General features: G+C 38.4%; 3 protein-coding genes across 3 annotated transcripts; 2 read left to right on the top strand and 1 right to left on the bottom strand.

The window, feature by feature from the left end:
• The first annotated feature begins 851 nt into the window (after positions 1-851).
• Positions 852-7,166, top strand: LOC115804298 (melatonin receptor type 1B-like). Its single transcript, XM_030764666.1, has 2 exons — positions 852-1,050; positions 6,301-7,166. Exons 1-2 carry the CDS (start codon positions 852-854, stop codon positions 7,164-7,166), a joined length of 1,065 nt encoding a protein of 354 aa, XP_030620526.1.
• A 4,866-nt stretch (positions 7,167-12,032) lies between these two features.
• On the top strand, positions 12,033-13,574 carry LOC115804299 (vacuolar ATPase assembly integral membrane protein vma21-like). Its single transcript, XM_030764667.1, has 3 exons — positions 12,033-12,148; positions 12,623-12,732; positions 13,037-13,574. The coding sequence occupies exons 1-3, from the start codon at positions 12,087-12,089 to the stop codon at positions 13,177-13,179; spliced, it is 315 nt and encodes a 104-aa protein (XP_030620527.1). The 5' UTR covers positions 12,033-12,086; the 3' UTR covers positions 13,180-13,574.
• Positions 13,575-17,008: 3,434 nt separating this feature from the next.
• On the bottom strand, positions 17,009-28,869 carry LOC115804866 (ceramide kinase-like). The gene is made up of 13 exons (XM_030765356.1): positions 28,719-28,869; positions 23,112-23,246; positions 22,537-22,659; positions 21,988-22,113; positions 21,443-21,509; positions 21,151-21,296; positions 20,758-20,832; positions 20,304-20,456; positions 18,840-18,945; positions 18,387-18,469; positions 17,853-18,049; positions 17,470-17,681; positions 17,009-17,093 (listed from the first exon to the last, which is right to left on the bottom strand). The coding sequence occupies exons 1-13, from the start codon at positions 28,867-28,869 to the stop codon at positions 17,009-17,011; spliced, it is 1,659 nt and encodes a 552-aa protein (XP_030621216.1).
• Between the last annotated feature and the right edge of the window lie 32,079 nt (positions 28,870-60,948).

Here is a 60,948-nt window from a genome sequence, read left to right as displayed (position 1 = left end):
TCTTAATTTAATAACAGTTTAATGTTTTCGTTTATAATCTAATGTTTAGCCTGCTTTGCACATTGCGTGCTGTTTATTGCATAAAATAGCCCGAGTATGGTACAGGCCGTACGGGGGCACTGTTTCGCACGTTTCAACGTGAAAATGAATACATAACCACTTCTAGGTTCATCTCAAGTTATTAACAGCGGGATATTAGGAGCACAAATATTCGTGACATTTATCTTCGCGTTTTTAAAATAAAAATGTTTCTCTAAACCTGACCCTCGCTATACACTGAATCAGGCTGAGAACTGGGTAGACTATAAATCAGTTGCAACGTAGCGGGTACTGTTTTTCTGTGAACGGCAATTATCCCTTCTTACTTTGTTGTGCGAGTTGTTCCAAATGTTGCATTGGGGCTTACGTATGAGACAGAGCACTTGATCTCTTGTAAAAGTTTGCTCGTTAAGTTCAAATGATAAAATGAACTGGTCTGGCATCTGAAATTTAAAAAAGCTGTCTGAAGGGAAGAAAAGCACGCACTGATGGTCGGCGACTAAAGTTCCTCGTCTGAAATCGCATCTCACACTGCTGTCACCACATTTAGCGAGAGGTTTACAAGACTGCACGACCACTTGAACGTAGTCGTTGGATAGCCTACAGCACGGATTCCTCGGGATACCACTCTAGGCAAAATGATGCTTGCTGTGACCACGCGAGGCAAATGACTTCTATAAAATTAACAAAAGTAAAATGAGTTCATTAGAGGAAAGTAAGCAATGCTGACCTCTAGCACAGACAAAGTTTGCACCTTATAATATTCGTTAGAACTATGTTACTCGATTGTGTTAGGTCTCATTGTCGTGGATATGGGTTCTGAGAGTAACATTACCTATGTAAATTGTTTGTCCCACGGTGCGAACAATAGCGATCATGTAGCGCAGCGGTCATCGGTTGCTGTTACGGCTGCGCTGGCCAGCGTGCTGATTTTCACCATCATCGTCGACATTCTCGGGAACGTTCTTGTCATTCTGTCTGTGTTCAGGAATAAAAAGCTGAGGAATGCAGGTAAGATATGATTTTGATTTTATTTTTGTTATATTGTTCCACTGTGACGAAATGTAACGCCACTGCAAGAATTTTACCAGAATCGCCCTTTTTAAATTTTACAACTCTGTGGGGTTATCTGAGAGAAAGAGAAGTGCAGAGAAAATGTCAGACTTGTCAAACTTTGAAACGAATAATGCCGGAGGGGGAACTGATAGGACATAACACCCCGACCCAGCATTCTATATGTATTATGTCTGCATCCCAGTCTACATAGGTATTATATTAATACTTTAAATGTAGAACATTTTCATGTTTTCTTTGCTTATAAAAACATACAGATTTGTGTTCACATGTTTACTAAAACAGACAACCCAATTATTATTATTATTATTATTATTAGTATTTTTTTTTTTTTTATTATTATTATTATTATTATTCAGGACCAAGGTGTACAAAAATTCAGATCTTTAGTTTTGCTCCCATTTTAAAATAATCTGAATATGTTTCCAGGTTTTACCACATCAACTAACGTTTTTCATGCAAGAGCTTCTTGAATGTTTGCAAATGAATGAAATGATATTTAGCATTGCTTGTCAGTCTGTAAACATGTTTGTCCAAAGTTACTTCTGACATCATATCTGCATTGCATCTCCATTGGCTGATGGGGAATGGTGCATCTCAGCATTTTGCAGGTTCTCCTCTGGTTTGTAAAGAGCTGACGAATGAAAGGCACAGCCTTATGGCTTTTTCTCATCAGAGGCATCTGGTTTCAGGTGTCGAGCATGTGTCTTTATTTGTTGCCTCCAAAATCCCAATTTTTCACAATCACATCCAAAAGCAAGAGATACAGAATATTGTTGCAATTTTTGAATGTTAGAAAGAAGCGCTTGGGGAGCTGGTCTGACTTGACTCTCTTCTTCATTAAATTCACAAAACCCCATAGGAGCTCTCATACATTTGGGATGCAGTCAAGCAGAAAATCATCCTAAAATTTATCCCTACTATTCACTGCTCACTCACATGGAGAAAAGCCACACACAGTGGTAACATATTGTGGGATCGGGGGTTTTGCCTAGTGGCCCTGCTGTCTCGAATCTTGTATTTTGTCAGTATCACAGGTCTACAGGGGGGAGTGGGATCTTGGTTTCGAGATGCAGTGAGGGGCTACCATAAATATAAATGGGCTCCAGATGCTCAGGACATTTGGCCCTGTCCTTTCCATCCTGGTGTCACTCTCCTCTGGGCATTGTTCACGACACTCATGCTGTGCTCAACACATTTTTCTTTTTCTAACAGATCATTTTCTCAGCGGAGACTCATATAAATTGTTCATCTTAGCAGGGCTGGCCGGGGCAAACATTTTTTGGACGTATTTCAGTTTTGGCAGTCACCATTTGGAATATGCTGTACCAAAGCTATACATCTGAAACTGTATCAGACAACTTGGTGACTACGCTCTAACTGAAACAAAAGTCAGCACTGCTTGGACTATACAAAATGGTTCAAAGTAAATATAAAAAGCATTCCTTCACCCGATATCTTCACTTGAACAATATATAATCTAGTGACCAGTGTGTATTGAATCCAGATGGAAAATACCATGAGCTCCCGCTTTTCACTCAATCTTGATTGGTTTTATTGCTTATTCTCTTGTAGAAGTTGCTTTTTCCTTTGTCTGGTTGGACTCACCCATGTATTACTTGACTCCTTGTCCAGGAGTTGTACTGCCTATAAACCCATACACATGCTTTGGTCCTCAAAATTCATTGGATGGCTGCCTGGACTGCACTCAGTGTGCCTGTGTGACAATGCAGACACTTTTCCTATCAGGAAATAATCTTGATAATTTAGGAAAATCTGTCTTTTAACTGACTTGTTACTCTGACTTTACTGTGCATGATTAAGAGCCTCCACTAACATTAGAGAACAAGAATTATGGAATGATATTAGTTTTATGTATTTGTATGTCACATGTAGAAATCTAGATGCATACTACGAAAGTACCAAATTACCAGATATACCCCTTTGTGTGGTCTCACACTGAGATTACCATTTTTTTCACCCATTTGCGCTGTCACCAGTGCATCTACTCTATCAGATAGTGCACTGTGTTCAGTGTTCAGTACCCCTGTGTTCAGTACCCCTGTCCCCTCATGCTCAACAGTTAAATTCACGTTCACATCACATTCTTAGGATTCATTCATTGGGACAGTCAGATCTAGACATGAAGGGAGAGCAGATGCTACAGTTTCAATTTTAATGATATCACAAAAAGAAAAGAGGAGAAATTGAAGGATCAAAGAAGAAATGAATCTGAAGAAGACGTGAAGTCATATCTGCCTAGGCATGCACAAAACGCAAAGAGAGCATTAAATCCTTTAATCCATGTTGCAAAAAAGGCATCTCACGTCACTAAAGCCATAAATTTAGTTTCAATTCAATTTTATTTGTCTTGTGCTTCTTACAGTAGAAAAACACTCACAAATGAATGGTTTATCCATCCAAACAATGTCTGCCTTTCAGAGACTGTGCAAGGCATCCAGAGGAAGATTAAGCTCTGTATCATCCAGAGATGTCATCATGTCCCCAAAAGCAAAAGTAATATCATACTTGGTCTAACATTCCTTGTGAAAGGAACAACACAGATGCCTCTCTCCAAAATATTGTGAATAGTCACATTCACTGATGAAAGTGCCAGGGGTCACATTTAGCAGTTAAATTCCCAAGATTCTACTAATGCCATTGCTTTGGACAATGTCTATATTACTTTGTTACCAAAGTTCCTTATAGGAGAACATTGCCCCAGTAAGAGTAAGGTTCAGAGGTAAATGTCAGATAATTGGACTCACAAGGACACAGGTACATCGCCTTTACATTTCGCTCAAGATCTGTGAATGTTATGGTAACTGCTAGTCCTAGCAGTCAGTTCTCCTGACTGAACGGATTTTGAGGAGAGAGATTGACTGCAGTCGAAAGACGGGAACTGATGCCTGAAGGAAATGCCACTAATGTGGGCAGATAAGCATGTGATTCTGAGGAATGCAGATTTTAGCCTACTTACTGAGTCATGTTGTATGCAAGCATCCCTTTTTTCTGTGAGCATCCTTTCACTCGCAGGGCTAAATATACGGTTTCAAGTTAATCAGTGTCATACAGCTTGCTCAATGGACATTGTCCCTTAAGGAGATATGTCCCTACTGTTCCGATTGGGGATGCATCCAAACAGACCATAGCAGTGTGTTGCATCCTTATACTTTAGAGGAAAAAAAAGCATGTACCACTCAGTATAACAATCTTGTTTGTTGTCATACTTCTTAAAAAAAGTACGTAAGTTTAATTGTTTTTGATTCTACATTTCTCTTTTGGAATAAATTTTAAGTCAATCATTTGTTGCAATAGTTTTCTTGTATTTTGGCTGTTGATTAAAGCAAGCCCCAAAATCAGCTGTTTCATCTTTGGGTACAGTTTGCCCAGTTAACCAGACAAACCACAATCAGAGATGTTAAATTCATTAGCACTGACATATTAAGCCACCTCTATATGACACACTCTCAGTTGTGTTTCTTCTTACTCACCCACTTAAAAATACCTCCTATTAATTTTTTTTGCCTATAGCCTGTTGTTCCATATGATGACGAGACACAGACGAATGTCTTGGAAGTGCTGAACTGCCAGTTCCAATTATTAAAGCAGGAATACTCAATGTATTATATAACTTGTGGGGTCTTTGACCGACCAGTACAAACTCACATTGTGAATAATCAGTATTGTTTTTAATGGAAAGCTGCTTGGAAGAGACAGACAAAGCTGGAATATAAAAGCGTACACTTAACGGAAGTTAAACTCTCTCTGAGAGGGCTGCAGCACTCTCTGTATAACGGTAATGTTGAATGAAATGTACATTTTGCCTGAGACCATAATGAACTCTGGCACAATGACAGATGTACACAGACATTTGACGCTGTGAGTCAGACAAAAGCACTAAATGGTCCTCAGTAGATGATGATTCACTGAAGACATTTTTTTTTAAAAAGTAACCAGCTTATTTAGATTTGTTGTAAATGTTTGGGTACCAGTTGGTATTTTAGTTGGTGATAGCCTTGAACAGACATGTGGATCAAGTTTGCCCGCGTTAAATTAACACTGATGCTGAGTATATTATCCAAGTGATTCACACGTACACTTTAATATTACTGTCTGACATGTATGATTTTCACCGTTACAATATCAAAGGATGTGCTAACCATTTCTGTGAAAGCTATAGTGCCTATTTAAAACTCTGACCATAAAGACAATTTATGAAAGACATTTGTACAATTGTGTAATGTGTCCTTATAATGTTCTTTGAAGGCACAAATAAATATTTATTGTGATCAATATTTTGTATCATAAAATTTATTATGATCTTTAGGGATAAGTCATTCACAAAAAGTATTAATGAGGAAGGGTCATTCATTTTTTGTACTAAAATGCCAAAACAATTTGGTAATAGAATAGCAAAAGACAAACTATTTTATGCCATATCTAATATATACAAACTTGTATCTAATATATGCATACATGTTCACATATATATACATACATACATATATTCATGTGTACATACTACTTCCACTGCTCCTACTATACAACATATTTTGAAAATGACAGTAAACAGTGGTTATTGTTTGGACTGATTAAACTGGCCGAGTTACTTTATTATAAAATACCGTACCAGCTTTGTGCTTCTTCTGGATTTCAGTGTAGCACCTGAACTCATTAAAAATCAGAGAAAGTTTCTCTGTGAATTCATAATGTGTTCAGAGTTTCTTCTGAAGACATGTTAGTTGTCAGACTACTATTGCTGTTTTCTCTGTTTATTCTCCCTGTGGCGTACTGTTGTGTAGAGGCCAAATGCAAAACCATGACACACCTGTCAAAATAAATCAGAGGTGAGCAGCTGCTGATCTGTCTGTAATTGAGTTTAGATCATTTAATCCTCCTCTTCAGAGGCTGCACACCACCTTCTTTACTTTCTTCTGTCTTTGTATCGAAGTTGTGCTTTAAATTTGGTGAAACTATTAAAGCTGTCAAGTTTGGATTTCCATAAAGACTGAGTGACTGAAATAATACATAGTGGGACCATAAGCATCTTGCAGCTCTCTGGACTTAAATCAAGATGTGTAAGGCTCATTATGAGAGAATCCTCCATGTTATAAGTTAAGAATCATAAACATATGAGTCTTAAAAGATTCTTTAGACTTTTAATTCACTCTTTCTTCATTATAGGTAACATCTTCGTGGTTAGTCTCTCCGTGGCGGACCTGGTGGTTGCTGTGTACCCTTACCCCTTGGTTCTTACTGCGATTTTCCGTAACGAATGGACCATGGGTGATTTCCACTGTCAGGTCAGTGGCTTCATCATGGGTCTGAGTGTCATTGGCTCCATCTTCAACATCACAGCCATCGCCATCAACCGTTACTGCTACATCTGTCACAGTCTACACTATGACCGCTTCTACAGCTTGAAGAACACTTGCTGTTACCTTGGTCTCACCTGGCTGCTCACTGCCATAGCAACAGTACCAAATTTTTTTGTGGGCTCCCTCCAGTACGACCCCCGGATTTTCTCCTGCACTTTTGCTCAGACTGTCAGCTCTTATTATACCATTTCAGTGGTGGTGATCCATTTTCTCATCCCACTCCTTGTGGTCTCTTTCTGTTACATGAGAATTTGGGTTCTGGTAATCCAGGTGAAGCATCGAGTGAAACCAGAATTCAAGGTCAAAGTGAAGCCCAGTGACCTGCGGAATTTTCTGACTATGTTTATGGTGTTTGTCCTGTTTGCTGTGTGCTGGGCACCACTGAACTTCATTGGTCTGGCTGTAGCTATCAATCCTGTGAAAGTTGCTCCAAAAATCCCTGAGTGGCTTTTTGTCACAAGCTATTTCATGGCATATTTCAACAGCTGCCTCAATGCCATAATCTATGGACTCCTCAACCAAAATTTTCGTAAGGAATACAAAACAATCCTCTTATCCCTGTGCACCCCCCGAAACTTTCTCATGGATACCTCCAAATATGGAACAGATGGTCCGAAAAGTAAGCCATCGCCTGCCATAACAAATAACAACCTGGCAGAGATTCACCTGTAAATGGAGGATCAATCTTATTTTTCACCAAAACAAAAAAAATGCACATTTAACAAGCCCTAATGTTCCTATGAACAGTGCATCACATTGTCTGAAATTCCAATGAGAAGAAAATATTTTAAATAGTGTTGTATTCGTTTCTTTAATCGTAGTTGCTCACAATATCCCATTGTTTATGCTGTACTTGGACAACAATGTCACAGTTTAGATTTCATCATACATAATGTATGCTATTTAAGCACCACAAAAGACTCAAGTTTCCTTCAGAACTGATTAAGATATTTCTTTAGCTGTTCATAGTATGGAATGATCACTGATTCTACTTAAAATTAATTTATGTTATCATTTTTACAAGACATATCAAACATTTCTCACTGTGTGCCTTAACATAGTTTTGTTTTCATATTTTTATTAAGGACAAAAAGTTTGATGTGAGGAGGTTAAATTTAAACAGTTAAGATCCCTTAAATCAATGTACATTTCAGAGTTTCAATCAAAAAGGTCAAAATACACACAAAAAAGTGTTTTCAGAAAAGTCAGAAAAGAAAAACTTATTATTTTGTAAGTAATAAGAAACTGGTTCGTGATGGCGATCTTTTTTCCTCTTGCATATTCATTAGTGTTTTGTGAAGAGGACCTGTGGTACTATTTGTAAAATTATTTTCTTGTTTGAGTCAAGCAGGAAATATTTAATTGGCTTTTCTTTCTTTCTTTCTTTCTTTCTTTCTTTCTTTCTTTCTTTCTTTCTTTCTTTCTTTCTTTCAAATCTCTTCTAATATCATGTATGAGTTTAAACACTGTGTAAAATCCTCAGAATAATCAGTGAACAATTAATATGTGAGAAGTAAAAGAAAAAAAAAAAGATTTACCTGGGGTATGTCTATGTTTTTCTTTTGGTGTTATTTAATGACTGGAATTCCAAGTCCTTGGTATTGCATGCTAAATAAAAACAGGATTTCATTATCTTGTGAATTTCTAAACGAAACCTTGATAAGAGAAATGAGTTGTTGTTGTTTGACAAATTTGCAGTGCAAGGCGGCCACCAGTTCAGACAGAAGTGTCGAATGCGCGTGTGACGTCCCACCACCCTGTCTCATTCTATTTGTCAAAGAAGGTGCATCTGAGAAGTTGTCCAACTCATTACAAACACAGCAATGCCCTTGCCTGAGCAATCCTAAACTACCAAAGGAGTTAGCATCGCATCTTTAGGAGCGACTGCACTAATCTTAGAATGCCCTTTGTGTGTCACTTCATGTGTAAACACCACTCCGTTTAACGTACTCTGATCCATGGTTATGGAGCCCTCCAGCCAATGTCCCTGGAGAACTCTCTTAAGCACAGTGTTCTGAATATGATGGCCCTTAAACAAAAGCAAGCGCCGTCTCTTTTGGTTTGGCTCCATTATGTGGCAACAGGAAGTTGTCTGTCCATTGAGGCAAACTAGATGAAAATCCCATCTGTGAAACAATAAAGGACACATCTCATTATTATTATATACCATACATTTCCATTAGATATAACATTATAAAATGGTAATACAACTCTACACCTACATTAAATAGAACTCTACAAAATGGTAAAATAACTTTACACTTACATTAAATACAGCATTACAAAATGATTCTAAAATGGTAGGCTAATGGTAACCTGTGCCCGAAACACAACCATATTAATTTAAAGCTATACCTTTTAAAAAATCAGAATAGAAGTACAGTACATCGCCTATTTAAAACTGAATGCACTGTGAAACTTAAATTATTTAGCAATATTTGCTCTAATATGATATGGGGATAGAGATGATGAGCACAGTCAGCTGGTTTTTTGCTTTAATTGCCAGGGGACCTGAGCTACATCACTACACTGAGATGTAATCTCATGACAGCTAAACAGTGCCGGAGAACATATCACCCTAGCCTGCACCAGAACCGACAGCCAGGATGCACACAATCTTCGGCACTGCAACCTCATCAATTTGCATTTTTGCTAGTCCCAAAAGAGATTATAAAAGAATGAAATATAAATGCTGCTCTTTTTTAGGACAACTGCAGCAAGCCTGAATTGAAAATTTGTGCAATAAATACAGCTTACAATGGAAAAAAGTGTAAACAGATTTTATTATGAGATTTACAGATTTTATTATGATCCCCATTTTTTTAATTTAGTTGATTATGAGGGGGTATCTTATTTTTTGTTATTTATATATATATATATAAATTGTATATATATATATATATAAATTGTTTTTTTTAGTTATAGATTTTTATAAAATCTCTAAACATCCTTCATTTCTCAGGAAAGATTTGTTAGGTCTGAGTTAAAGAGGTCAGTTTATGTTGGAAAAAAATGCACAATGAGACCATAAACAATGCCCGGGAGAATTATTCCTTTTACCCAGCCTTGTGGACAGACACTAAGAGAACAAAATGGCTTCTGATGTTTTAATGTGTACAATAACCACAGAGGAAAAATGTGTATACGTATTTTTTTTCTGTACAGTCGTCACAACTGCGGAAGGGGACAGTGAGGTTTTCTTAGACATACAATAACAAATATGGAGCTATAACAACGATTTAACTTAAGGGCTTAATAAGATGGTTAATCATCTGCATGATGATTAGATTTTCTCAGACCATGTGCTGATGTGGTTTCATAGGTCTCTGCTAAGCTGGGTCTCTTCAGGCCAGTGCCTTTAGGTAAGAGCTGGGGACATTGACAGGAAATAGGGAGAGTGATTATTGACATCAGGAGACCTTTGATTTCTGACCAATCATATGCTCTGGGAGGGATTATTGTAGATTTCTTATTTGTTTGTATGTATGTCCTTCTGGAGTCCTTCCCATGCCCCTTGAGTTTTAACAATAACCCCCAGTTAGAGCCAATACACCATTTCTCGAAGGCATGATGATCCACAAGTATGAGTTACTGGATAGCATGTCAGCCCAACCTTGAAAGAACACTTTAGATTGACAGCAAGTTCCTAATTCAAAGTCTCTATTTGTTTTTCAGTTTTGGTTTGTAGCTAAATAAATAGCCTATTTTGACTAGCTATCTTTCTCTCTGGTGTCCCTCTGATTGCCTCTACGCACCTAACCCATGGTTGGTGACACACGTTATTCTTCCAGGCGACGTGCTGTGGATGTGCATGAGAACACTCCTCACATGTAAAGCTGTTACACTAAATATGTTGAGACAGGATAACTCCCTGAGGTGCTGGGAATACTGCTTGTTATTGTCATGGGAAATTCCTATGGAAAAACCATGTCCCAAAACTGACCCTGTAATAATAGATGCAGTGAGAAAAACTCATAAGTGTCCACTCAGTGATTTTCATGTCTAAAGGAACAGAGTTGGGAAAAAGGAGAGTCCAGGGTAACTTGAATTACTTCACTGTGTAGTGTATACTTATAGTGGAATGTTTCTACTGCTCAGTACTGATGGCTTTGAAATTCTGCATTGATTTACATAACAGAACTTAACTGCTAAAGAGTTTAAATGAGCTGTGTTTTGTGAGAGGTCTGTTCTGTGTTGCTTATTATGGAACAAGCTTAAACTCATCTCTACTTCATTAGTGATCTACTCTTGAACATCAAAGGCGTACTTAGACAGGAGCAGATATCAAATGTTTAATAAATATCATTATCATCAAAACAGGTAAAATTTGTTTCATTTGATGTATTATTGGGTGCTAACATTTTCATTTTTGTGGTTTCATAATGAATAATGGAGTCATTTTAACGATGAATCATTTGAAAGGGCAATGATTCAACGCAAATTCTCAGTAAGAATTTTGCTGCTTCCGCCTTGAGTGCAACATCTTGTGAAATGATTCTGAGAACCTGCTGAGTTGAAAGCGAGTGAGTGCAAGAGCAACTGGAGCAGAAAGCTCTTTTTAGTCGAGGGAGATCCACCAAGTAGAAACGCACAAGGCACACCAACCACAACTTTTTTTTTTTTTAACTCATTCCACTGACTGAATACCTCTGTACACTGACTATCCAGCAATTAGACCGAAAACTGGAATAGATGGCCCGTGATGTTCCTGATGCATAATTCACAAATTCAAGTGTGTGGGGTGTGTCAAGGGCATCCTCAAGACACAGAACACGAAATGCTTTATTAAAAAGTAAAACAGTTGTCTTGTTAATGTTAAGATCAAAGACATGTTTAATTAGACACGTACACTCATAATCTTCTGCATAGGATTTTGGGGAATTCGGCAGTTATACATTTGTTTTTACTCAGTGACATTAGGTGAACAATTCCTTTTATTATCAGAAAATAATGTAAAACATTTGTTTGCTAGTGCTATAAACTGCAATATGTTTTTTGGCTGACAGTTTTGCAATTCATTTTCATCACTGGATTATTAATTTCAAACACACAACTTTCTTAATCTGATTTATTATTACAATTTCACTCATTCTCCTTTTTGTATCCCCCTTTTTAAAGATGTTTTTGATGATGATCTAAGCAACAACAAAAACACCCAAACCACCACCACCACTGACAACAGCAAAGGAAACATATCACATTTCTTCAACTGTTTAATTCCATTATTCACCCAGTTTTGTAATCTGGAATTGTAATGCTTCTGACCTGTACCACACAATTTTACAAATATTCTGCTTTTTTTTGTTGTTGTTGTTGCTTTGGCTTATTTTGAATTATACCTTGTTCTGAAAACAGTCTCTCTCACAGGTACAGAGCAGTATCAAGCTCTAACAAAGCCATTGAGCTACTGTTATTACAGTTTTGTCCAACAGATGGCCGTATAATCCATAAAGAAACAAAGCTTTGAAACAGTAAAGGAAGGAGCCTGAGTCACATGACTGTTCACGGAAGAAGAGACTGTAAAGTGCGGTCCAAACGAATGTGACAGATTTAACATTTCTTTGGTGAAATAGTTAGGGTGTCATTGCACAAATGGAGGAATTTGTCAAGACGTCGCTGGACCCAACGTCTGGAACAGCGTCAGATTTCAGAGGGTAAGCGACTGGTATTAATCTACACCCGTTTGCTGTTGTCTGAGTTTAGCCAAATAGCCGACCAGGGAGCGTATGCTCTGAATAAGGCTAGGATTTAGTAATTGTCATGCTGCGATACCTCTGATTTGTTTATGACTGGTTTCATATCACGTAATCAGAATTGGCTTCTAGTTGAATATCCTAGTTAGAAACATGGGTGCCACTTTTTTTTTTTCGTGTTTATTCATTGTTTATTTAGGCTTTAGCGTGTAGCCCAGATGTAATTTGCGTTGCGTAGTGAGGCATATAGCCTACTGATTACGTTTCTCTATACTGAGAAAACAAAGCGTCAGCCCTGTGTCATTTCAGGTCTTAGATCTCTGAGGCTTAGGTTCTACTGTAGCTGTACGAACAGACTTGCAGACAGAATCACGTATGATACATTTAGTGCTGTGTGACAAACGCGTTACGCATCATTTTTTTTTCTTACTTCAGGAATGAGGGGTCATTGGTATCTGCCCTCAAGACCCTGCTGTTTTTTACAATTCTCATGGTGACTGTACCAATAGGATTATATTTCGTATCAAAGGCGTACATCTTTGAAGGTAATGTCTTTTTGTTTTTTTCAACACATCTTTGCTCTTGCTCTATGAAACTGATTCAGTCACACGCACATGTAACCCCTAACGGCTTCATAACCCTCACTACAGCCATACAAAAAGTACGACGTTTTTTTTGGAATTGTCACTTGTTCTCTAGAAGCACCAAGTTGTTTAATATTTACACCCTTCTGGACACATTTGGTCCACACAATGCAAGAAAAATCTAAACCAAACACATATTTAGTATATACCTCTGAAATACATTGAGTTCATATCACCAGTTTTGTCTTCCATTTTCTTCTCACAGCTTCACTCCAGATGTCCAACACAGACAGCTACTTCTATGCTGCCATTGTAGCAGTCCTTGCAGTACATGTGGTGTTGGCCCTCTTTGTGTATGTGGCGTGGAATGAAGGCTCTCCACGGAAGAGCAAAGGCAAGCATGACTAGAAAGGAATGGTATGCCTGCCAGGGCAGAGTGCACAAAAAGCAACACTGACATCCAAAAAGACCTCTCCTGCAGACTAGCAGCGAGCCGCCTGTTGATGTCTCGCTGAGGGCTTAGAGAACAGTGGATGTCTTAAAGACATTTGGCTGTTTTGAAGCAAAGGGAGGAATGGAAGATTTTGATAAGCTGTTTTGATCCAAGTAAATATTGACAAGCCCCCCAAGCAGCCTCAGCAGGAATGTTCCAGAAAAAAAAATCCAACAGAGGCCTCAGACTTGGGCAAATCAGCCTGCACTCAGTGTTAGATCTATAACACAATTAAAATGGTACACTTGTCCAATGTCAGCTTTTACTGTGCTCCTGAGATTGTCCCACTTATTTTGTTAAATTATTTATGATTGTTTTGCTGGTTTTTAACTGTTCCCAAAGTGTTCTAGTCATTGGAATAGTCCATGTTTTGTAGTTTTTGTGTGGATGTAGAAATGTTGTATTAAATATGATTAAAAAAAATCCCTAAACCACTGGAAAATATGACTCCGTGTTTCAGTCCATACATTTGAAAAAGTAGATTTTTTTTAGTCATGGACTAGTTCACATATTTTTATATAATCACTCCTGGTCCTGCTTTGTTTAATTGTTTTTTTTATATATATATACTTTGGATGCCAGAATATGTATTTCTGCTGGACATTTTAAGCAAAGTATCCCCTTGTATTTTTTTTTTTACACAAACCTTTTCTCACTATTTGTAATTTTAAATGAAACCTAGTTTTATTTGATTTTCTAAATAGTTAGTGTCAGACTGCAATATGCAGATCATTAATTACTGAAGCATTAGTTGATAAGAAATGTGAATAATTTATTTTGAACATTTGATCAGATGTACAAATAAAGTTTATTTTGTTTGTGCAGACTTGAGTACATGATGGGACTAAGATGATCTCAGTTGAACACAGGCACATCAAATGCTAGTGGATTTGTGGTTAGTGGTAGGATATAACAACCAAACTCCAACATTTTAGCAAACTTCCCAGTAAGGTATTAAAGATGCTCTGATTGGATAATAATACATAGTGTATCACTGCAACAGCTACCAGTTGATTAGTGAGACTGCACATACTACCCAAAATACATTCTATGAGGATCCAAACTGACAGAAGCGGAAGGTTTAACGAAAGTCATGAACTGAATTTCTTCTGTTCCACTGGGATTTATGCCTTCTAACTGGAGCATAACATTACAGATGCATAGATTTAACAAATATTAGTACTGTAAATCTATATACAAATGATTGTCAAAATAAACTACCAACATGAAGTGCGTTAACTGGGCTTCTGTCCTCCACAAGCAGCTTTTGTATGCCTTTATACAGGCTCTGTAGGCATCTGAAAGTGCTACAGGAGGGACACAACACCATTTATTCCATGAGAAATTCCATCATTCGGTATTGAAGCTAACGTAAAAAACAGTTTAAATGCCCACACTAGAGTGTCACATAAGTGTTAAATCAGGACAAATTATTCAGACACCATTTGTGCCCTGCAGATGGAGTCAGTGTCATCAGTGGTCAGTGGTGGATATATCACTTCATCTGGATCTGTATAAACATCATGCTTTTACCACTATTCAAGTGCCACAGTCTTTGTGGGCTGCAGTGTGTGCAGTGGATTATGCTACTGTCTTATAAAAGATTGAAATCATTCGTATTTTTTTAGGATTTTAGTACATTATGCAGTAACACACAACGCGCATGCCACACTCTTCAGTATTTTGGTGCATGAAAAAAAAAAAGAAATCATCTAATCTTTACAAATAGCTACATATTTCTCCGTATCTTTTTTTTTATGAAGGATGGATGGATGGATTACTGTAAGGTATAACCACAAGTCCCTTGTAATTTCCACAGCAGTTTTCTGGATGTTTCTGTGTAGTGTGTTTTGGCAGAATGTTGGTGCACTCTGCTGGAGGTGGTGAGCAGTACACACAAACACAGAGGCTTTGTCCAGGTGCACCCAGTGGAGGCTCAGTCAAGATGGACATGAAGGCCACAGTTGGGTAGCATTTGTGGGGTGGTGTGTGGTGGATGAGTGCTGAAGTACATTAGAGGGCTGACGGGTTGGCTTTAATATTTCTGCTTGGCTGTGTATTGAAAAAAAAAATTGTGTTGGTCTGTAAATATATAAAGAGAAAAGATCTGCTTCACTGGTTACAGGTTGATAAATTTGAAAGAATTGACATATACGGAAACAAACACACAAACACAGAGACCACTGGAATTCTAAAGCCTAAGCTCACCCTTCAAAATCAACAAAGGACCCCATCCAAGGGAAAAAAGACCCCTATGAATACTACTACCACCACAACTACTACTAATAACAATAATAATTATGATACCCCAGTGAACTGGTTTATTCACAGGGATTTTAAATATTAAAGGCAATGAATGAACTGGTTTATTCACAGGGATTTTAAATATTAAAGGCAATGAATGATAGTTAAAAAGTAGGTTAATTACATATTAATATCTGAAGGAACTGTAGTCTAAAGTGGAGAGAACTTGATCAATTATCACTAACAGAAATAAGGCACCACCAATAAAATATAATGAAGTTTAATAACAATGATCAAAGAAAATACTGTGAATACACAAATGTGCACATTGTAAGGCCAAACACAAGTTAACTACGGGAAAGTTAACTATAGGAATGGAATGAATTGAAAGAATCGTCACAAATCCAATGAACTAGCCTACCTGGCACATTAGACATGAAAGTATGAAAAGAGAATTTGGGAAACCTCTGTTGTGATACAAGTCTCTCATACTTGTCCAGTGGTTTTATGCTAACTGTAGTTTGAATGAAGGTACCAGTAGAGCTGATACTATTCCAAATACTGTGGAGAAAAGCTGGTTAACTAAAGTCTGGTTAACTGTGGGATGGGACTCATTCTTCTCTGGCTAGAGGGCCTCAAGGCAAGATGAAGGAACCAGGTCTTCTCTGGCCCCAGGGAAATTAACATGAATTTTGCTTGCTACACCAAGATCAACAGGTGTGGAACTACGGTGTCTTCATGTATTTGCAAACATACAATATTAGTTTGTACAATTATTTTTTCAGTTCCACTTCCAGTGGCAGAAGTAATCATGTGCCTTCACTCCTTAATGTACTAAGATCTGAACAAGGGAGAGACACAATCTTGTCTGTCTCTATTGTCCAGTGACTTTAATGTGACTCTGTTCAGTATCAGCACCATGCTGGAGCTAAAAGTGCTGATCTATTCCTTTGTTAGCATGTGATATTTACCAACACAGTGCTGACATAGTTCAATCCGGGGTTGCAGCAAATTGTATTCCCAAAGCCACCAGCCTTCCCATAGTAAGTTAGAAATCTCATTTGGGTTAATGTTAAGTATTATTTTGTTTAGTTTACTTCACAATTGAATGTCATCTTTGAGACAGTGATTCAGATTTCATTTTAATAAGGGGAAGTTTATAAAGTTTCTGACACTTATTTGACATTTTCAGGAAAATACACTTCACATAAACTCTTGTGCAAAATATTCTAGAATGAAATCAACATTGCAAAAGCAATTTAAATCTAAATGTAGATTCATCTGCAGAGAGACAATAAAGAAAATGTACTATGCATGACAGCAAAATACATTTTTAAGACTACTTATCCTTCACCTAGGAATAATTTTTTTTCATTTAAGGACATAATAAATGTTTATGGTTTGCATAAAATGAAACTTCATCAGTCACAGTGGTATAAAGTGAAGCAGGATTTGATGAGTCCCTTTTGAAGGTGGTAGAGGTTTTCTATTGACTTTGGTCTATACTGCAGACGTATGGAAAGACTCAAATATAGGTTGCTCCTCAATTCCCCTTGCAAACAGTTTAATAAGCTGGCAGTGCACTCTGGAATAAATCATGAGATGGGGCACACGTCAGAGACAGTGAAACTCAAGTTAAATTACTGTCAAGCAAGCAACATAACTGAAAATGTATTACTGTTACGAGGACACTTGTATATGAAACATAGTATTGTCGTGCACACAGTGTAATAAAAGAGTTGAAGAGAGTGTAAGGAGTTAAAAACAGCGGACCTTAAATTAAAACAGAAAATTGGCCTCAACATAGGATTCTAAACATTACAAACACAAAAAATACCAATACTAAAAATGAAGGACACTGCATAAATACATTTTTCCACACAATTTCAAACACATATATTTTTTTTAAACTTTGCTAACTTGCTAAAATTGAAACTATTAGACATCTTTTTGGGTCATACCTAACATCGATGGCGGCATGAGGCAGGATCTCGCCGTCACAGTTCCAGTTGCTGTAGGCTGGGCTGCAGCCACATGCAGGGTGATCTTTGCAGATGTGGCTGAAAAGTCTCTTTCCGCTCTCGGTCAGATTCAGTTCCGAGTCTCCCTCACAGTGGCGCGGCGTGAAGCGGAATTGCTTCACCCGGTGCACCTCCACAAACGTGAGGTCAAACTTGAAGGACGGTAAAGGAGATCAACAAAAAGCAACATATCAAAATTAGAATGAAACTCATAATTATATAGAAAGTTTCTTAATGAAAATATTAAAAATGGATTTTTCAAAAACTTTTTTCCCCTTGCTTTAACAAACACCCTCCCTCATATTTCCGTGCTAAGCATATACCTGGTCGTCTTTGTTGGCGTGTCGCAGGAGGTGTCGGAGAAAGTTAAAACGGGAGCACTTGCGCACAAGTATGAGGTCGGCGGTGCCATCGGCGAGATGGGCGGCAGGGGACAAACCCTTTGGGCTACGGGGACACGCACAACTCATGTTGGCAGCATTGATAGCCAGGAACTTTCCCCGGATCACCTTCCATTCACCTTCACGTGGCAAATATAAACATGAAGTCAAACAGTGAAATAAAACAGTTTAACAGCAGACTTGAATGGAATCAGTATTTTCAGCACATTTTAAGAGAGACAACGCACAGGTTATAAAGAAAATGCGAGCAAATTGAGCATAATGTGACGAAATTAAGTAAATAATTTTCTAGCATGGATAGGATCATTTAGACATGCTTGATGTGAGGTTGCCTTGACCTGTATCTTATAAGGATAACCACAGACACTTTATGGGATGGTTAATTGGAGCGTGTACTTCTACCTAAACTCTGACTGTCATATTTTATGGATTATTGGAAATGAAGAGTTTGCCCACCACTATCTGAGATATCCTCATCTTCCTTGTTCTCCAGCTTTTTCACAGAGTGTATCTGACTGTTATGCTGACAGATGTAGCAGCTAAGAGGAGAGACAGAAAATGGTGATGAAGAAATGCAAAGAGTGCAAAAGTTATTTTAGTCTTTATTGTCATGATTATTGATAAACATGTTATCATAAACTGCTGTGAGAGAACACGTGTTGTTGTATGTGTGTTGGATGCTCTATGTGGGTGTACCAGTATAAGCTTTTTTAAAATCAGGACCTGTCAATATTTGTGCAAGTTAGCTTACTAAAAACTCTGACCATCAATATCTGTAGCATTTAAGTCTCAGAAAGACCTTGTATATAAAAAAATAATCTTTTAAATATTTTTGACATCGATTTACAAGTTGTGGTCCTTGCATCTGACAAAGGCATCGGTGTCTGATGTATATCTACTGGTATTTACCCTGCTGTGCATCTGGTCTTGTCCCTTGGTGTTCCCAAAATGTTAGTAGCTGGCAAGAAAGACACTGTCCCCTCATAGTGGTGATGTGTCAAGAATGTCTTGAAACCTGATAAGAAATAAAGTCAGATACAGGGAAGGTGAAAACTTGAGGTGCAGAGTCAAAGAAACAAATTAGAAAGTGTCATGATAAAGGAACATGCATGTGGCCGCTTGAAGCACGTAGAGTGATATGAAACTGCAAACGGGCACATCAATATTCTCCAAAAGGTATGTTGATATTTACACATTATGGGGAGAACAATGAAAAAAATCAAAATGATGTGAAATATAACACATTTTGCTAGTAGGTGTTCTCCCTAAAATAAAGGTTTCACAGAACATGTGCTGCCAACAGCTATAATGGAGGTCTTCACATGAACTTGTAGAGATTGTTAGTTTATGGCATTGAGTTTGAAATAGTTAAAGGTTAGCATTATATATATATCTACATCTATCTATCTGTCTATCTATCTGTCTACATACACACACACACACATATATATGTATGTATATATATATAATGTTATTGTTTTTGTTTTATCTCTGAAATCCAAGCTGGGGAAAATCCAGTAAGACTCACTGGGAAAATTCTGTAAATAGTTTTGATGACTCTAAACAAAACTTTAGAAACAGACCATCTGTCTACATTACTGAGATTTTTTAACACTCTGCTAATCAGCTCATCCACCTTGTTATACTCTACGAGGTGAAGTCTTAAAACAAATTGGACATGCTCTGTAGAGTCTTCACTCTGAATTCTTTCCTGACTCAAAAATGCAACAAGATGTCACTGAAGGTTAAATCAGCGAAACGGATTTTATTATTTATTTGATTATTTCCTCATTATTCAAGTTAACATTTTATTTATCTACGCTGGCAGAAATCTGAGAGCTTGTAATATCACTGACACATGATTTCAAACATATCAGATCTCATGGTACTCAAAGAAAAAGTAATTCAACCATAGCTATCGATTAAAAAGCTGCGCTACAGATTTAAGTATACTTTTAACTTTGCATGAGGTCCTGTGGCAGCGTATTTTTGAAACAGTTAGAAAGAAAAGGGGGTTTTTATATGATACGTTGCTTGTTATTTCAATTCAGTTCAGTTCAGCTTTCTTTGTATAGTGCTTTTTACAATGTACATTGTCACAAAGCAACTTTACAGGATGCCGGACTTGACACCATGAGTGCGTAAGCCCAAGGTGACAGTGACAAGGAAAAGCTCCTGGAGACTGAGATAGGAAGAAACCTTGGGAAGAACCAGGACTCAACGTTGGGAGTTAACACCAAAAATGCCCTACAGTTGCTTCTGTTTCATGAGTACATAATCGCAAATCTTGATGAGAAAGATATTATCCTGTGCAGACAAGTACTGTCTCAGACCTTGGGGTCAACGCAGGGCATGTGAGTCTTCAGTGCTTACCTGAAATATCATATCTGGCTGGTCCCATCCACCGCTTCCGCTCACTGTCTGTCAGCACGTCACCATAGAAACCATATCCCAGCAGTGACACAGAATACCTCAGGAATGTGTTGTTGTGGTGAACTGTACAAATATCCATTGGCTGAGAGTCCCCTGTGCAAAAATATACAGAAATATCCGTTTCAAACTCTTTATTTAAGCATATTTATCACAGAATTCAGGGAATGGTTTCATTTCATTTCGGAACTTAAGTAAAACTTCTGCCACATTCTGCCAAAGAAAAACTTCCTTTTCATTCATTGTCATTAACATATTTAGAATTTACCCTGGGGATAACGAATAGTTATGTCAGGAAATGCCATGGTCTTTTTTCAGCCAAAGCAAAACTGAATAAACAATTCACATAGACAACCAGGGAACATCAGTCCCCAGCACCACCACCACCACGACTTACCAATAATAATGTGCAAAGAAGAAGTCACAGGATCATTTGTGCCCATAGTAGCATAACAAATACAGTCTGTCGAACCTAAAAAAAGGATGTGAAAGAGTTAGCAAAAAAAAGGGAAGAGAAGAGAAAGAATAGTGTGAGAGGTCACAAACCTTGCTTTGTGTCTCCAAGACACAAGTCTAAGGAGAGGGGGAATAATGGAGGTTATGGAGTATTTGTAATGGCGATTTGATGGTTGTCAGTTGACGGGGTTATGTGCCAATTCAAGTGAAAAAACAGGATTTTCTATTATAATAGACTCAAAAAGGTTTCTGGGAGTGTGCTAGTTTAATAAACTTAGTCGTGTGTACACATATTCAAGCATTTCTTCATTCTCTGTCAGGGCTGTACATTAACCTGCGGGAATGACTCCGATCCGAAGTTGACAGGGCATCAGTTTTGCATTGGGGAAGTTTGGATCCACTCCAAATTCCATCTGGGTCCTTGCCATCAGGCCATGTACGATCTCACTGAACATACCATCACCGCCCACACACACCACACTGCACAAAGACCGGATGGTCAGTGATATGACTTTATAACAAACTTTGGCAAAACCATTTTTACTATGATATCATTAATAAATAATTACTAATACTAATCCTCTGTATATAAAACAAAGTCATAAGAAACTGCATCCTAAACTCACCCATCGTATTTATCAAGGTCAGCAGTGGTTCTCAGGTGGTCCCTTGCATGATTGGCATACTCTGTGACTATTGTAGCAAATGACAAGCATTAAAATATATCAATGCTTATATAACAGCATAAAGTGTAGAATACTACACATTTAAACATAAATCCTGGGTCTTGTGAGTGGTGCACCATGTGAAAGCATACATCTGAGGTACATGGATTGACGACGTTCCCTGGGCGGGTGAGCCGGTCAGATTCAAGCAAATTATATTGCCTGACCACACTATGCAACTCACAGTTTGAAAAAATGACTGAGATGATTGGCTTCACATGTGCTGTCGAAAACTTGGTCTGGAGTTTATCAGATCACACTTAACCTGACATTCCAAACCGAAGTCTCCATTAACAGAAAAAAAGAATAAAACAGAGAATATTTTACTATGCTGGTCATTAAACCCGTGTAGAAGATCGATCTCATGGTTCAGGTTTACTCATAAGGTTGGGTAAGACGTGACCATAATGTGAATAACCCCACATGAGTGATTCACCGGGACTCACCAATCACGTGGGTGGAGATGGAGGCACGGGAGAAGAGCGGGGCAACCCTCTTTTCATAAATCCTCTTGCCTTGCCGTTTACCTCCATAAGGGTTAATGTACACTAACAAGCTCTTTGGCCTGTTGGCTGCAATGCACAGACATGAAAGGGTCAGACTAAGTATATCATTCAGTTTCCAATACCTACCACTACAGGTTCATAAAAACCTGAACATGCTCTTTTCACTTGATAAACTGCTGAGCTGAAACACTATCACATTTGACTGGGCTTGAAGAGAGTCCATCAAAGTACAGATTCTGAAAACTCTATTAATTTAGCTAAGAAAACGTGAGTGAAAATAAAGTCCTTTGAAATCATGAAACTGTAAATACCTTTGGATGATAATGGTAGTAAATGCAGAGTAAAATATCGCATTCTCTCTCTCTCTCTCTCTCACACACTCACACACACACACACACACACACACACACACACACACACACAAAGTCAAAATGAACAGCCAGTCGCATCCACCATCACACCACAAACTGCTGACACATGCAGCCATACTCAGTAGTGCCAGTCGCTCCTGGATGGTTTGGACCCACTGCAGACACAGCGTCCCATTTGGACAGTGGAAGGTGACATCAGCACACCGCCAGCAGTGTCGACTTGCTCTCTCCACATAGGACACTATTCAGGAGGAAAACAGAAAAAAGAAGGAAACCAGAGTGTTTTACATGTTTTTGAACAGTTAATTGTTATGCCATGGGGGCTGCGTGACTTACACTTACGTAAACGGCATTTCCAGCAGCAAGGGGAAGTCCAATATTAGAGCACTGGAGTTTTTCCTAACATCCCTCCTAGAATTTTATACTTCCACCGTGGCGAGGTTGACAAATACTGCCTCAACACTGTAAGGCTAATAATTATACTCTCTTTTGGGGCCATGTGGTAAATCATTATTTAACAGAGTAAATTAGATCAGTATGTTCCTATGGGGGAGGAGGAGGAGGTTGTTATGGATATTGTATGTGGACAGAGGACAACAGTTGAAAATTGAAGTAAAGGCCAAAGATGCAAATGCTGTTCAAACCACATGACTCCACAAATGTACACAAAACATGAAAGCTATAGAAGCATACCTGTGAAGCCGAATGGGTATGACTCATTTGCTTTGAGGGACATTTTCTGCCATTTTCCATCATCTTTAGACCCAGCGTCCACCTCAGTTTCTTGAACAGCTATTATTTCCGACACAGGTATACACTTAAATGAACCTGTTTGAGAGACAATATAGCACAAAAGTTAAAACATTCATAGAGATCACAAGTACCAGTGAACTAAATATGTTCACAATCCGTACCACAGGACAAAAGCAAATCCCCCTTACATTAAAACACGCTCAAAGTTACTCCATAATTTAAGCCCAGATTCACATTATACAAAAATGCATACGAACATATAATAAGTCAAGTTATATGTTCCAGAACAAACCTGGCATATATTTAGTAGCCTACATGACAAACAACAAAATGCCACTTATTTGGGAGTTACATTTTGCCTTTTGCCCATTACATTGTCTGAAACCAGTAGGACAGAATAAGCAGCAGTTTCAGTAGAGCTCCAGATGTCCTCCCAGTCTGACATCAGCATGAGGTTTGTAACAGCTGCCAAGACAATAGGTGATGAGGGCTTCCCGGCTGTGACTGCTGCCTATTTACAGTAATGGGTTTCATCACTACAAAGATCTGAAAGAGTCAAATGATCTTAAGACTGGAACAAGACCATCAGACTGTTCTGTCCAATAAGAGAGGTCCACAGTGGCATATCATAAGGAGTGGGGATGGACCACAGAGACCCGGCTCACCATCAATGTTTGAACAGCCAACACAATGACTAAACAACACAGTCAAAGGCAGAAAGGCAGAGAGCAGCTGTTGAGAGAGCCAGCTGTAGGAAATGTTTAAAAGAACAAAAAGCCCTATTATACAAGCACATATACATACAATATTGAACATATCTATCCAGATATTATCCAAAAACTTGTATATATGTCTAATTAAATTGCTGTGTGTCCAGTACAACCTACAAAGAAACAGATCTGTGTAGAACTGCATATAACCTGACTGTCTGACTAAACTATCCAAATGGATTTTCAATAATTCCAGTACTGACCAAACCCACTGCTAAAATAATATCAAAATTTGCAGAGAACAACGCCTAAATTTTTTGTTTGCATAAAACGAATGTGGCCCGTGATGCGTTAATCTTTTAACAAGAACTTCACACGGCGGTCGACAGCAACACTCTTAAAATATCTCAGACCACAGTAATGTTTCATCACCAAGTCAAATGAATTAGTAACTTACTTACAAAAAAGTAACAAAATTAGTGATGAAAAAAGCACATAAACCACAGAATGGATAGATTAGTGAATGAATGAATGAAACATGAAGTGTATTGATGCTTTTATTTTGAAACACACAGCTCTGAATTGAACTTTTATAACTAGGATGAACAGTCATTGAGATGTGAAATCCAGCTGCGACTGCTGGGAATAGATTTTACAGCTGTTTTCAGTCAGGACACCAGCTGGCAGGCATCACCAGGATGGCAAAGTGAGTCAGCAAAATCTCCTCCACTAAACACCCTCACACACACACCCCCACACACACAGAGACCTCCCATTCACTTACATTGTATGGTATCTAAAACTTACGAACGTAAAATTAACCAAACAACTACTGTGACACTTTGTTTAGATGCGTTCAGACCAGGACCACGAAAATGCATTGTCAGATAATTTCATCCTCATGGGAACATTTGCCTCACATGACAAAACCTAAACTACACACACATACACACACATAAAAACACAAAAACATACACAGAACTGCAGTCCTCATGAACTCACCAGGTTATTAAAAGTGTCAATACAAAGGGACATTTTAATTTTCTTTCTGGAATCAGTTATTTTTATTTTTTTTTTCATGTCAAGACTATATTTCTCACTGTATCTTACTCAAATAAACAAACACACACACACATACACTCTTTAGTTCTCCCCTGGCTGGTTCCTCGAAGGACGACTCAGCCTTTAGCATTCCTAATGCATACATTACAATATATTTATCAGCCTTGTTAAGAGTGATTAATCTCCACAGCAAGCTATCAAACTCTATATATCTAATGTTACAGATCAAAGAGGATTTATTCAAGTCACCTTCATCATAACATCTACAGGATCTTCATTTTGTCAGAGGGTGATCATAAGTCATGAGGCTATAAAACGGGTGGGAAAAGATGTCCATATTTCATAGCAGTTTCTTATAGCACATTTTCTCACAGGTCCTACATATTTTATGTTACTTCTGGATAAAAATGACTTGCACAAATGAGAAAATGGGGGAAAGGGAATGAATACATAACTCTGTAATGGCAAAGTTTGGGTTTAAACTGACATTTTATGCAGACTAACCATTCCCTAAAAGCAATAAAAAAATTTCACTATATTTGAACAATTTTGTCTACATGTAACACATACCACTAAGGCACAATACACACAATGAAAAAAATCAAAACATGCTGTATTTGATGTTGTAGAACAAAATCTGAATACAACCTACCATTTCATGCATGGTCTACATATCATCTCCACAGTGGAAGTATGGAGTGGAACATTTTATGACAAAATCTTAAAAATGAATATTACCCTTTCCCTCACTATATCCTCAACTCAAAGTAAGAATACTGACCTGCATTAATTTGTTTGGCAATGGATGATTCTGTACTGCTAAAAACAAAGGCCATCAAATACAGCTATCAGTGGTACATCCACCACCTGAAGGTGGTCCACCTTGCAGGCCAAATGTCCTCTTTTCCACTACTAAAAGACAGACAGGGCTCTGTGAGAGTGGAAAAGAGGAGCTGACCGCGAGTTACAGGTGTACTCCTACCTGAGGCTCGTCTGGCCCTGTGAAGCACCTGAGCCAGGCAGAAACCTGGAGAAGAATAGCATAGTTAAAGTGACCTCCTGTGTCCCAAAACAGATGACAAATGTGCTCGCACTCCCTTTTATTGAATTAATATATAAAGAAAGGTTATCATTTTCAACTTAACACTGTATAATTCCAGGAGCCTTGCCTGAGATGTTTAGTGATGGGTGTGTCGTACAGTCCAGTTCAATCGAATTTGATCCAACAATAAAAGAAATGCTGAGAAAAATGATGTCAACGAGACTTATGGCTGACGTGTTTCATCATAGCTTCAGAATGGAATCACACTGGATTGACTGGACAAGTAATATATTCCACCAACTGATTGTTATTGCATAGATCAGAATGTGTGCCGTGTCTATTAGCTAAGAAGATTCCATCCTAAGCACATCCTGGCACATTAAAAAAAAAAAAATAGTAAAGAAACTCACTTTCATTTTAAGCCTTTAAAGAAACTGTTTTTCCATTTCACCTCTTTCCATCTCACCTTACCACAATTATGCACTGAGCATTGTGTTGAAACCTAATGCTTTATCTAGGTGAAAAAAGTGACTCTGAAAATCAGTTCACTGGATAAAACAGTAGTTTCATTATCGCACATGGCTACAGGCCTATTTCCTGCTTCTTCAAGACAAAGGTTATTCAGTCATTTTAACTGAGTCATAAATTAGAAACAGTCATACCGCTTCAGAGAAAATGCTTTCGGGAAATTCTGTAAATTTGATCAAAATCTTTACAATGACAGTAAACTGATAAGTGGAGAGTAATACATGGAAGGAACTCATAGTATTGTCAGCGGAAGGCTAATCAGAGAGTCAGGAACCCTCCTGCTTACAGCGAGACAATGGTAGGGTTAGTTACATTTCTAACCATTTCCTGTCTGGTGTTTTATTTTCACTGAACCAGTCCCCTTCTGATTTAATTCTGGGTGTGAGGCCAAATGGATGAGCAAATGAGTCATAGAAAACTTCAGTAACTTACAAATCATGAGTAGCCAACAAAGCATAATGAAATGTAGTAACAAAGAGCTAAGACATAAAGAGATATGTTCAGAAGAACAACTTTTTCAAATGGTACCCCTCTCTGTCAGTACCGTGGCTATATTTCTCATATTGAGATAATTTGCTCAGCTGGAAAACAGTGAGATAAATATCAAAAACATTTCTAATTAAAGTCAACATGTCAATGGAGTGTAATAGTAGTAACATTACTTCTCTGTAGGCTGAATACTTCTGTTAGAGCACTGATGAAATGGAAATGTGCAGAACACGAACGAATCTATCTCCACACCACGCTTTTGGTTCAAAATGATTGTGCTAAAACAGTTTCACATTATTGCAGTCCTTAAACTTGCCTAACAGGTTAAATGGATCGGAATAGTTCTCATTCAGAATGGCTATAAGGGTCTTCTTCCTATTCAGACTTCCTCTTCATTTCTGTCCTACTGTCCACATGGTGTGGCTACATGAACAGTTACCACTGTTTTTAACTGCTTATGAATAAGCCTTAACAAGCAGAACTTTGTGTGTGTGGAAAGGGCAGTTCAAAGCCTGCCTATTCTCTTTCTGTTGCGAGTTATTTATAGATTTTCTTGGGCAGCAGTCTTTATATGAGTGGGACTGAAGGTCAAGCCATTTAGTGAGGACACAGACCATGGGAGAATGTCGAGTGTAACTGTATCTGGGAGTGCAGACTGCCAAACTGAAACAGAGATACTTTGAGGCACAGAGACTGAATTCATAATGAAACGGGACTCTGGTCACTTGAACTTCATATGCCTGTGGCATGAACTCATCCTCTGCCCAACAGCTAAATAAACTTTTGAACAACAAAACATAATATCAATAACCACCACCGCCATGATCTTCATCATGATCATGATGAGCATCATCATCATCACCATCAACTGCTTTCAAGATTTTTTTTTCTTTCATATTTCAGTATGATCACTGCTAATAGCTTTTAGGAGGCATAAATTATTCATTAGTATTGTTTTACTAGTTTACAGTTATTCCTTGCACCGTTTGTAGACGTACCAACTTCCTGCTTGTTTCCTTTCATCGCCTATTAAAATAACGAATCTTTACTCTTAGGAGCTAAGATGAGGACGAAAGTGAGGAGGAAAGTGTAGAAAAGTCTCCGCGGTTCATTCGACGTTTAACGAGTAAAGATAAGCACATTTGGATTTGTGCTCTTAGTCGACTGCTGGGATGATCATCAAAGCCACGCAGACCAGTCTACATTCATGAACAAAATCCTTTAGCCTCCCTTCTAACGTCATTGGCTACATATAGATAAAAGAAAGAAAATACCAGAAAATACTCAACAGTTTATTAGTCCTAACCAAGATTACATGGACACTTTCTTTTGTCAACCTCGCAGTGAATCATAGAAAGTTTAGACCAATATCACTTGTGTCACAGACAGACGTACCTTCTAAAAACGCAACGGAATCGAACTTGAATTTCCTTTACCGCTGCCTTTCGTATAGATAGAGCACAAAAATCATTTAGGGTCCAGGGGATAATCTTGTCACATGCACTTCAGACACTTTTTCACGTTTTCTCAGTCTCACAAATGACCGTTCGATCCACCGTTGCTGAGCGCCTCATATTTACAGTGTCAGTGTGCATCTCAGTGTACAGTGTAGTCTGAATGTACATGGAAATGATGTCCCGTCTAGATCTTTCCGGCATCCTCCACAGATCACTGGTAGCTACACATTTATTACTATGGGACCATTTTCCGACTTACCGTCTTTGAAAGTATGATGTATGCTGTTCGAGGTCTGTTTTTTCTTTGTCGCCAAATCTTTCCATACCAGATGACTACAATTTAAGGTGACCTCAAAGACGCTGTTTTTCAGGAGAAGGTGTGATAACAGTAATCCTGTTTGCTTTTCCATTTTTCTGATCCGTAGAGGCTTAGAAGATAACAAAGGTTACCTAATTTCTTGCATATCTTTTTGTTGCTCTTTATTTTTGGGTTTCCGACGACAGAAGCAGCATTTTATGCTAAATTTATGTTAGGCTATCGCATAGCTGTTTTCCAGTGACGTATGCATGTCAAATGTGTAGCGGTACTCATTCACTGAAGAGGCTGGTCTCCGCTTCAGCCTACGTATTTCGTCAGCACGTATTCTAATCTCGTTCCACAAGAAGGCTGGACTATATCTGACTCGGGGGACAGTAGAGGATTTATACTGATTACATTAATCTACTTCACCGGGCAGTCTTTATTTCTGTGATCAGTTTCTTAAAACGGTAAATCGTGCAATATGGATAGATCACAGTAAACGGACTATTCTTTACCACTAACCAATACCTGTGAGGTGACAAGGTTTAGGATCTGTTTTCAGTTTAAAAATGTTGCCTGATATGAAAATCAACCACAACCGTTCAAAATCATTTATGAATCATCAGCAAAACATTAGCAAGATGCTAGAAAGGAAATGCCTGAAATCAGATCAGGTATGAGATAATTTGATTTGTTACTTAACCTTGACATCAAAAATAAAAAGGTGTGTTTAAAGGTAAAAAAACAAACAAACAAACAAACAAACAAACAAACAAAACCAAACAAAGAAAAAAAAACAAAAAAAAAGGTCTGTGGCCAGTCTGCAGGTCAGTTTGTTTGTGAAGCTGAACTGTATGAACAGTATCTTTGTGATGGTGAACAGTATCACCTAACTGACCGTTCCATGTTTTTATTTACTCTGCACACTAGTACTAGAACACTACACTGCCACTAGGACTTAAAGCGGTATGCAGTGGTACAGACAGTATGTACTGCTGGGTAATTCTTAAATCTTGGATGATTTCCCAATGACCAACATCATGTTTAATGATGTTACATTTTTACATTTTTTTTAATGAACTTTGGAGGCTGTGCTGTGCTAGACCAAAATCCACAGAAGGCCTTTAACTGGGATTTTTTTTTTTTTGTCATGTAGGTGTTGTCATATCTTACCATTAAGATGTAAATTTGTTATTATTTATTAAGAGCCAACTATTTTAAGAGCACACTATTTTAAAAACTGTTTCAGCAAACTTAAAGATGATACTATGTTGAAAGGATTCAGATGATAAAACATATGATAAAATACGAACATATAATCATTTCTGCTATTACAATTACAATGACAATTTGGCATTTAGTAGACAGTTTTATCCAAAGCGACTTACAATAAGTGCATCAATCAGATCACATTGCCCCATAAGCAAAGATCACAATAAGGTTGTAGCTTAATTACCCTCAGTATCATGCTCCTGGAATTATATTTACAGTATAGCAGTAATATGTAGCCTACTTCATGTTTGAAGCAAATAAACAATTTTAATCTAAATTCAAATCCAAAACTTTGTGTTTACACCATTTTTATCACCATGGCAGCCATACATGATTTAAACAAAGAAATAAAGGAAGAAATATAGAAAGAAAGAAAGAAAGAAAGAAAGAAAGAAAGAAAGAGAGCCTATTAGAAGAGCGCTCATCAACATACTGAAAGGCCACGTCTACTTTATTCTACGGGAACAGTTCCCCTTTAATTAAGTAATGGTTTGTTGGTCTAGAGGGAGCATCTGAGTTTCTGATCACTTGTTCATGTCACGAATTTACGTGCTAGAACTGCCTTACAAAAACATGTTCCCTTGAGCTTTAAAACTGTAAAAAAAAAAAAAAAAAAACTACTTAGAATGCGTTTTGTGACTGTGTTTAAATTTGTCCTCAAAGCTACAAATCGGAAAGGCATAAACACGTTTTCAGATGCCAGTCTAAATTAGCTTGAAGTAACCATATCAAAGACCAAGAGAATGATATTCACGTACACAGGCACAGAGACGGACACGGACATAAACGGCTCTTCTGGCTTCCCTTACTCAAACCACAAGATAAGATGAAGGCTGTCTTTTACCATGGAGAGGTGTAAAGTGTTGAACAGAAGCCTGGCACAAGTACGTTGCAATATATATGAAGAAGAATGCATGTCAGTTATAGATCTTTCAGCGTGTATGAGAAGCAAACGCTACCAAGGCCTCTCTTGCCATATGGACATAGACAGGGCTCACCCATCACTATTATCATGGCTGGTGGTGACACTGAGGTAAGTGCCTCCTTGCTTAGCTGAATCTTGGTCTGTTGCTGAGTGCATAAGATAGATATGAGGTCTTTGTATATCAGTATTTTGTGGTTACATTTTATATAATGAAGACTGATAGCTGTATTTGTGGCATGAATATGTGATATATCCTCATTTCTATGGCTCAGAATGATCAACATTATGCTTCTTCTTCCCCCTAATAGTACAGATGATCAGTGAGAGTGCAAAGGTTTTTAAATAATTCAGCAACCGAAGGGAAACAGGATCTGCTATGATCCTAACTTTACAGTGAGGATAGGAAACAACATTACCAGTCTCGGAGTATTCATTTAAATGTCATTTCTGTTCTTTATCAGCTCTACCTGTGGCCAGATGTTGAAAGCCGTGATCACCTCGAAGCTCAAATTCTCCTACCTTAGATAACAGAAGATGTATGTCAATGATCGTGTTACCTAAGCTTCTTCTTCTGAGAAAAGAGCATTCACTGCTGGACCGTTCTTCAGATGGGTCAGGGTTATGTTTAGAATACAGGCTTCTCCTGTGATGGGGGGAAATAATCAAATGAGAAAACTATGCAGTTAGTTTGGTTGATAGCCCGGCTGTGTGAGGCCACAGAACACATCGAGGCCTGTATCTGTATCTTTTTTTTAAACGATGAGGTCAAGTATTTTTCTGAAAAAATATTCAGAGTAAATTTCTTCACTGACAGTGCAAATGATGATTCAAGGATGTGACTGAATGTTTTATTTGTCTAACATTGTCTAACATTTTTGCTGGTAAATGAACAGTAATTGTTGTCATCCTTAACATACTTTGTGTAGTTACTGTAGCATTTCAAGGGTTTCCTGGACTCACAGCTATACTTTCATAATCAAATAATCAAATTTTAAGAACACTGAGTCTGTAACCCTTTTTGTTTTATTTTCTCACCTTGTGGACAGACAAATGAGAAAGAAAATCTCTCCTACAATGGTTGCCTTAAAATTTTAAGCTGGAGGTGCTGTTTTTTGTATAAACTTATTTTTGTATGTAGAATTGTACATTGTCCCTCCTACCACTCAAGATCTTGCAGTTATGAGGTTCTACAGCATATATTTCTAACACCAGATTGATATACTAATTGATCAACTACTTTTTTTTTTTTTAACTTTCCTCTCAAGATACAATTATGATTTCTTAGATGTGCTCACAAAACCTTCTGGAGAGAGGGATTTTTGTCTACAGGTGGACACAGCTGCTTTTTGAAAGCTCAGTAGATTAATGGACTCTGTATCAGAGTTTGTTTCTGATACTTTGTGATTAAGACAACATCTGTTCTCTGTGGACCAGGTTTTCTGCTTGTTACAGAAAGGTACTGACAAAAAAATACTGCAATAAATGATGAGCTTGTGAGACATGCATTCTAAACTTTGTTATTCTCTTCTCTTAAATTCTTTGTCACCTTCTGTCTATGCCCCATGTGAACACAAGGATCTGTTGCTGAATAATCTATGAATAGATTCTCATCGAGGTGATAACGAGTCAAAACAGGCCTCACAGCCCTTTTCAAGAACTGTTAGGCCTATTTGTCTCATTTTAGAGGACTGTGTTGCAAGCAACTACCAAAGCAGGCACAAACAAACCCTATATTTGCATGTGCTTGCTACTGTGAATGACCACAAGGGCATTTACCCAGAGATAAATAGCACTGAGGAATTTTAGAGTTTGAAAAAATGTAACATGATTTTTAAACGTAGTGTTGCACAGAAACGGCTGCTGTTTCAGAGGACAGCCACAAGAGGCTGCCAAAATATCACAGATATATTCTACTTTGTCCAAGTACACACGTTTCTCCTTCTCTGTCTTTCAGGTCATGAGCATCTTAATGTCATCGTTCTGGACTCACCCAGTAAGTTCCCAATATGGCCATTATTAAGTTGTCCACAGTAGAATATGTTAAACAAAGTTTTGAAAACCTTCTCTAAAAATGTGAGAAGTGATCAAATGGAAGTGAGAGCTTTTCTGTGAAACAAACAGAATGGATAAATAAATACACTTACTTGGATATATGGAATTTTAAATAAAAATTTGATATGAAAGAAAAAAAACCCAGATTGTCTCAAGTAATCTAGTTAGTCGGTGTCCCTCAGTACCAGACCTGTTAACCCTAAACCCTCGAAGCATTACACCAGAGTTCTGTAAACAGAGTTCTCTCTGACCAAGGACCAGTTTTGACCAAAGAAACAAGTGAGGGCATTCCTTAGTCAAATGGTGAAATATATGGCAACAAGACAAGAAAAAAAACCCCCTTAAGTTTATGATCCATATTAAGAAATGTGTGATTGCTACAGGGTTTTTTCTTGAGGGTTATCTTAGGCTTTACAAAACAATTGTAAAGGTTTATTTCCTGACCCCTTGTGGAAAGTGCTTCAAACACGTATCTAAGAATTCTGCAATTAGGACGTAATATAGAAGAATAGTGACTTGATATTTCAGAATTAGGAATTAATTTTTCAATATTCTGACTCATTATCTCACAGTTAAGACTTCATATTTCAGAATTACGACTTAATACTTCAGAAATATCATTCAACATATCAGAATTACCACTTTGTGCGCGATGAGGTGGGTGCGTTACATTTAAATATAGTCATGCTAATTCCTTAATATTTTCTTTATAAAAGGGTGTCCTCTTAATCATTATTTTAATGCTTTCAGATTTTCATGGGCACAGCTGACCTCAATTCTCAACACAAAGCTATTTTGCTGGGTGTGGTGACCAGGGTGTGGTGATGTTCCTCTAATTTTAGCTTATTTGTGTGGTAAAATGTATTAATTTTTTCTTTGGATCTTTTCTGAGAATAGTGTGAACTCACATATTGAACAGCTTGCACTTCCAGTATGTAGTGTGGTCAGCAGGGGTGGAAAAAGTGCAAGTAGAAGTACTGTTACTAAAAAAATGTACCCTGAGTAGAGTTAAAGTATCTCTCGTGATAAATACTCAAGTAAGAGTAAAATAGTCACTCATTTACAATTCACAAAAATGGTTGTCAGTTTAACTCTACTTGGAGTAGATTTTTTTTAGTAACAGTTCTTCTACTTGTACTTTTCCACCCCTGATGGTCAGTGTGCAATACGTGGTGGAGATTGGCAATAGTTATCACAAAGGGCTGGTGGAGAGGCTACTTATTGTTGCCAAACTAGTGGGAACTGTCAAATGATTTGCATATTAAATTCTGAAACTGAATACATTTATGTGGGTAGTTCATGGAAACAGCACAACCTTGAGATGAGGGGAATTTTAATTTTTATCAAAGGCTAGAGGTTGTTTTTTTATTATTGTTATTATTATTATATAAATGCTTGTATAATGAATGTTAGTATAAATATACACATTCTAATAGAAAATAAGAAAATAATAGCTTTAATTTAATCCTAAAATCAAGCCATGTGGTAGCTAGCAAAAAATTCTATTGCTCCAGTGGCCAGATGAGAGTGGTTATCTTACTGCTTTGAAGTCTGGTTGTCACACATGAGGTTTGATGTTGCACTAATTAATGCTGACTTTTGTAATGGAAATTATGTTTTCATATTTTAGACCAGCCTGATTAACCTGATTTTGCACATTTAAGACATTTTCATTTGGTACATCTCACTTAAAAAAGTTAACCATCATGCAGTTTCTTCATTTTTTTCCACTATGCTCAATGAAAAAATGTTGTGACAACCAGCCCCAGTCTTCTCCTACTCTGCCTAAACAGTACACAGTAAAGAATTTGGCATGATCAGTGTCTCAGCTTTTTTTTTGGTACTGTTTTGAACAGGTGGAATTAAGTGTGAATTATTAATAATGATGTCTGAGAGAAAAATAAAGCCACAGAAAAGTATTGACAGAAGCAAATTTGCGCTTGTGATACTGAAAAAAGGCAAATTTGTGGGTGTGCCACTGAAGCCTTATATGTGCTGCTGAGATTATCTGGCAGGTAAGGTGATGAATCTAACCAGTACAGACAACAAACAGACAGGCCATTCTCTCATACATTCAGTAGTATTCACATTTCCTATCTGACCTAACCATTCAAATTTCACTTTAAATGATTTAATCAATATATGATGTAAAATTTGAAATGTTAATGCATGTCATTTGACACACGTTTGGCAGGATGCAGTTGTCATTTTTTTGACCCATAAAAGTTTTGTTCCTGTTATATGTGCTGCTGTTTTATAAATGATATGGCATATCCCATCTTAAAGGAAGTTTGCTTTGGTTATGGCTGTGAGGTTCACATATGTTTATCCAGCCCACATAGGGACCATTAGGTGTGACAGGGGACGATCGTTCAGCTGGGAGAGGAGAAATGTGTGTTAGTGCCATGACCATATCCACAGTCATTACACTACAACCCTAAGCCTCAAGACAAAATATGACAACACAGCTTAGATCGCTTTTTATGTCCTAGAGGACGATAAGGATGATGTATGTGACTCTGTGTGTGTATGTGTGTGTGCGTATGTGTCTGTGAGTGTGTGTGACTGGACAACAACGGACACCTGTATATCACTGAGGTTGCTTATCACCTTTTAAGAAGGTTTAAATCCACCATTCTGTTTCCGCCACTGATTTACTGCTTAATAATTGTTCAGTATTCAAGTACATAATATAATTCTCATGTTAGATCACAATCCTCCTTAACAGTCCCTGGGAGCATGTTCAGGGTGGATGATCAATTGATTGTGTGCCTGTTGGTACCTGCTATTACAACATATTGTGTAAATGTTGAAGTGACAGTGGTTTCGGACATATTAATGTGAATGAATCACACAAAAATAGCTCTTAAAATAAGATGACATCACCACTCTGCCCGAGTCGGCCAGTTATCCAGGAACAACATGGTGGAAGAAATCCTTTTAAGGTCAGCTTCAATGTTCCAGCGTTATCACTGCATTGGCTTTGTTCAGATGAAGGTACAACAGCCCCTTTTATATTCTCTTTTAGTTGGTGAATAATTGATGGACCAAAGATTTGAAAAACCTTATTAAGATCACTGACTGGAAGAGTCATAAGGGAATTACTATGTGTTTAGAAAATTAATACGACATACTGGTTGGCCCATTTTTATCAGACCGTTCTAATACCACAATCTGTCCGCAGCAGCACTTTCCAGAACTGAGGCTGGCCCCATACCACTACCTGGCTGTTATGCTGACCTTGGCTCTGGCTAATTATACAGAATACACCGCTGGGAAATGCATGTTTCCTTCCAGATGATTTATAAACAATTTTAGCAGTCTTGGACTCCATTACCACCTTAATTAGTTTGTGACCCCCTCAGCCCCATTCAAAAACGGATCCCCTGAGCAGGAGGGGGCAGTGTGTGTTAGTATGTGTAGGTGTTTGTGTGTTGGTTTTGCATGGGAGGGTTTTTAATCTCACTCCAGCAATGACAGGTCTGCAGTGACCGGTTTATGCTAAACATTGTCTGGACAGAACGCCATGAAGACTGGCCTCACTGGGTAGACTAGCCCTGTTCATTGTTTGTGTGGAAACAGAAGATCACTGTAGCAATAGTTCATAGCTGCTTTTAGGGTTATTTTTCAGTTTAATCTGATCAAAGCCTTGGTCATTGAAATAAGTTCACATACAGTCAAGACAATGCATCAGTTTCAAAAACATCCACTTAGTGGCAAAACAGCTTGTTGGTGAAAGAGCGTAACTGAGCATGACAAAATTTGTGAAAAGTAAATGGTAGAGCCAAAACATAAACAGTTCTCCCCTGTACCCGTCCAGATCCACTCCTGTCAGCTGAAAACCAGAAGTGGCTGCCATGGGCACAAGATCACCAACACTGGACAGCGGAGGGGTGGGCTGAAAAATCCTGTCTCTTGTAGCATTATCCTAATGATAGTTTTAGGATTTGATGTAAGAGTATATGGACCCATCCCACCCTCCGTGGCTATGGTTCACCCTTCATCACATGGTTACTTCGAGTGGGAAAATGCGCCACTTTAAAAAGCAAGTATTGTCTCAGAGCTGTTCCAGTAACATACCAGCGAGTTCACTTGCCTGTTCCAGTAACATACCAGTGAGTTCACTTGCCTGTTCCAGTAACGTACCAGCGAGTTCACTTGCCTGTTCTAGTAACGTACCAGTGAGTTCACTTGCCTGTTCTAGTAATGTACCAGCAAGTTCACTTGCCTGTTCTAGTAACGTACCAGCAAGTTCACTTGCCTGTTCTAGTAATGTACCAGCAAGTTCACTTGCCTGCACAGTCCCTTGTTCTCAACTCAACAGAGCATTACACATACCAGACTGAAGAGGCTGTTCACAGCATGAATGCACTGCTGTCCATTCTACCGCAACCATGAGACGCCAACATGACAGCATGGACCTCCATCCCAGTGAGGCTTCTCTAACACTGCGTAGAATCCATACCCCAAAGAATACAGGCCGGTCTGGAGGCAGAGGAGGGTCCAGACGAGGGGGAGGAGTTTAGATTAGTGTATCTAATAAACTGGAAGCTGAATACAAGTTAACTGATATATGTTTGGAGATCTTGATTTTAAACTGTATGTATAAGTTAAGTTAACTTTATTTGTCCACAGGGAAATTTGACCCATCCAAGGTAGATGATGATGAACACGCAAGCGCACACACACACACACACACACACACACCTGGAGCAGCAGGCAGCCCCAGCGCAGCGCCCGGGGAGCGGTTGGGGGTTAGGTGCCTTGTTCAAGGGCACCACAGCCGTGCATATTGCGGGAGGGGAAAGCGCTGTTCATTCCCCGCCCGCATTTTCCTGCCGGTTCTGGGGCTTGAACCAGCAACCTTTTGGTTCTAATCTCGCCTCTCTAACCTTTAGGCCACGGCGGCTAGTGAGAGCAGTTGTTATATTTGGACCACACATAAATTAGACATAAACTGGACATAAATTAGGTCAGATTCAGTCAAATAGAGCTGTCTCTGAGTGAATAATACAGGAGTAACAGGGGAGTAACTGTAGCTGTGAAGTGCATGTCCGTTCTGTTTCTGAGCTGCTGTCAGGAGCCTTGCATCTTCAGTTGTATGTGGTGGTGAGTCCTGATGACGTGCTCTACCAAAGATGGTAAGGATGCAATGAGTAGAAGAGACAGAATACTTGGTACTGTGTCTGTCTTTTCAGGATTTAAGTTTTAACCATGCATATTTAAAGTTTTGGAACAACCTTCTGTGTATTTTTGTCATTACTTATGCAAACTGTTAAATGTTACATGATAAATCATGGCCTCCTTGTAAATGATTCCAATCATTACATATGACACAAAATGAAATAATTTATTTTAATTTCAGAAAACAATGGCAAAGAAATGAGCTTTTTGTTGCAGTGCACAGTGAAAGTCTCTGGGTACCCTTCTTGATTTTAATGGGTCTGTGTTGGAGTTGACGTGTCCGCCTTTTAAAAAAAGATGATGCAGTTCTTTAAGCGTTTCCCCCATTCCTCTATGTTACTCATGAATTTCCTCAAGTGATCTTAATATTAATAATATATACATTGATATTTCATATATTAATTAATTATAATATTATTAAAATTAATAATTAATGTTTAGGGAAGTCTAACAGACTTGTAACTTTTACCTCTCCTCTCCTCTCCTCTCTCTCTCTCTCTCTCTGACTCATGCATCTCAAACCTAGTGCACACTCATACTCTCTATACTTCAGACAGAGGGAGTACCGATGGAATGTTTCTACCTTCTTTATACTCCCTTTATATCAACTGTGTGGTGCCAACAGTAATTCCACAGCCGGTACAATTTACGTTTATGACACAATAGACATTCTCCTGTCAGATGACAGACTATTAAATTGATTCCCTGGGTATATGATTGACATTTAGGCATATAAATGGCTATTGAGCATATGGTTCCCTGTAACTGCACAGATATTTCATTTACTGGTGTGAAAAAAAATCTATAATCATCTCGTAACTACTTTTTAGTGACACTTGACATTAGTGTGAATCTGTCAGGTGCATTGACAGTATTTGAATGTCCAAACAGCTGTATATTTCCACTGGAAATGATCTGTAATTCTATGTAGCTGAAATTTGCCCCGCACTACTTATAGCAGTTTTTTTGCACGTGTGGGGTTTACACATTGGAGTCTGTGTTTTAATTAGACCTGTGGTTTATCAGATATTTTATTTTATATGAGTTGAACATAATGCTATAGAACAGCACCGTCAGACTCCAACTATCTGTGAAAAGAGGAACTTGTAGGTAAATTTCAAGGGCTCCCAAAAAACCAGGCCTTGTTCTTGCTACAGTATGGACTTGGATTTGATGGGTTTCAGTGATGTCAGATGTTTGATAAGCTTTGCTGACATCAGAAAAGGAAGGACTGCCCTTACTTACATCCTCTCTGTGTGTCCCTTCTGGCCTCAGAGGGGCAGCTGTCATCCTTGCTGACTCCATCACAATCCATCTTGACCTCCCCAGTGAATAAAGTTAGTGTTTCTCATACTTAACACCACTTCTTTCCAAACAGTTACCCTAGATATTGTTTTTTTTATGTGATGTAAGTGGCCTCTGTTCCCCTGAAGTGGTCCTGTTCTGTCACGTCCTTTTGTTAGAAAGCTTTTATAGAAAGAGCATTTGGAGAGGGCTGTATCAGATTTCCTCCTGTTGTCACACCCTCATGCAGCATAGTACTAAGAATGTCTCATTTCAACTGCTTCTAGATGATTTTCCTTCGAAACTTTCCTATGTGTGTGTTTGCTGAAGTTGTCCAGTAATCTTGTGAACCATTATTTATCCGACTCCTGTTTGTTCCCCATTGGACAGACCGAAAGTGTAACCATGACCCTTTGTTCCAAAAGCCCTTCATCACTCCACTTGTATGAACAGGTGACTAACAACATAAACTTGAGGTGGGATCCCAAGTAAATTGAATGAAAGCAGCTTCTTCTAGACAGGTGTGACTTCTGAGCTGATTAAACAATTAACCTCCAGCTGTGTCATATATAAATTCATTTGCTTATTCTTTTAGTTACCATGATCAGATAAACAGACTTTAGGAGGAAAAGGTTGTTATTGGAGCATGTCTGGCTGCAGTTTCTCTGACAAGGACTCTCCAATTTGCTGATATTTCACAAGGAATCTAAGGCGATATTGCATGTATAGGCAACAGCCTCTAGAGTCAGCTGCGACTGAAAGTGCATGTACATCAACCATAAAGTACAAGCATGCCTAAAGATACAAGACAAGACAGAAAAACAAGACTGACTGCAAACATGCAGTTTGGCAGCTTCATCAAGAACAGCCTATGTAGGACACTGAGAACGACTGTGTGGTCAGGATACAAAGCATAAACCCCCTTCACAGGTAGTGTCTGTGAGTAAAGTGATGGAAAGAACACAAGCCTGGTGGGTTAACAATGGAAAAAAGTCACATGGTCAGATGAACTGTGAGTCATTCTTCACCTTCGTCACAGCTCATGGTAAAATGCAAAGCTCCGTTATGCTGTGGGTGCATGGTATGGTTTAAATCCATGAAACCCTTTAGAGGGCAAGGTAGGTCCCAGGTAAATACAAAGCAATTCTGAGTGACAAACATTCTATGGTGAAGTATGTGTGTCCTGAGGTGAGTGGTCTTGTCCAGGATGACAATGGCCTGCCCATATGACACGTGTGGTCACTGAATGGTCTGATGAGCATGAAAATGAAGAACAGCATATGCCACAGATGTATCTCACTCTCTTTTGTGTCCCAAGCACTGTGCCATGGCACATAGGTGAGCTGAGGAAATCCTAAAAAAAATGAATAAGCCCCAACCATAAACTTGTAAATCAGAAATGATCATCATTGAAAGTTATACATATTTGAACTAATTAATAGGGTACTGTGGAGTATGTTTTAAAAGTAATGTGTCTTGATATCTGTGCGACATCAATGGTGTTTTCATTGTGGGGTCACTGCTGGGTGTGGATGGGGCTGTTAATATCTTTGGTTATGACTCCAGAATCAAAAACAGAAACAGATATTGCAACTGGATGGACATTTTATTCATGTATGGCTCTGAACAAAAATAAGAGACATAGTTAAAAGCAACTGAATGCCATCTTTGAAAAGATCTTTGATGGGCTGATCACAGATTTTTCAGTGAACAATTTGGCTTACTCAAGGAGCTAAAGGCTTTCTAGTTTGAAGTTTTAACAAGTTTGTAGTTTTGTGACTTTTTTAAGGAAAAGGGAAGTTCCATTGCTGAAATACGGGTCCTTTGAGAAGCTGATCAAATCTTTTTAAAAAGGACATGTCAGGTATTACAAAAACATGTTCAAGAACTTTAAAGTGTTGGGTCGCAAGCGTGCTCAAATTTGAGCGTCTTTTTCCACGTTAAATATAAACCAACCCAATTGGATATTATGGCCTTTTATGGTCTATTTGGCTATATGGTCCATACACTTCTGCGACTAGATTCCCTCACACATGAGACAATTTCAGTTCTTCAATGTTTACATTCTGTAAAAATTAATATAGAAAATAAAAAACAATGCAGTGCAATCCAGTTTCCCTGTACACAGGAGACAGGCTTTAGACAGATTTTAGAACCTGGTGCTTACACACGGGGCAGTCATCTGGCAAACAGCTGATGAGCCCATATAACAAATCATATTTTAATTAAAACATCAGGGGTAAACGGGTCTCTGCTGTGATGCTGCGATTGTTCACAAGGCCAGTTTGCTAGACATGGATTAAGTTCAGTTTTTGACTAAAATGCCTTTTTAAAATGGATTAGCTGGGGTAGGGTTTCTCTTCCTTGATTTAAAATAGTTTAAGATTTAGCTTAGTTTCGATTTAACTAATAAGATTTCCAGAAGGAAGATTAGAGATACTCAGTGATTCAATGAGGACTTAAATGAAATCTTTAAGGAGGCAGGAATAATTCAAGATTAATGCTGTTTTCAATCAAGAGATACTGATTATTTGGACAACCCTTTTTTTCTAAAATTCAACAGCAGGAGTAAGCCTTTTATTTTCCATGTGGTTCTCTCTCTGCTTTTGCTGTTTTGTCTGAATCTGAATTTACTCCAGTTCCACAAAATCAAGACTTTGAGTAATCCTTTTCAACTGTTAAAAGCAGCCTAAGGCAAGTGCCAAACCTACATGACTGTGGTTAAGAAACATCTAATCTGAATTTAAGATTTTCTTTTCAAACATAACTTCATTAATTAAAGTACGACTGGTTCCTAAAAGTTTTCTGGATGCCGCTCATATCCCCACTGAAATGCTTAACATTTACAACCCTAGCCAACACTGTAGTACCTGAGAGCCACACAGAAGGCTGCCAATCACAGTAACACTGGCCGACCAGACACTTCTTAACCAATAATAGTTTATTAGCCTAACCTGGTGCACTCAGAACACTGGAGCTGCGGTCAATTATGTCAAAATCGTTTGCACAAAACAACGGCTGCTGTTTTGTGTGTATGTGAGCATGTGCATATGTGTCCACATATTTTACTAAAGATGAAAGGATTCTAATATGTGGTTTAAACCCTTAGAATGGTGTAATTTAGTGTTTTGCCCCCTTCATGCTCAACAGGCTAGTGAATCAGCAGAGTGTATTTCATGTTTTCTGTGGATTACTGACATGCTGCTCAGGTGTTACATGAATATCAACATCAAAGTACACACCAGCAGACAGGACAGTCAATGATGATGTTACTGGACCCTCTCAGATTCAGATGAAATCAGCTTGATCGATAAGACCTTTATTCATTAAACAGTACAAAAGCTCTCTCACTCTCTCTCTTCCTCTCTAACACACACACACACACACACACACACACACGCACACACACACACACACACACACACGCACACACTGTACTGTGCATGGTAAACATACTCTTAATAGTGCAATCCTAACAGTCCACAAGTAAAAGTCTCAAGCTAGTTCCTGCAGACATTTTCCACTTACTTTCAGCTTTATTTTTCTGATTGCCTGAGGAACCTTTAAATGAGGCACACTACAGAGGAGGACTGTTGCCATAGCAAAAATTTAAACCTATGATCTCACAGCATGTGCCACCTTAGCCATTGCTCAGGGATTTTGGAAACATCAATGAGATACCCAGTAGATCTGGTCTGGGCTAAGAGGATGTCCTGACTCATCAATGTTTTACAGTAAAGTCCTTCACAGTCTTGAAATTGAAGCCTATGTCAGTAAAAATCAAGCTTGGTCCCTAACTGAGCCTGTTTGCTCCTGCCAAATTTTCAGCCTGACCTGACTAAAAGCCCAAAACCCAAGCATGAATCAGAAATTCTGACCAATATTTAAAAAAAAAAGTTATTTAATGAAAGGGATGCTTCTCTGTGTCACACACTGACACACACACACACACACACACACACAGAGCACAAGCAGAATCAGAGTTTTGTAGGCAGAACAATGCTTTGCTTAGCTTGCGCACAGGGGAGCAGGATGGACAGAAATGTGTTTATCAACTGCCTTATGCTGTAAACAAAGTCTATTTATCTAAGTTTAAACTACATTATACATTAAACATTAGAATCAAATGCAAACCACCAGCTTGTAACTGTGGGAGAGGGGCCAGCCTGCATTATGGTTCACTCAATGCAAAAATGCACATTTTCAAGCCGAAGCTATTTGGGACTGACAGAAATAGACTAAATGTCCAAATGTATTGACTATTTAGGCAGTGATGCCTCAACTAAATCCTGCCAAATGCAAGCCCTACTGGGGAAAAAATCCCAACAAATAAAAGGCAAAACAAAAACAGGCCATACCGAACCCATACTCAACACTCAACATGTGGTACTGGGCTGAAAATGTTATAGACACAGCGTGGGAATGAAGCTCACTGCTTGCTTTATGAAATCGTGATCATACGATCTGACCTCATTTGGAAAATGAAAGACATCATCAGCTCAACTAGTGATGAAAATGTCATCGCATTGTCTCTTTGTTGTTCTGTGCAACTCTTTTTCTTGTTGTTATTTTGTTTGCCCCCCCCCCCCCCCTTCAAAAAAGGTCTTGTGTGTGGAGCTGAATGAAGCTGAAACACTGAAAGAGAACTAGTACTCATTTTCTCCATTGTTCTCCTTAATTAAGTTCCCATCAGAGCCTCATTCCTCCAGGGAGAGCAAAATCATTAAAATGATACATGAGACGGGCAGATAGGACTAAGATGATTCACGGATTCTGTTAAATGCTTAATTAGACAAGTTGTGGCCATTCTTACGTAAGGTGCACTGAGAGAAGAGGAACCGACAGAGCTGCGGTGACAACTGAAAACTCCACAGGATGAAGCCTGACGTTCCACTGTCATTTTTAAAACAGTCTTTGCTGCATTTTGGATGTCCTTTTTTTTATGTATGTTTCTTGTCTTTCTAAGGCTTGTTTCCCAAAATTTGCAACACGGAAGCTGAGATCTTTTAAAATGCAATGTTTTTCCTCTCTCTCCTTTTGTAATATTCTTTGTACAAATTAGAGTTTCCAGCTGTGAATTGTAATGTGTGTTTATGTAACTTCCCACTGCCAGTCAGTCACTCTTTAATTGTGTGAATTCTCCTGCCTTGTTTTTATTTTGCACAGGATTCTCAATTAGCATATCCCAAGAAGTAGAGTGAACTAGTATTATTGTTATGCAGCATTGGGTACTTTAATGACTCACAACTTAATGGCCATAAAATACTTTAATTCAGAAATTAACAATGGAACCTCAGTTGAAGTACATAAAGATATGTTGTCTTTTATAGTTCTGTGTTGTTTATTTTCTTTATTACAGCATTTTTCTTGGAATTGTATGATTATGGTCCCTTTTATATTATTGCAATATGTGTCAAAAATTGTCCAAAGGCAACACAAGGGGCGTTGATTGTTTGATACTTAAGAATTTCACATAGGTTCACATAAATCACATAAAAGGTCGCTGCAGTGTTGGCACAGTCATTGAATATTCTCTCCAGTCATACAAACCTGTTTCCTTTCTTTGCATGATAAAAGCAATCTTCGTGCTTGTTGTGAGAAAAAATGTGGCTTGAAAATATATGTACGATATTGTGAGTGACACGTTTCTCAGATGAGCTTTGGTTATAATTTATGATTCAAAATGCTTATAGATCATGTTTGAGAATCAATCCAAGTTATTTTTTGTATCACTGTTTTTCAGCAGCGTTGCTCTACACTGAGCTTAATGCTGTGTTGCACACAGTGTTTCATGAAATATGCCCTGAATTTAATGGGGTCATCCACACCTAGTCTATTAACAGGTCCAATCTTTCCTCTGAATTCTCAGTCACAGTCACTTAACAGTATCACTACTGGCTCAGTCCCTAGGACTCCATACACTCATTTTTATATCTCTATACCTTAAGAGGACTCAGAGTCAGTACGGTGTGTGTTGGAGTCACCCCCTCTGAATACCACTCAGCGCAGCCTCACCTACATACAGCCTCCCTCACTTCTGCTCCCGCTCAATCCTTTTAATGGCCCGTCATTAAAATGCAGTAACCCTCCACACTGCTTTAAGTCTCATTCTTAAATATGATCTGAGAGTTTAAGACTGCCCAAACAGGTAAGACCTTATGACCTGAAACATTTAGAATAAATTATGAAAAGTGTTTTGCTTTTGCTACTCTTCTCTAATTCACTCCTTCTGTCATTTTTTTCCCCACTTTTCTTTGATATCTGAAGGAGTCCGTGCAGGAGGCTGTGCAGATGCTGAACTAAGCCAGCAGATTGAATTTAAATTGCTCTGTGCTGTTAAATATGTAGAAAGCCGATGGAGCGGCACGGCTCAGTTGATTTATTGTGTTTACAGTGCCTACTGATTCAGTATTATCCTCTGCAGCACTGCAGCGCTGGCTGTTTGGCATGCACACTGCGGGTGAGATGCCAGGAACAGTCACATCTCTCACTCTTTCTCCCTCCTTTTCTCCCAGTCTGCTTTTCTCTCTCTAGCAATTCAAAGGACAAAACCACTCAGCCTAGCCTTACAAACATTGCATCCAATGTCTTTGGGTTTTCTTGGTAATCTTGTTCAAACAATAGCCTGATGACGACACAGTAAAACAATGTTTGATCAGTGTGTGGTGATTCAGAGCATCTTTAGCATGGGTTTTGCAAGAATTATTATTATTATTATTATTATTATTACTATTATTAGTGACAACAGCAACAACAACAACAACAACAACAACCTGATTTACAATGGCCAACTTCCTGCAATGCCATAAGTTCCCAGTTTGCCATAACCCCTGTGCTTACAATGCTAACAAAGGCTGTTCCAGTTGCCTGTTTACAAGGATCCCCAAGGGCACAGAGCATGTACTTGGCCTATGTTATTTCCATAGGCTTGCCTGCAACTGGGAGGAGCTGTGAAGTGCAATGTTGAGGAGAGTAACATGTGTAGCTGACCCTCCCACAACACCATCCTTTGTATATTTTGTGACACTCAAGCGAGCCAGTGGTAACGCCAAGAACTTTTTAATTTGAACTTTTTTAACTTTTCAATTTTTCAAACATTTTAACATTACTTTTGCATAAAGTTGACCATCCTGAGCTATTGGTTTGTGATTGCCTGACTTGACCATGGAGTACATCTCTTACTGTTAAAGTATGTATGAAGCTCTTTCTTAGAGCAGAAGGGCCTTTAATACCAGTTTTCAGCACCTTGAAGTAAAAAAACACACTGTAGTTCAATTTACAACACAAACAAGAAATAGATGGTGAGTTTGGCCTTTTTGTAGAACAATGATCATCAAAACCAGTCCGTAATTCTAAACCGAACAACAGGTCAAATGATGGGCTGTTGGCCCAATTTACTTTCATTTAAGCAGTGTCGGGGTAGTTATTCAGTAACTACACTAGTAATTACACTAGTCATTTCTTTACTTGTGAGTTACTCAATTTACCACATAAAAATACAAGGACAAACATCATAGTCCTTTCATTTATTTATTTTCAATGCAACAGCCTAGTGCAATATAAGAACACAGTTGAAGGCATAACTTATCAGCGTTTAATTGAAAACAGTGTAGCCAGTACTGGTGGAATAGCCTGCACAGTAAAAATGATACTTCAAATACAGTGGTTAACTATCAGTAGTTTCTGAGGTAGCTAGTAATACATTCTGGTATCATCATCAGCTGACAGCTGCGTTGTCTGTATTTTGTGATTAAAAGTAACATTAAAGCTCTCCATATTATTATACCGGTTAGCTGCACCATATTTTTGGGTTTTCTCAAATGTAGCAGATCTTGCTAACTAGCTAACTAACCAGTTGTTGGTCTTGTCGCATTTAACGGGAACTACTGTCAAGGACCCAGTCTCTCCTTAGTGACACCGAGTAGTCATACTGAGTAGTCATATTATAGATACACAGTTAAGGTGAACAGGTGTGTGTCGCGTCATAGCTGCTTCTATGATCATGTATTTTAACATCGCTGGAGCACTGTATTGACCAATTAGCACCCAGGACTGGAACTATCCATTTTATAAGTTAAATTTAAATATTCAGCACAAAAAAACATTTTAAAATGTGTGTGTAACACAGGAAAGGACATTTTAATAATCCAGTAACTGTAATGTGATTACTGAAATTTGAACCGTAATGCTTTACTTTACTTTGTTATGGAGGAAAGTAATATAATTACAGTAACACGTTACTTTGTAACTCGTTACCCCAACACTGCATTTAGGTAACTACAAATGAACCTTTGTTCTAAAAGCAGTTGTCAGAAATTTTACTATGACTACTGGGCCACAATATTTCCCCTCATACTGCAGCTCAGCATCCAGCAGTCAAATGTAGCATTCAGTTGGAAATCATGATAGTTCTCTACCACTGTTTCAATGAATAAGGCACCTTAACTCCAGTGTTGTTCCTGGGGCACAAGACCACTGACAGAAAAATGGGCTAAATTTAAGTTTCACGTGAATGTGCATTAAAGGTACTGTCTTTGGAAATTTGTTTGGTGTGTGTGTGTGTGTGTGTGTGTGAGCTTCTTTTCAGTTGGAATTCATCTTGAAGTGATCTCCCACAGATAAAGCTGTGTCTTTGATCAATATTTATTCATGTGGCAGCTGAGAATGCTGCCTGAGAAAACACATTAACATGAGAGATTGCTCCATTCTTGAAGCCACATTAATGTGTTCTTAACGGAGGCTGTTGAGATGATAGCTGTGATTACTGTTGGTACCTGCTGTCTCTCTCTTTTATAACAGTATGAATAGAAACACCCCCCTTTCACTTCACATGTAGGATCACCAAGGCATTTGAAACTGACAACTCAGGGAATAATCATTTTAATTCAGACATTTGATTATCACCTATCATATTTAATCGTAATTAATTTCAGGCTAACAGAGCTCTGTGTGGTTTTCTTGTGGTCCTAGTAGAGATAAGAATATATTGTTTTTCAGGGCTACTTTACACTGGAACGTTGAGGGGAATTTTATGTTTTAAGTTGTAAAAATGTTGAGTCTTTTTCTGTGCGTGCACACACACACACACACACATACACGCATGTCCCCACATGCGTGTATAAATACACAAACACATATGCACACATATATACATACACATACACACACAGATATATATTTCAGTAAGCTGAGCCCACAGATAACTTGTACAATCTGTGATTGTGTTACTTAATGTCTCAACAAATTTTCTGAGTGGGGAAACTTGGCAAAATGTGATCGCTTTGTCTGTTGGTTTGGATGATAAATCTCATCATGACTTTAGCTGGTTCTGCAAAATTCACATTTATCACAGTACCCTGCACACCAAGAGACTGTCTGATTATAGGCTCAGCTCCAAAAACAACTTTAGCTGTTTAACAAGAGGCTTTTCCAGACACCTAGTGCAAAGTAAGGATAATGATCAAGCTGATCACCAGTGATATAATGTGATGTCATGAACTATCCATGGAGGGGCAAGGTCATTTGTACTTGCTGTGATATTTACAGTGTAGTCTGATTCAAGAGCCAATGTCAGCACTTCAGAGCCTCACAGCTTAATCCTGACTTGTGATTTCCTGAGAATGTTTTGTATGTAAGGTAAATTACTTAGTGCTACTGAAAATCTATAGTAGCATGTAAAGAGGCATTGTTGTAGTGGGAGAGTTGTATGTCTGTTCCACTTTCTGTGGATGAAATTCAGACTTTTGCCAACAAATGGTCATAAGGCGCTAAAAACAAACTCCTCAGTCATAGTAGTCAACATGCAGCCTGTAACTTCTCATTAGACAATTGCTTATCTGATTGTGACACATTTATTGCAAACATAAGTCACATGAAACGTTTCTGCTGTGTGTAGCAGATCCAGATGATATAAAGTGTAGACAGAAAGCAGAGGAGTGAGGAACAGTGTGTGTAATCAGTCCTTCTGCTCCAGTTGGAAAAAAAGCGAGAATATCAATTACTCATGACCAAAACCCAGATGCAAAAACCTTAGGAACACAAATTGAGTACGGTTGCAATGCAAGGCTCATCTGCTGTAGAAATGAAAAATCGTATCTGACAGGAGTAGTGATGGCTCTGTGGGTTAGAATTCCATGGCAACAACAGGAGGGTTGTTAATTTGAATCCCATGGTTAAAAGAAAATGTAAAAGAGGGACTCTAGCCAACAGAAACCAAATGGCAACCCGTCTCTTAAGAGATGTTCCTGTTCAGGAGCCAAGTGGACAAACACCACACGTGAGCAGTGAAAGGTAATATTTTTTCCTCCCACTGCTGATATGAACGTCATAGGAGGCAGTGCAGCGTAATTTGTCCAGTGAACAAACTGTTGTCCACTTATACAAACTGAGATCATACCCTCTCCAACACCTGTGGGTGGACACTTTATTAAAAGGCCCAAGGTCTGCTCCTTGACAATTAGCGTGTTCCCAGGTTCAAATGGCTCAAAACATGTGGTGCTAATTGTGAGCACAAGTGTTAGTGTGCCCACATCTGTATGTATGAAGCCATATAGTGTATGTCTAGCACTGGTATTCTATGGAGAAGGAACTGTCATGCATATCTCTTTTAAATGCTTCTCATTACCCAGGCTGAGCTAAGGCATCTGTGTTTCCACATGCTCTGTCTACCCAACAGATCTGCTCTCTCCATTGGTGAAGGCATTGTGGCCACCTGGCTGCGAGTGTTTAGGCCTAATTGAACTACATGCAACAGAAGCTGTTTTAAATGGATTTAAACAATATGTCTAGTTATAGATACGATGTGCTACATAAGTGAATTAAGGCTGTTTATCTCTTCCATGGACTCAAGATGCCGTATGGTTTGGATAATGTATTGTGTGCGCGTGAACAATATCAAAACATTATGTTCAAGCCGTATGTTTGGTTTAGGGCTCTTTGAAACCTCATTTATGTTCTTGTTCCTGATGCTTGAAAAGAGCAGCCAGTGAAGTATAGAGTGAGAATGAGAGACAGGATTGAATTTAAAATTTCTCATGTGAGAAAGGGATGTGTAAAAGTGAATGCTTTGGCAACACATCAACTGTATGGCTTTTGGCAGACAGAGGGCAACGTGCACTTGATTTTGCAGTTGATTTTGTGTCTCAGTATCAAAGGTCAGGCTAATTACTGTGACTTTATAATGCTGTTCTCAATCCCTGCTGTAGAACCTTCAAGGATCATTGTGGCCTCTTTCCTCTGCTGAACTGTGCTGTGGACTGTAGTGGGCAGAGAGGATTTTGGAAGGGCCTTGGTCATTGTAGTGGCCCTGTCAAGAGCATGAGAAGGGCTCACTAAGCGGTGTAGCCTGTTCTGTCCCGGAGGACTTGGAAGAAAGCGTATTCTGAAAAACGTGGAATTTTTCTGTGGTCACTCAAACTGCTGAGTCTTGTCATGCACAGTGGGCTTGTACTGACTGTAACAGAAGCAATGAGCAGTCTGTTTTTCATCCTCTGGGACATCTGTGTCATGTGAAGCAAAAGATGACAGTGTGTGATGACAGGAAGCCCATTATTTTGTCAGTGTCTTGAACGGCACACTTCACCATGTGAAGACAATTGTCTGTCACTTTACAGAGTTCAACAGATGTCTTGGATGCAACCTCATCTTTGCTTTGGAGCGGTCAAGCCAGGATGGCTAGAAATGTGCCGACACCACTCACCAAACTGGCCAGAGATGGTATGAGTTGGTAGGCAGTCTGACCTTCTAATGCAGGCTACACTTTTGATCACTTTGACATTTATGTATTTATTCCACTTCCTGCTAAAGAATGAATTGGTGCAATTGCTAGCAAAAACACTGGTAGATAAGGATCACTTCACTGTAACACATTGTAAACGGAATGTTGGTCCAGTTATATAAGCTTTGTTGTAAAGCAGTGATCAACTTCTCAATCATAACCAAAGATATTTTTACCCTGCACTTATCTGCTCTGGTGAGAGTGCTGTCCAGGTTAACAGGGTCATGAGATTTCATCTTCAATTTGGCAATTACGCACATGAAATCCTGTGATACTCACATTTCCGTAGCTTTAGTTTCAGTTTCAACATTTGACTGCACAAATCCATTATTAAATCAATAAATGAAGAAATCAGTTCCACTGATTTCTTCACACTGACATTTACCCTCTGAAGGCTTTCGTAGATTGAAATCTTTGGAGTGCTGTGTTCCAAAAATTGCAAAGCAGGATGATTCTAAAGGATCCATTTTATCAGCCAAGAACCATGCTTCACTGCTTGTGATGGTATTCTGAGTTTGTCTCTCACCATTTTACCCAGAACGACCTTAATATTCACTTAATTCTGAGCACCTTACTGTCTGGTGGATGAGCCACCGTCCAACATCTCTACATTTATGTGTTAAGTGCATCTTTAGCTACTATCCAGCAGTGAAGTGCACTGAAGCTAAAGCTGAAAAGTGATAAGACCAATCTGAAGAGACAATTAGCCTCTGTGCAACAGACCACACTAAAAATTCCTAAAAAACTGAGAGAGGACACTCTGAACTCAGTCAACCCCGGACATGTTAGAGATGTTATTAGCATGTTTCCCCTGTAGCTACTGAAATCAGTATCACGTTCTTTAGCATTTTAGTGAATACAGAAAATTAATGTTTACCACATGAACAAAAATGTAAAAGTATTTTACAAAAATGTTTGAAAATCTTTCCTGGTTTTTAGATTTCTCAGATCCTTAGATTAGCTGATCAATATGAGTTGAGTCTGGTGTAGAATCAGTGATGATGGAAAAATATGTAGCTCTCTTTACCTGGGATATTACTCCAATTTGAACATGTTGCCCAATTCAAGCTCTTCACAGATGGTTAGGGATAAATATTAGGGCACTTACCATGTGTAATTTCAAAATGTCTTTGTGTGTTTTACAAGAGACAGATCAATCTTTCAAAGAAACATTTTAATGCCAAGGGACTTTTCATTTGCAGGGTGAGCCAAATATTTCATAATTTCCCCAGGAGTCAGTACAACAATAACTGTGTTATTTACAAAAGATCTCAGAGACATTTGCAATGATTAATTTGTTCTCCAAAGCATTAATCATTAGACACTCAATCTTTACACTGCGAGTTAGTGTAGATAGGCCAGGTGAGTGATGACTTGTGATGTTGCTGGTCTGTCTCAGTATGACCATTTCCATGCTTCCAAAGCAAAACCTTGACTGATTCTCATTACAAAACAACAACAACAAGAACAACAGCAACAGCAACAGCAACAAAAATAGCTATATACTTTCCCAGGTTATAGGAAATATATTGGTCATTCTCTTGCAGCCTGCTCCCCAATTTGGAGAGAGTGCAGAAACTATATTTTTGGCACTAACATTGGTTATTGTAAAATTTCTCTAATACTCTATATGTCTTTATTTTGTGACAATAAGGGTACTGTCACTCCCTTGCACACCCAGTCTGAGCAAAATCCCCCTGTAATGGGTCTCCAACATGCAGACTCGATTGAAAATGCCATCACCTTTGTTTTTCACAGAAACGATGAGGAGTAACCCGTCCTCGCCGCCTGTAACAGCAATAGAATTACTTTCAGCTCCTGCTGGTGCTGAAATCTTCAGTTTGTTACAGTTTTCCTTCAATTTCAATGCTGCTTCCCCCTCTTCAGCTCCTCCACTCATGCTTGACTGTTGCTACTGGTTGTTGGTTAACATCTTTAACATGTCCCCCCTTCCTGGCTCGCTGATGACTGAAGTTTAGAGAAGTTCCCGGTATACATTCAGTATCAAAGGTCTTTGTCAGTACTCAGAATATGCTCAACATCTGTCTTTTGCTTTCCGTCTCATAGCAGTAAATTGATGTTTTGATGTCCTGACATGGCCCTTTGATGGACTGGCGACCTGTCCAGGGTGTTTCCCTGCCTTTCGCCCTATGAGTGCTGGGATAGGCTCCAGCACCCCCTGCGACCCTAATTAGGATAAGCGGCTTATTTAATGAGTGAGTGAGTGAGTGAGTGAGTGAGTGTCCTGACATACGCAAGACTTTGGCAGTAGTCATTACTTTCAGTACTCTTTGATAGTTTGTATTGTCCCATTCATTGAGCTATTATTCATATCTGGCCACTATACTGATACACATTGTCAACATATACAAACATTTCACAGAAAAGAGAGAGAGAGAGAGAAAGAGAGAGAGAGAGAGAGAGAGAGAGAGATAAAAACAGTCGGTAAAACCTGAATTTCTGCAGGCATGTTCAAGAAAAAGAGGATGAAGTGGATTGTGTTTCCACTCTCACCGTTTGTCAAGGATCCTGCCACTAATGAATAGAACAAGAGTATTGAGCAAATTCTTGGAAGGTAATTTGGAAAGTTAATTTCAGTTCCAAATTAGCTTTAGGCACAAAGCTATTAGTTTTGTGTAAAAAGAGAATGAGGGATCTCTTGCTCCTCTGGACAGCAAGGACATTTAGATTTACTTTGAAATGCACGGTCTTTACACGGCAAGCCCATTTCAATTAGCTGGTTAGTAGCCGCTTGGAAGTATGTAAATGTCAGTTTGGCCTTAGTGAAAATTAAATGTCAAAGTTAAAAGTGAATGTTGTAGCAATAAAACTTCTCATAATGCCTTCTCAAGCAAGCAAGACTCCACAACACAAGAACTTTTAAGCCTAGTAAATGGTTCAGACCCATTATAGTCTAAACACTTTTTTAAGGACATAGTAATGTCCAGTTAGAATGTACATCCATTAATGTTATTGTTGGATTTTAGTGTTGTAACCCTCAGACATATCCTTTTGGCACTGTGTTACGTCCTTTAAAAACATACAGAAATATACAGTATGGCTGTTGATATCTGAATTATTGTATGTTGGCATGTCCATACAGCCTGCAGATATTACATGCAACCTGCAGATATTACACACATATATCAATATTGACGCACCGCAGTTGAGTTTGTACACACTACTTTATATAATGCGCACATATTATGAAAATCACACACATTAAAGTAGATTTGACACATAGTGATGTACATAACAAATACATTCTCTGTATGTTACTGAAAATGTGAAATATTGTGCAGATAGTGTTTTCATTTAAGCAGATGTGAGAGTGGAAAGAAATACACAAATAATCAATGAAACTCAAAGCTTATAGCAGAACTCTTGACAGAAATTAATTCAGTGTTACAAATGTTTAAATAGTGATATTTGAGGATTTCATAGTTGCATTATTCATTAAAGGAACAGATATGCTTCAAACCATTGCACTCAAAGACGTGATTCAAAAATGTCATTTTTTGTTCCCCAAATTCTGTTTTGAGAATAGAAACTGTTTTTTGACGAGAGCTTTGCAATCAAACAGTCATCCCTCTTCCTTATCATCACAAGAGTGCTTAAGGAACCAAGATGTTGATTATCTGTATGCAACAGCCCTGCCATGTGTTGGAGTGCACTTGTGTCCATTTGCGTCTGTGTGTGCGTCTTGCCCTGCGTGCTGGCATGCGTTAGACACTGATAAATAACAGGTGTCTGCACTCCGCTGAGCAGAGTAAGTTAGTGAGGAGTTGACAGAAAAACATTCTACCAAAGAAAAAAAAATGGCTGTTTTATTCATACAAGAGGAAAAGCAATGAAATGATTATTATAATGTGAGTATGTAAATGCCTGCAAATAATTAAGAAAAAAAAAAAAAAACTACAGAAAAAACACCTTTTCTGAAAGTAAAGTAGAAAATATTCACCCTGGCTGGCCTACAGACTCACTTTGTGTGCTCGGTTTGATGATGGTGATTCGGTGGAGTGTTTGTCAGCTGCTATTCTGATAGCGAATTTGAGAGCCTAGACCGGGGAAGCTACTCTGAAAATGTATTTGGCTAAGCTGCCAAGTTGGCAGACGCTCAGATACTGTAAAGCTACACTTAAAAGAAATATAGTTTGTTTAACCAAAGCTGCTTTACTGAGGATATCAAAACTACATTGAAAGCTGTACTAAAGGACTGGGGGGTAGGGGGTCGTGGTAGGGGGTCGGGAGGGGTAGGAGAGGGGATTAGGGAATGTTGAATGGGATCCAGAGGAATGTCAGTACCTCTACCAAATCACCTACCTGGAACCTTCTGTTAATGACATATTACAGTCTTACTCGTATACACTTACTTAATAACACTAATTACAGTAATCTGGCTGTGAACACAACATGATTAAGTAGGTCTTATTAAAGCTGTGATGCTAACGACAGGGATACAGCAAGACAAAAATAGTTTAAGCGTTGAGTTTCTCTCTTTATGGATGAAAAATTCAGTGGCTCTGATAATTAGCTTCACTAATACACAGTGACTTGAAAATTAAATTTTGAAAACACCAAAACATTTTTGTGCATCTATACTAATAATAAGATGCTGAAAAATGTACTTAAATTACTAACTGAACTACATGTATTAGAGGTACTTCTCAGTCCTGGTAAATACACAGACAGAGATACAGACAGACAGGCAGACAGACAGACACGGACACACACACACACACACACACACACACACACACACACACAGGCTTGACACTGATTAAAATGATTGCACTGTTTCAGTTGCCATCTCTGTTCCTCACCATAACATCATTTTGTTTTGCCTGCGCTAGGCAGGTGTGCAGTCAACCATTCAAGGTGAGGGAGGAGAGCTGATTTGTTTAGCCAGTAGGACATGGAAGATCAGTAAACCAGTAACCTCACCACATCAACTGTTCTTTTCCACACTCATTTGTTTGTATTTCACACGAGCAAAAGTCCTACTCAGTGAAAATGTTTACAGTCCCGATTGTCAAAATTGTAACATACATATTTCACGCTGTCAGTCTCTAACAACTACACCTCAGAGAAGATATCATAGCCAGATTTGTTGTTCTGTGTATGCTTAGCACAATTTATTTGCCTCTTTATTCCCCTAAATGATGAGTTTTAATCCAAATGTACAGACAATATTTATTTAATATCTGTCTCTTTGTGGATATTTTAGGCTGATATATATTTGTGGTGGGTGCTCTCTATTCTCAAAAGCAGGTAAGTGGTGCCACTCAAGCCAGTGATGCTTCATGTTACAAAAACCGAGGGTGAACTGGACTAGTCCCTGGCAGTTAGAACAGAATATTGCATAAACTACGCAGCTCAACTGAAAAAATAGAATTTTTTATTGTTCTTTTTCAGGGATTTTCCTTTAAGTTTAAGAAGGCTTTGGGTTTCATGTGAGGACAGGCTCTATCATACCTCATTCCATTCACTGATTTCACCACTGACTGTAAGACTGAATTCTTACGCTGTGAGACCTGTTTCTCACGACTATTAATGTTCTCAAACAGTAAATGTGTCAGTGTGCCGGCAACATGAGTTAAACACTGTACTTTATACCACTATTTAAATAGTGGGTATATTGTACCTTAGCAGTGCTTTTCTGGGTTTATTACAACTTACAGCCATTTCCTTGAACATTTTGAAGGTATTTAACACTAAGTACAATGAGAGACATTCGTTTAGACCTGTCCAAGATGGTATGGGATGATCTGTTTTTTGTGTACTTTTTTTTTTATTAAAATGATTTACCATTTCAAAGAACTTTTTGATTTTCTATTTTTTTTATTTTTATAATTAGAATTCCTCAGTGTGGTTAGATCCCTTCAGGGTCAATATTTTACGATGTACTTTTAAATACCAGTTACTGTCCACTTGGTCGTGATCAAACGGGCGCAGTTATTAAATCTGAACAGCAGTCTGAGGTAAGAGAGAAGATGTGGCTTCGTAGGAGGGTTGTCCTGTCAATCTGTCGCTGTCCATATTTCACTCAGCTAGGAGCTGTTGTCCAATATCACTACCTGAATTTGAGAGTCTGTCAGTAGCTACTATTCTGGCAGTCAGTGTCGGCTCTCATTTATGTTCCCTCTTGTGCTCAGCTAACCCCACACCAGATGTGCCAAAAAAACAAAAAAAAAAAACGAAAAAACATTGCCACGTTGGCCTGAGTCACTGAGTTTCTCTGAGGACTCAGGACAAGCATGATGAATCAGGCTTGGTGCAGTGGAGCCACACAGTTTGGATGTTGTTGTAAATACCAGACTAAGGTTATTTTATCCATAAACTGCAGGAGTGGTGAAGCATGGAAACATTTTAAATACACTGTGCATGAAGACCACTCTCTAAACATGCTACTAAGTTTCTCTGTCTGCCAGAAGTGTTTACCTAGAAACTTTTCATGCAGAAGCATAAAATAAAGTGATTCAATAATTACCATTGCTCTTTCTCTTAATTAAGGCTGAGATGATAAATAACTTTAATTGCTGCCACTGGCAGTATTCTTACTAAGCATAAGCAATGGATAAAAACTTAATGGTCTTCTGTCAGTTGAGAAATAATTTTATAAAATCTTTAAACTATAATTAGCCTGTAGATTTTGTTGTTATTCAGGAGCATCCATACCCTGATATATTTAGGTTTTAAACAAGACCAATTTACTGACTGCTTTTGAAAATTCATGCCCAAAGTCTACACACTTCATAACATAGAACCACAACTGTACCTTGAGTTCATGTAAATGACCATTGTGCACCCTTTTTTAATTAATTTATTTTGAAACTAGGTCTGCATTTTGCAGTGGTAGTGTGGAAGTTTGTGCATCGGTTTTTGCAATGGTGGTATTGATATGGAATTTATAATATTTTATCTGCTATGTTAAACATGTAGGAAGCACTGCCAACATACCTATACTGTCAGGAAATTCATTTTCCTTCAATTTAATTGAAAATCTCAATTTTCTTTTGCACAATGGAAAAATACTGGTTGGTACGTACAAAGTATTGTTGTTTGGGTGAACTGACTGAAATACCTTTCTGTAATGAATTCCAAAAAAATGCCTCTGTCCTAAATAGTGTATCAGGCTGTTCATTTGACTCAATTTTAGGGATTCAAAATCTCACTAAGGCTTTTCCCCAGCGTCCATACCTCTGTCATGAACAAATACGGAACAGTACAGAATAAATAAGACGTGGCATCTAAAATGGCAAACCAAACAAAGAACACCCTGGATACCATACATTTTCAGATGTTACTTTAAAGCATAACTATGTTTAATCAAATCTTTTCAAATTAACGCAATTACTTTTGAAATATCATTCACTGTGTTTCTTCCAATTCTTTTGTTTGCTCTGTATCTAATTATTTTTCCTCACTGTCAGTTCTTTGATGAAAATGTCAGTGGGGATGGACAGTATTGAGGATTAAGTGATGGCGTGCCATCTGCTGAACTGTGCACCAAGTCTAATTGCTCTGAGCTAGTATCAGGGTCCCACTTCCTGTCATACTATGTAACTGCTAATGATATTACCTCCCCCTTGGAAATAATTATTATACTGTGTGAACGAACACAACAGAATGATAAAAACGGTAACCAAGGGCAAGTCCCTCTACATATTTTCATTCTTTCCCATAATGTGATCAGTAAGCACCTCAAGTTCTCTTTTGAGTCATTCATCCTTATGACAACAGAAGATACAAGACAAAAGAAATGGAATGGCAGGAGTTATTTAATGTTTTTGCTCAATATAACCTCCCTCTACCTACTTTTTTTTTTACAATTAAACCCTCACAGTCAGCTGATGACAGTCTCCGTCTTATCACCACAGAAACAAAGTTGTAATTTCTACCCCTGTCAATGGACTGGGTTGCTCTTCTGGTGCTGGATATTTATATGACTATATGAATCATAGTCTTCACTGGACTTCATTAAGTCAGCTTTTACAAAATATGAAAATGTGTCTATCAGTCCAGATGAAAATGTGATTTAACTGGCCAGTAATTCTTATTTGTATTCCTTCATATTCCCTTTGTTCCTTCCACTCTTGTCTTCCCTCGTTTATTTACATGATTCTGGCGCCATTGTTTCCGTGTCAGCTCAGCGTACCGATGGTTTTGCTCTCGATGGACGAGTTCATTTATTTTCTCTGTTCAGAAACTTCCTCTTCACTCACAGAGGAAGGGCTAGACGTGGCAGGGTGCTTATGTAGCCAAACAGGCTTTTGTTCAGGTCAGCTTACAGTCACTGGCTGAAGACTTTGTGAGAATCTGCAGTCAACTTTTTTTTTCTTTTCCTTTTTTTCTGAACAATCTTCTCTCACTGAAGGAAATTCAAAAAATTACTTTTATGAAATGTAGATATGCAAACCTTTACATTGCCAAGTCCCAGGACTGCCAAATACTTACCCTCACTCACCCACTGTAGCTTGTTGCTATATATACTCTCTGAACAAAATTTTGTAGATAGACTTTGAATTTTTTGTGACCAACAAAGAATGATCACTTGTTACCTAGCCTTAGTTTATATGACATGTAGTTTCAATCAAGGATTGATGGACATAATATTCATTCAACTTTTGACAGTAGATAACCATGCAATGCTTCACACAATCCAGAACATGTACATCCTTTGCAACTTAATTATCACCTTCAGCTTCACTGAAATGAATAATCTGAACATGGTTTGCTGAGCAGATTAACCAGGGTGAAGAGAAAAATGAACTAGACACCACCAAAACAAAACCTAAACTGACCATGCACAATAGTTCTTGCACAGGCCAACTTGCACAGTCAAGTCCATCTGACATCTGTCTTTCCGTCTTATTTGTGCTGCTGAGCGGAATTTATTATTTACACTTTTAGTTTAGGTCAGTTCTTCTTCACTTTTAAGTTCATTCAGCCTACTGCATAAATCAATCTTTTTTTCTGAAAATCCTTCACTTGCAGAGTTGATGGAGACTCTAGGCTACTTTATTTCTGACAACTATCTATAAAATAAAATTGAAGTGATGAGCAGAGAGATGCAGGAATGCATACCAAGTGTTAGGATAAAACTGTGAAGAAGAAGAGAGAGGTGGTAGAAAACATCTCGATGGACATGAAATGGCAGGAAATGTACTTAACACCCTTCATTACATGGAAATATCAGCACTTGGAATGTGAGATGCTTCTCTAGTTTTCCAAAAAAAAAAAAAAAGGTTCCCCCAACGAGATGTGAATACATCAGAGTTTCCTTCAGTTTATTTAGGTTGCTATGGTAAACAGTTATTTTCTTCAAAAAGAGTTTGCTACTGTCAAGCACAGTTAACCTCATTTCCAAAACAAGTCTTGTTCATGTAACTAGATAACTGAGGCTGTAGTTATCCAGTTGCACGAAACCACTAAACAAGCCAGAACTGGACAAAGAGGAATCCCCATCATGGTCACTCTCATATCAGCATGCAGAAAGCCAAACAAAGATGAAAGTCCTGGCTTAAAAAATATAGCCTTGTGAAATCTCTCTCTGTTTCTGTGCAGCTCACATTTGCTTCACTGAATGGCACTACCTCTGAGTCAGCTAAACTCTGGCACAGTGAAGAGCTACAGAACTCCAGCAAACCTTGACTGATATTGCCCTACACTTGTAAAGATATGGTTTTCTCCAC

This window comes from Chanos chanos, chromosome 2 (genome assembly GCF_902362185.1).
Source record: "Chanos chanos chromosome 2, fChaCha1.1, whole genome shotgun sequence".
NCBI classification, from domain to species: domain Eukaryota; kingdom Metazoa; phylum Chordata; class Actinopteri; order Gonorynchiformes; family Chanidae; genus Chanos; species Chanos chanos.
Note: the sequence above shows the minus strand (reverse complement) of the source record. Positions and strands in the feature narration are given on the sequence as shown.

Excerpts from the sequence above, each read along its gene's own strand:
- LOC115804298 (XM_030764666.1), top strand. The coding sequence starts at position 852 with ATGGGTTCTGAGAGTAACATTACCTATGTAAATTGTTTGTCCCACGGT. Across the intron at positions 1,051-6,300 it reads TAAAAAGCTGAGGAATGCAG|GTAACATCTTCGTGGTTAGT; the intron begins GTAAGATATGAT and ends TCTTCATTATAG.
- LOC115804299 (XM_030764667.1), top strand. The coding sequence starts at position 12,087 with ATGGAGGAATTTGTCAAGACGTCGCTGGACCCAACGTCTGGAACAGCG. Across the intron at positions 12,149-12,622 it reads ACAGCGTCAGATTTCAGAGG|GAATGAGGGGTCATTGGTAT; the intron begins GTAAGCGACTGG and ends TTCTTACTTCAG. Across the intron at positions 12,733-13,036 it reads AAAGGCGTACATCTTTGAAG|CTTCACTCCAGATGTCCAAC; the intron begins GTAATGTCTTTT and ends TTCTTCTCACAG.
- LOC115804866 (XM_030765356.1), bottom strand. The coding sequence starts at position 28,869 with ATGGAAAAGCAAACAGGATTACTGTTATCACACCTTCTCCTGAAAAAC. Across the intron at positions 20,457-20,757 it reads TTCTTTGCACATTATTATTG|GGGACTCTCAGCCAATGGAT; the intron begins GTAAGTCGTGGT and ends ATTTTTGCACAG. Across the intron at positions 17,094-17,469 it reads CATGCCGCCATCGATGTTAG|AGTGCACTGCCAGCTTATTA; the intron begins GTATGACCCAAA and ends GATTTATTCCAG.